The sequence below is a fragment of the Chenopodium quinoa genome, unplaced genomic scaffold (genome assembly GCF_001683475.1).
Source record: "Chenopodium quinoa cultivar QQ74 unplaced genomic scaffold, ASM168347v1, whole genome shotgun sequence".
Taxonomy (NCBI): domain Eukaryota; kingdom Viridiplantae; phylum Streptophyta; class Magnoliopsida; order Caryophyllales; family Amaranthaceae; genus Chenopodium; species Chenopodium quinoa.
The window spans coordinates 2643095-2715183 of NW_018743503.1; the positions used below are offsets into that span (position 1 = coordinate 2643095).

Sequence of the window (72089 nt, forward strand, 5' to 3'; positions counted from 1 at the left end):
GTAGATCTGGCCGTGTCATTTCAGCCAAGAAATTTGCAAAGGCTTGGCCCTTGATTTCTTTCCTGGGTTCGAATGTGATATTAAATCCTCTCAATTTTAAGGCCCATTTGAGCATTCTGCCACTGGCCTCCAATGTCGTGAACGACTTCTTCAATTGTTGGTCCGTGTAGACCACAATTGCATGAGCAAGAAAGTATGGCCTTAGTTTTTTTGATGCCATGAACAATGCCAAGCCGAAATTTTCAATGGGTGGATACCTAAGCTTGGCATTGTGCAGAACGTGGCTAATGAAATACATAGGGATCTGATGGCCGTCCCTTTCAGCAAGCAGGAGGACGCTTAAAGAATGATCTGAAATAGCCAAGTACATGTATAGCTTCTCATCTTTAAGGGGATTGACGAGCCGAGGAAGGGTATGCAAATGATTCTTCAATTGTACGAAGGTTTCCTCGGCCTCCTTTGTCCACTCGAACATAGCTTTTTTCTTGATGGTCTGGAAAAAATAGCGGCACTTGTCCCCTGATCTTGTCAAAAATCATCCGAGTGCAGCTAAATAGCTGGTTAATCTTTGAACTTCTTTTATGGTTCTGGGCGATTTCATGTATAAAATCTCCTGGATCTTTTTAGGGTTGGCATCAATACCGCGCTGATTAATTAAAAATCCGAGTAAATTGTTGGACTCAACACTAAAGACACATTTCTTTGGATTTAACATCATCTTATGCCTCCCGAGTTCGGTAAACATTTCTCAGAGGTCAATAAGATGGTCGGTCGACCTCTTTGATTTAACAATCATATCATCAATATAGGCCTCCATGTTCCGGCCGATCTGATCTCTGAAGACTGTATTCACAAGTCTCCGAAATGTGGCAGGGGCATTCTTCAGGTCGAATGCCATGACTTTGTAGGTGTATAGCCCCTGCTCGGTCACAAGTGCTGTTTTTTCTTGGTCTTCTTCCCACAAAGGGATTTGATGGAATTTGGAGTATGCGTCCATAAAGCTCATCAGGGCATGCCTGGCCGTTGAATCAACCAGGCGGTCAATTTTTGGCAAGGGAAAGCTATCCTTAGGGAATGCCTTGTTGAGGTTAGTGTAATCTATGCACATCCTTCAAGTTCCATTCGGCTTCTTGACCAGAACTACATTGGCTAGCTACCTAGTCAGGGTAATAACACTTCCGAATGAAACCGGCGTTCAGCAGGTTTTTTACTTCAGCTGTGGCCTCCTGATTCCTTTCTTCACCATGATTCCTCTTCTTCTGACAAACGGGCTTTACAGCCGGATTCATGGCCAACTTATGAACTACTAAGTCAGGGCTAATACCTTGCATCTTATGAACTTCAAATGTAAACACATGTCTAAACTCTCTTAACAGATTCACCAAGCAAGCCCATGGCCATAGTGCCTACTTTGACCGTCCGATCAGGCTGGTCTGGGTCAAACACTATGTTCGTATGATCGCCGGCCAGCTGTGGCCTCAATTCTTTTGGCCGGCCAACGGTCATTAATTGCTACACTTGCTCTTTCTTAATTGACTTGCATTTTTTGCCGACCTAGTATGCTTGAAGTGACCCTTCTTCAGAATTTCGCTCGGACACTTTTCCCTGTCCGTGTGTTGTTGGCTTCACGGCAAGCTGATTACATTCCTTTGCCTTTTTTTGGTTTCCCTGAATGGAACCTATTTTCCTATCTGACCGCTTAAACTTCATAAGCATCAAGTGAGGGACGATTACAGCCTTTGTTAATGTCAAAGTTGGGCGGCCAGTGATAACATTGTAGCCGGTGAACTCCTTAACAAATAGGAAGCGAACGACCATGTCCCTTCCTTCTCCCTTCTGCTCGAATCAGACGAGCAAGTCTATCTGTCCGACCTAGTTTTGTTTAGTCAAGTCCCAACTAACCTTCAGGATTAAGGCTGTTCGGGTCGGGTTGAGGGTGCGAGCCGTTGGGGGCCGTCGCACTTGCGAGGCCCGAGCTTTGAAGTAAGAGCTCGTGAATCGAGCGAAACATACGTCAAGGGTAAGAATGTCTTTTCTCTTTCTCTCTCTTATGTTGTTAATTATATGATTGCATGTTTAGTTGCTTTAATTAGTGAGCAGGTCTTTGGCGGGTTTCTCTTCCGCGTAGCGTAAGCTCGTTTAATTAGTTTTAATCTCGCATTTTATTAATTTTGGCCTACGAACCCAGATTTCGACTCAAAAATAGTGATTTTTGGGTGGAATCGATGTTCTAAATTGTTTTTGACTCTATTTGAGGGCTCTCCAGAAGTCAAAATCCACCCAGAAACATGTTTCTCGAGGGGTTTTTTCGTTTTTGACGAAAAATTTTAAATCTTTAAACCTTGATTAATTATGGCATGTTAAAGGTAGATTAAATGTATGGTTGCATCACTAATCTACTACAATTATAAACCTTATTGAGCATGTTTATGAAGTCATAATTGGTGATTAATTTGTTGAGTTCATTTTTCACATAAACCTGAAATTTTCACATTTTTGCAAATAAATTGCTTCAAGTGTAAATGGTTATGGTGAACTTGTAATTTTGAGGTCCCTAATATGTTAAAGATCCAATCTTTAATTGTTTATTTGGTCAGAACTTTGATTGCTAAATTCCATGTTGAACTAATTTTTGGATTTAATTATTTTTGAGTTGATTAAAGTCCTAAAAGTTCAAAACTTGTTATTGAAATTTAATTAATCTTCACATTGGAAGATGTAATAATTTTTCAATTATACACAAGTTAGTGTTGGAAATTTTTTCATTGGATGAAAGGATTTAATTTTCCAAACCCTTTAATTTTGTCAAATCTCATTATTAATTTACATTTGGTTAAATTAATTATGAGTGTACCCCTTCAATTTTGTAGCATCAAGATATACCTAAATTAATTTAAAGAATGGTTCTTGAATAATTTAGGCTTGTGCACTATTAAAATTGAATTTAATTAAGTTGGACTTGTTTTGTTTTCATTTTGCTCTAAATTGGTTCTAAAATAAATTTAGAATTAATTTTTATCACAAATAAATCGGGAATTAAAATCCCGAGGCAAGTGCACGTAAATCGAGGCAAGATCACCCTAGCCACGCCCTTAGGCTAGCCGGGCTGCTTAAGCAGCCCACATGTGGCTGCCAAGATGCGTGATGGGCTGCCTTACCTCGTAGATGCGCAAGTGTGTGCAAGTGTGGTGCATGGTGCTACGAAGTATGGTGCATGGTGCTACGATGTGTGTGCAAGGCTGCGCTAGGTGCTATGGCTGTGTAAGTATGGTGCGTGTGCTATGTGAAGGTGCCCGCATGCTGCTGGGCAGCAAGGCAACGAGCCCCAGCAAGCCTAGCACACGCTGCCAGCACTAGCATGCACACAAGCATGCGTAGCTTGCAGCGGTGTGTGTGATGCAAGCAAGCATGGCGTGCTCTGCTAGGCAAGCTGGCTAGCACGCTCAGCCACGACACCTAGGGGCTGCAAGGCAGCCATGGTGAGCAGCCCAACACCCTAGGCAAGCAGCCACGACCTTAGTGCCTAGCAAACCTATCCTCGTGGCTTTGATGCTAGGCACTTGGGGCATGTTGTGGGCTATTGTTTTGCGTAATTGGGACCATTTTAATTATTTTATTTAATTATTTTAACGAGGCTAGGCCTCGGTTCTTCCGGATCTTGCTAGAATATTTTTGACAAAATTTGGGTTAACCGACTTAATTAATTGGATCAATTAAATTGGATGCGGAATTTAATGGGAGATTCGTTCATTGATTGAACTAATTGCGTCTTAATCACATTAAATGTTTAACAACTTTGACTAGTTTTATTTAGGCGCGTTAATTGGATTAACCACCTAAGTTAGTTACTAGTTTGCGCGTGTTATGCATTGTTACTTGTTTATCGTTGTAAAATGCATGGGCCATTCATAAATAGTGAATGGATGAATGGAATGTATATTGCTTCATCACAGGTTTTGTGAAAGTGGCAACTAGTGGGGCCCGACTAGGATAGTAAGTACGGACTGTGATCGGTTATGTATTTTTGTAAATCTAAATATGGTCTGTATACCGTTGTGTATTTTTGTACCTTAATATTTAGATTATTCCTAGTCGTAGTAGCTAGTAGATGCATAGTTGGCGGAGATGTCTCGACGACGGCGTTTCTAAGAAGACAAGCCAAGTAGTTGCATCGGAGACCCTTGAAGATTTGAAGACTCAAGGGGTCATGCTAGTTGCCAAATGCATCTTATACTTATGATTTATATATATTGTGTTTATATATGATTGAATTGTATGATAGATGCATGTTTAGGATTTCAAATGTTGCGATGATTAATTAAGTTCACTTAAATCAGCCAACATAGAAACCCTAGGTCCCTATAATATTGAGCCAAAATTTGTTATTCCAAGAACGACACTTACCGAACTAATGCGTGTGGTGATTAGTTAAGCCAAAGCGAGGCATCACCGCTTCCTTAGGAACGTAAGGTATACTAGGTATACAAGTCGTCTTGGTTAAGCTCAACGATATCAGTAAGGAGTCCTTAGATGTCATGTCAATGGAGATAAAATGTCAAGGAAGCATTAGATGCGACATTTTATCGAACCAAGAATAGCTTGGAGCTATTAGCAATTGGATTGCTTACCCTAAAAATATTAAGTGTTAAGACAAGCCAAAGAATGCTTAATCACTTTTTGATTTTTGGGATCTTGGAATCATTTTATTCTCGCCTAAAAGGGACTAATGTTAATGCGTGGATAAAATGCTCAATAAGATTGAAAATTTGCATGTATGCTTTAAATTTCAAACTTATTGGTTTATGAATGGTTTTTCATTTCAAATTCTTTCAATTGTAGAAACATGTCTGCAAATAACTCAAACAACCAGTTTTCATTACGCACAATTCTCGACAAGGAGAAGTTGAGTGGGCCAAATTTTCTTGATTGGCAAAGGAACTTGCGTATTGTTCTTATGCAAGAGCAAAAGGAATAAGTCCTTGATGAGGAAATGCCGACACTCCCAATGAGGAGGTCACTCAGGCTTGTCATGTGCATCATGCTGGTCACTATATCTCTGGACCTTCAAAAGACTTTCTTTGAAAAGGAGACGGCTTTTGAGATCATTTCTGAACTTCATAATATGTTTCAAGAGCAAGCCTAAAATGAAAGGTTCGAAAAGCACAGGAAAATCCTTGAGAGCAAGCTCAAGAAAGGAGAGCCAGTCAGCCCGCATGTTCTTAAAATGATTGGATTATTTGAGCACATGGAAAGGCTTGATGCTAGGTATTCAAACGAGATGGAAAATGACATCATTCTCTATTCGCTGCACAACGGCTATGATCAGTTCAAGATGAACTATAACACGCACAGCATGGAGAAAACTCTCACCGAGCTTCATGGTATGTTGAAGCAGGCTGAGCAAACCTTCAAGGATGAGGGGTAGCATGACATGCTCATGGTGAGAAAAGCAAGAAACTGAAGCGCTTGAAAGGAATGGTGTCCTTCCAACAAGTGTATTATTCTTATAGAGGGTTCATAATTATTACAGAGCTAATTCTTCAGTACAGTCAAGTGATCGGAATGCCTAGGTGGAGGCCGCTTCCGATCAGTAATATTAAGGCACAATTAATATTAAAGCTTAATCTTAACTGAACCCTTTGGGTCGAACCAGTAGTCGGAGTTTTACGAACACAGACGTCGGATATCGAGCCTAAGGCGTCGAGACCGAGCGTCGCAAAATCACAACAACAAGTTCGAGCGTAGCCGTAGCACCACTATGGCTAGACCATGTGGACGCTAGGTTAGCTCGAGCTAGCATGCACAATGCATGGCTAGGCGTAAGTGCTAGGCGCGCGATGTGTGCTAGACAAGGCATGGGTGCTAGGCACATCATGCGTGTTAGGCACACTCGCAATTGCTGCGTGCCTGGTGCTATCGCAAGGCCTAGCCTAGCTAGCACTAGCGCCCTAGCATCGCCCATCGCCCATCGCAGCCCTCCGTACAACACAGCACCATCGTAGTGCTAGGCACTGGCGTGTGTGCATGCGTGTGTGCCATCGCGCAAGCACAGCACCATCGCAGTGCTAGGCACTTACATGTGTGTGCGTGAGTGTATGCCTAGGGCTATCACACCATCGTAGCAGCCTCGCAATGCAGCACCGTGCCTTCGCATGGCAGCATAAAGCACAGCGAGTTAGCAAGCAGCGCCAGGCAGCAAGCAGCAGCAGCGAGAGGCCTCGCCCAGCACATCAGCATGCGTGGCTCGCTAGCAGCACGCATGTGCTGGCTGGGGGTTGTGCGTGCTAGCTATGCCAGCTGGTGCGTTCTGGCGCACTAGCTAGCTGCCAGCCCAGCTGCCTTGGTGATGCTGGTTTGTGTTAGGTGGGGACCAATTCTTGGAGCATGCCTTGGGGAGTAAGGCAATAGTCCCCCCTAAGGGACATGGTCCTCACTCAAACCTCTCTACCCTTTTGCCACTTGTTGCATGGTGATTGCTTTGATTAATTATTTAATTTTGAATTAAATAAATTATCACATTTACCCATTCTCCCACATTGGTGGGTGATTGAAATTCAAGGGTTCATTTCCCTATAAATACCAAGGCTTTGGCATTTGGGAAAGAACACACTTGAGTGGAACTATATAGGCATCTCCATTGTTGAGAATACCTTAAGTTCGTAAAACTCCAAAGTTTATATTTTGTTCGGGTCTCGACTAACCTTCGGGACTTAGGATGATCGGGTCGGGTTCGAGGGTACGAACCGTTGGAGGCCTTGCATTTGCGAGGTTCAAATAAGAGCTCTGTTAGCGAGCGAAGCACGTGTCTAGGGTATAATTCTTTATCCCTTCTTCTTTTAATTATGTAGTAATTACATTTGCATGCTTTAATTGCTTTAGTTAGCGGGGCGGGTCTTAGGGGGTTTATTTCCGCCGTAGTGAGGGTCACTAAAAAACCCTACAACGCTCGGGCAAGAAGAGAAGCTTTAAAGGGAAAAAGAAAAAGAATTTTCCACCTAAGTCAAGCGCTGCTAATAGCGGAAAGGACAAGAAGGTAGCCTCTTCTAAATCCGATTCTGAATGTTTCTACTACAAGAAGAAAGGACATTGGAAGCGGGATTGCCTCAAATTCAAGGAAGATACGAAAAACGACAACGTTGATTCTGTATCAGGTATTTTTTTTATAGACTTAAACTTCCCTAGCAAAACATCATGGGTATTAGATACCGGATGTGGCTCTAACCTTTGTTCCAATGATCAGGGACTAAGGATAAATAGAAGGCTAGAGAAGGGAGAGGTCGAGCTTTGGGTCAGCAATGGAGCCAGGATGTCTGCCGTATCCGTTGGAACTCTCAGTTTGTCTTTCCCTATGGGCTTGTTTTAGAACTTGACAATTGTTATCATATTCTAAGAGTTACCAAAAACATTATTTCAATTTCGGTGTTGCACGCCAAGGGATTTGAATTTCGAATTAAGAGCAATAGTTGTTCGTTTTATTTGGATAATGTTTTATATGGTATGGCATATTCAGAAAATGGTCTTTATGTGCTTTCTCTAGAAAAACAAATTTATAACCTTAATGATACCGCCAAAAGAGCTAAGACCATCGAGTCAAATCAAACCTACTTGTGGCATTGTCGTCTTGGCCACATTCACATCAAACGCATCAAGAAACTTCTTCATGAGGGTATTCTTGCCTCATTCGACTTGGAGTCGTTTAAAAATTGCGAATGATGTTTATTAGGCAAGATGATAAAGCATTCATTCTCCAAATTGAGAGAAAGGGCTAGTGACCAATGAGTTCACCTACAAGGAATGGTTGTCGATATTTCATTACCTTCACGGACGACTATAGTAAATATGGCTATGTCTACCTTATGTCGAACAAATCTTAATATTTTGAGAAATTCGAAGAGTTTCAGAGTGAAGTTGAAAATCAGCTTGGCAAGAAAATTAAAGCACTTTGATCGGATCGAGGTGGTGAGTATTTGAGCCACGAATTCGACGATCACTTGAAAGAAAATGGTATTCTTGCATAGTTGACACCTCTCAGAACTCCACAATGGAACGAAGTGTCCGAACGGAGGAATCGAACCTTGTTAGACATGGTTCGATCAATGATGGGTCTTAGTGAACTTCCTATCTTTTTCTGGGACACGCACTTCTAACCGCGACACTAACACTGAACCGTGCTCCGTCAAAAGTTGTCGAAAAGACTCCAAATGAATTATGGACGAAGAAACCTCCACGGTTGTCTTTTCTTAAGATTTGGGGTTGCGAAGCATATGTCAAGAGATTAATTTCTGATAAACTTCACCCAAAATCTGACAAGTGTTTCTTTGTGGGCTACCCAAAAGAAACCAAGGGGTATCACTTCTACAACAAATCCGAGAACAAAGTGTTTGTTGCTTGTGATGGTGTCTTTTTGGAGAAGGAACACCTTTCCAAAATGACAAGTGGGAGGAAAATCGAACTCGACGAAGTTCGAGAGGTCAAGCAACAAAGTCAACCTGACAAAACAAAGAATCAAAGTGCTTTAGAAGCAGCTAATGACATTGGTTAAAGTAAAACGGACAATGCAAATGCTTAATCTATTACCTTGCGTAGGTCGCAACAACCAAGATCTCAACCAGACAGATACCTTGGTATTGTCTTAACCGAAGATCAAGACATCCTTGTTATGGATGGAGATGAGCCAACGACTTAGAAACAAGCTATGATGAGCCCATGTCTGAAAATCCAAGATGCCATGAAATCCAAGATGGACTCCATGTCTGAAAATCAAGTCTAGGACTTGGTTGGTTTGCCCGAAGGTTACAAACCTGTTGGTTGCAAATGGATTTTCAAATCGAAAACAGAAAAAGATGGAAATGTATCTATATACAAAGCTAGACTGGTGGCAAAAGGTTACAGGCAAATTCAAGGAATCGATTATGATGAAACCTTTTTGCCAGTCGCAATGCTTAAGTCTGTCCGAATTATCCTAGCGATTGTTGCACATTACGATTATGAAATATGGAAAATGGATGTCAAAACTGCCTTCCATAATGGGATTTTGGAAGAAACTGTGTATATGACACAACTGGAAGGTTTTGTTGATCCAAGCAATGTTGGGAAGGTATGTAAGCTTAAGCTTAAGCAGGCAAGTAGAAGTTGGAATTTTCGATTCGATGATGCCATTAGTAAGCTTGGTTTTATCAAGAATCCAGATAATCTTGTGTTTACAAGAAGGTCAGTGGGAGTGACATCGCATTCCTAGTCTTATATGTTTGTTTAGGGTAAAATTACCCTGTCCATGTGGCCTAATCACGTGCTGACATGTGTCATCATCGGAGAGGTTATGAGAGAACCAACCCTCTGGTGACACGTGACTCTCTAACCTATGAAAGGAGAACTGATCTCTTCTTACTATAAATAGAGGAAAATCCTCATTTATTATATATTCATTAATACACACACAAAACCTGAGCAATATTAATTGCAAAATTCTATCGGAATCCGAGAGAAAAACCTTTAAATTCCGCACTTTTACACATCCGGACATGTTCTAAGTTGATCGTCAGAGGCGGAACTCCACCCAACCGGAGTTTCCGTGGTTTTGCAGGTACAAACGGTCGACGCGCATTCTTGGAATTGTAACGCTCCCGAGGGACTCCAAAAACCTCAAAATATTTGGCGCCGTCTCTAGGGAAAGTACTTTTGAGATGACATCAGAGTCTGTACCGCCTGTTGAACCCAAACGGCCTACGGTCGAAGCCCAGGTCCACACGGACCAAGTTAGTAGTGACGACCTTGAAGTTGACACCTATGTGGCCCCAAACGGGTCACTCAGAACAAGGCGCACCCGTTCCAAGGAGACAAGGGAACGGGGCGAAGAGAAAGCTGGTCTAAGCAACCTAACCGTCCAGCCGGCTGGGCGACCCCAAGCGGCGGAGGGTGCTGCTCCCGTTACTAGAGACGAACTCATGAAATTCATGACGAGTTTCAAAGGGGAGATAAAGTACCTGATAAACAAGTCAACTGGCGCCAACAAGGGTCAGTCGGCCAAGAAGCCTTCTCCCTCAGGGAAGAAGCACGTTAAGGATCTTGTGCCTACTCCTCATCCTAAACGAAAGGGGGCGGATGGGCCCATGATTGACCTTTCAAAGCTCTGTTTCCCTAAATTAGGGAAAAGGAAGGCCATTCGACAAGTTTAGCCGGATGGATAAAAAACGACTTACTTAGATGCCCGGATGTTAATCCAGCATAAGAGAAGTCAGCAATTGTCTGAGTCGGCCACAACGTCGACTTACCTTGACATTTTCCAAAATACTTCAATGAAGTATTCGAAAACAAACCGAGTGAGTCAGTCACGCGGCATGTCCACACGTACTGGCCCTTAGATCATCCAACCGGCTCCGTTGTAGGGTTTCGTAGTGTCCCACACTACGCGGAAAGGAAACCCCCCAAGACCCTCCCCGATAACTAAAGCAATTAAACAAGCATAAACATAATTAAGCGATAATTAAAAGAAGAGAGAGAGAAGCTATACCCTCGATGCGTGCTTCGCTCGCAAATCGAGCTCTTACTTCAAAAGCTCTAGGCTCGCAAATGCGACGGCCTCAAACGGAGTCCACCCTCGAGACCCGACCCGAACGGCCTCTACCCCGAAGGTTAGTCGGGGCTAGACCAAGAAAGACTAGAGTATTACGAACATAGAGGTTTTCTCACCTTAAGGGAGATGCCTTATTGAGTTCAACTCAAGTGTTTTTTTCCAAAACCCAAACATGGGTATTTATAGGGAAAGGAGACTTGAATCTCCCTTCTCCCATCCATTTGGGAGAATTGCATTTTCCTACTAATTTATTTTAATAAAAAATAAATTAAAAAATAATGCAATCAACAATCAACAAGTGGCACATGGAGGATGATTGGTTAGGTAAGGACCATTTCCAAGGGGGGACCATAGCCTTGCTCCTCAAGGCAATGCTCTAAGCCTTGGTCCCCACTTAGCCCCAAAACCCGGACATCCCATGTGGCTGGCTGGCAGCCTGCCATGGCTGCCAAGGCTACCTAGCTGGCAAGGTTGAGCTTGCTGGCAAGCCAGCCTACACACATACGCAGTAGCCACACCATGCATGCTGGGCGCTGGTGCCTGGTACTGCTTGCTAGGCGCTGGTGCCTAGCCTTGCTCGCTAGGCGCTGGTGCCTGGCATTGCTCGCCAGCCATACACGCACATAGCGCTAGCACACACAGTGATGTGCTGCTACGCTATCAAGCACGCACAACACGTTGCAACGGCTGATGCTGCTTGGCTAGGACGCACACATGCACAAGCACGCATAGCGTTGCTAGCGAGGGCCAACACTTGCGTACTGCAGCTGGCCTTGTGATGCTACGCTAGTGCTGCTATGTGCGAGGCGATAGCATGCCAGCACGCCTAGCGTGCCAGCGATGCTAGCCTTGCCATACCAGCTAGCTAGCGAGCACTGCTAGCATTCGATGCTAGCATGCATGCGCTGCTAGCAAGCTCGGTATGGGTGTGTGTGTGGCCTAGGCTAGCCTAGCACTCGCATGGCTAGGCCAATGCGAGGCTACGGCTTAGCACATACTTGTTTCTTGTTGATTTTTCTCATTTCGTCAAATTCTAAATTCGACTCGACTTGCGACGCTCGATCTCGACGCTCTAAGCTCGATATCTGACGTCTTGGTTAGTAATGCTCTAACGACTCATCTAATCCTTTGGATTGATTCGTCACCTCGGATCGGTTACTCGATTGGGTGTGACCCGAAGGGTTCAGTCAAGATTAAGCTATAAAATTAATTGTACATTAATATTACTGATCGGAAGCGGCCTCTACCTAGACATTCCGATCACTTGACCTTACTGAAGAATTAGCTTTCCGATAATTCTGAACCCTCTATCGGAATAATACACTTGTTGGAAGGACACCATTCCTTTCAATCTCCCACTTATCCTTCCGGACAAGTGTGTATATAGTGTATAGCCCATTTCCTATGTCGCTTAATGTCTCTTCGTGAACTATAAGGTAAGATTCATCGTCATCCTTATTACGTTCAGAAGTGTTTCTCGATCTCCGAGTTTGACTGTCAATAAGCAGATGATTTCTAAAATCTATCTGAGCACGACCATGAATTTTCACAGTCTCGCTCTTCGAGCGGCCTTGTAAACAACAAAGACATATTCCCTATTGTTAGTAGGGGGACATTCCCAGTCTTGTATTGTAAGCTTTCTTACTAAGAGGACCTAGCCGCCTGAGTGTTGCCGTTATAATCCCCAGTTACGGTAGACGTTTGACAACATCAAAACGACTAGTACTCAAACTAGAGAACTTCAACAACACTCATGGTCAAGGAAAGAGGCTCCGACAGTTATAATGAGATATGTACTTATGAAGATTTTGAATCTCTTAAAGTACTCTCATAGGTCGATCCGGTGTAGTTCCAAACTAGCACTTGTGCAAATGATTCATGACTACTATGTCCTTGCTGCACAAGAAACGGTGCTGTAAATCATACTACACACTAATCTCTGGTGGTCATTAATCGTCCATCTACTTAAATAACCTCGATTAGGGACAATTTTCGATTTAAATATTCAATGTTCACTTAACAGGTGTTTCTTTATCCAAGACATGGTCTTGATACCCTGTTTTGAATACTTTCACAAATCGAATGGAAACATTATTTGATTCTAAACCATAATCAAATAGTTTGTGGAATTTTATTAGTAAAATTTTAATTCCACCATGAAACTCTTTAATATTTCATCTTATGATAATTGGCTTTCAAATGTTTCAAAAGAGTAATACTCTTCATTGAACATTTATAGAAATCACACCCATACTTTATATGCTTGATTTCTTTTATGCAATTGCGAATGTTGTTGTTCACTTATTGCATAGGTTTAGCCACTATTACTTTGCAAATTTAGCATCTTCATTATCGAATAATAAGACAATAAGATTTTGAGATTGTTATGGATCATATGTGATTTAGGATTTATTGTCCAAGTGACGGCTCCCACTCATTTTCATGACTTGAGATCTTTCAACTTGACAACCTACAATCAACGTTCGAGAACGAACTTTCCATTGAACACTTTCTCATTATTGCCTTCCAGGAAACAATATTCTCAACGTATATTTTAGTAGACATTCTGACGTTGCTTTGCTCGGATTTTATTCGGAACGATTCACAAAGATTTGGGAGGCCCTAATCACTTGTGATTATGGAAATTTACCTTAAATTTCCGCACATTATACATGGATTTACATCCATGTCACCATTCTCAAGCCACGACACATTTTAGTTCGTGCTTATAAAAGGCTTCCTTATTAAGGATCTAATCCCTTCTAAGTATGTGCTTGTAACATCAATTTCTCAAATTACAATTGTTTCTATACGTCAAGAACTCACCCCCTTTTACTTATCAAAGTACATTGGATTTTCTTGACCATAATCTAACGATTCATCACTTAGATTTAGATTGATTGGTATTTTATACTTTTCATGCTTTAAGCATGTAAGTTTGTGGTGATTCCATATCATAGCGTACATGATGGTTTTAATTGCAGAACTATTCCCAATGTGATTCCATCCATGTAACTTTTAGCTCATCAGGTTTCACCGAGTCTTGCTAAAATGTTTTCTATGTAACATGGTTGAAAGTCTCTACCAGAGTCTTTCTTGTTTGACTTAGTACTTGCCCAGCTTATACTTAGTTCAAACACTTACTTAGCTTTATACATATGGGTCGAAAGCCTTTTCAAGTCCTTCATGTTTAACACGGTAAATTCCCTTGCTCGTTTAAACGTTTTATTAAGTCTATCCAATAGATCTTAATTCCCACTATGTACTAAGTATCGCCTTTTTGCTTGGTCCATTGTCAAAAATCCTTTCAAACCTAAGCATTTACCCGACAGAGGGCTGCTTTAAACGGTATTACCATAGACCGTGCTTCATTTTATCATTTTTCTCTTTTTGAAGCGGGCGATATCCACACGGGGGAAAGCTGAAAGAAAGTAAGTTGACTCTTGTGTAGTCTGTGCGGAGCAAGCCGGAACTGGCTTCGTCCGACTGAATGAGCTGATATGAGCCCAGCCAGGATAAACCTCCTCTTTGAGCCTAGAATTGAATGGCAGGACGCTTTGAAGCCCCTACTTTTTCATTTAATAGGATATTAGGAGAAGCCGAACCCAATTTCTTCACTTGTAGTCTAGGGCTTTGCTTGGTATTTGAAATTCATTTCACAATAGAGTTCACAAACTTCTTGTTTGGACCATACAATATTGACTCTTGCTCCCACTAAACTTCTTGTTTATAAGAATTTCTATGATTCTTCATTAGCCAAACCTTTTACTGGCTTTATGAGAATACATATTCCCATTCCTTCATGCAATGCTTCATTTAATCCCACAATGGATTTCTTGAGCTTGCTTTCAAATCTAGCATTATTTAGAATTTACAAAACCCATAAACTATTTCCATAGTCTCTTCCAAAATCCAATTTTAGGAAGGCGGTTTCGTATTTAGTCATGTTTTATATGCGCAATTTTGCTAGTACAATCACAAAAAGACTTTAGCGTACCGATTGGTGAATAGGTTTTTTATTAAAATCAACGCCGTGAATTAATTGTATCCTTTTCAACCAATCTAGCTTTGTATGCTTATGCATTTCAACATTTGTCAGTTTTCTTCTTGAAAACTTATTTGCGACTGATGGGTCTGTCACCCTTCACGCAAATGAATCAAGTTCCAAACATGGAGTCTATTTCGGATTTTATGGCTTCCAACCATTATTCGGAATTTGGATTTGTCGTAGCTAATTTACAAGACACTATTCCCTCACCATCAAATGGTGAATAATATGTTTGTAAGTCTTAGGTTTATTTCTAACTTAATAGAAATTTATAGGATTCAATCCAAGCCTTTGGTGAATTATATACCTGTACGGGGCAATGGGTTGAGCATTTACATTGTCTGTTTGATCTGACCAATCTTATCAACTACTTCTAAAGCATTTTGATTGTCAGTTTTATCAGGTTGGCACTGTTGCTCGTCCTCTTGAACTTCGTCGAGTTCGATTTTGAGCATTTGCATTGTCTGTTTGATTCTGACCAATTTTATCAACTGCTTCTAAAGCATTTTGATTGTCAGTTTTATCAGGTTGACATTGTTGCTCGTCCTTTCGAACTTCGTCGAGTTCGATTTTCCTCCCACTTGTCATTTTGGAAAGGTGTTACTTTCCAGAAAGACACCATTTAGAGCAACAAATACTATGTCCTCAATTAGGCTGTGGAGGGAATGCCCGTAGTCTCACTTGAATACTTACAAATAGACATGTATATTGTCTTTGGGTAAAAGTTCGTTGTGAAACAAAAAGTTAGCTCCTACTCGAGCTACCTTAGCCCTTATTGAGCCACTTAGCTCCCACTGAGTCAATGAACTCCCACTGAGCTAAGAGCCCTAGACATATACTTTAAAAGACGCTAGAAACTATTTCTATCCATAACTGAATATGGTGTCCTTTCTTAGCTTCAACATTTTTGTTTAGTGTAACATTTAGTCATTTGTGCAAAACTTAAGAACTTTATAGGAAGGGATGTGATCCATCATCATTCGAGTCATTTCCAAATGGCATCGAGTTATCCGTCAAGACACACTATGTTCTTTTGGAGCTCTTTATGAAATTTCAATTTCATAAGTTTGATGTGATCACAATTGGCTCAAGCAAACATCACTTGATCTAATCTAGATTTTTTGATATCTTGCCAAGTCGATTCTATACTTCACTGAACATTTGAGCAACTCGAGGTCCAGTTTGCTCACATTTGATGAATATAGCCATATTCTTGCAAATTCTTGTGAGCATTTGAAGTAATGAATTCCTTTTAGCTTTCGGAGTCAATTGTCTACGCCAAGCACAATAGCTCCTTTCTTTGTCGATTTCAACAAGTAAGACTTGCATGTCTTAGAACGATTCCGAATCGTTCAACTATCAAGAGTTTATCTAATAGGGCCTTGAATATGTTCTTGTCGATGCGACATTGCTAAAGATGTTTGGAACACAAATCATGTTCATGACTTGAACTTTTGAGTTTACATGTCAGGGAAATGTTTGTTTATAATCAAGCATTCTTGGATCATGGGTAAGACAACCATGCCATTCAAATAAAATCCCGCAACTATTGCTCTTTTATTGAATGTGAGTCTTTCCGTGTGTAAACGGATCGTCTGCTGATTATGGAACACAATAACCATTATTTGTTCTAGCCTTAGTTTTAAAAGGTCTTTTAAACAAAACAGATGACCTTACAACTGATGTAGCAGTACTTGCTTCATTCAACGCTTGTAAGTCAATAACTTAGCTTGTCTTCAACGGTTTGAGGTCACTTTCAAAGTGGAACACTCAAGTAGTATCCAATACTTGTGAAGATAACAAGTTGCTAAGTTGAACATAATAACATGAACTCAAGGGTAGAAAAGAAATCTCATTCTTTTCTTTGTTCCTTGTTTCCTATATTTCTTATAGTACATCATCTCATAAATTTAAGGATCATTTCTTTAAGTTCCTCGACTTTTATACTTTGTTAGGCATAATTAAGCATCTAACGCGCCGTGAAACAAAGTTCCATCTTTTCCTTCAATTCGTACTTGAATTGCTACATCAATGAGTCCTACTCATTTGTGTATGAAGCGAAAAGATATGTTGGTTGTCAACTATTAACAATTTTGAGTTCTTCAACTCAATATTTCATGTTTATCAAAACTACCTAGTATTTTGAAAAACCTGTCCTTTCGGACGTTAGTCATAAAATTCAATTATGAGAGGTTGTATTTTGAAATGCCTTTCCATTTTGAGAACCATTCTCAAAAGATTTCTTATAGTACATCATCTCATAACTTTAAGAATCATTTCTTTAAGTTCTTCTACTTTTATACTTTGTTAGGCATAATTAAGCATCTAATGTGCTACAAAACAAAGTTCTATCTTTTCTTTCAATTCGTGCCTGAATTACTTCATCAATGAGTCCTACTCATAAGCGTATGAAGTGAAAAGATATGTTGGTTGTCAACTATTGACAATTTTGAGTTTTTCAACTCAATATTTCATGTTTATCAAAACTACCAGTATTTTGAAAACATGACATCCAACCGTCCTTTCGGACTTTAGTCGATTATGAGAAGTTGTATCTTAGAAATGCCTTTTCTTTCTTTGAGAACCATTCTCGAAAGATTTATTTTACCAATCAATGGAAACAATATAATTTGATTACGAATTCTACAAATATAAGTGAAAAGTTTACTCATTTATCAAGATCATAATAAGTTTGAAATTCTAAGCATACATGTAAACTTTCAATCTTATTATGCGTTTTATCCACGCATTAAAAAAAATGTCCCTTATAGGCGAGAATAAAACGATTCCAAGATGCAAAAATCAGAAAGTGATTAAGCATGCTTTTGCTTGTCTTAACACTTAATATCTTAGGGTAAGCAATCCAATTGCTAATAGCTCCAAGCTACTCTTGGTTCGATAAAACGTCGCATCTAATGCTTCCGTGACATTTTATCTCCATTGCCACGACATCTAAGGACTCCTTACTAATATCGTTGAGCTTAACCAAGACAACTTGTATACCTAGTATACCTTACGTTCCTAGGGAAGTAGTGATGCCTCGCTTTGGAGTAATCCATCACGTACGCGCATTAGTTCGGTAAGTGTTGTTCTTGGAACGACAAATTTTAGCTCAATATTATTAAGGGACCTAGGGTTTCTATGTCGATTGATTTAAGTGAACTTAACTAATCACCGCAACATTTGAAATCCTAGACATGCATCTAACATTCAAATATATATATAATCACAATATATATATATATATATATATATATATATATATATATATATATATATATATATATATAAGCATAAAATAGATGCATTTGGCAACTAGCATGACCCCTTGAAATCTTCAATTTCCATGGGTCTTCATCTTGGCTCGTCTTCATCGAAACGCCGTCTTGAGACATCTTGGCCAAAATAAAATAAACTAGCTAGAACGACTAAGATTAATCTAATAGTACAAAAATACTTAACGGTTCGCAGACCGTATTTAGATTTACAAAAATACATAACGGAGCGCAGTCCGTATTTTCTATCCTAGTCGGGCCCCACTAGTTGCCATTTTCAATAACCTGTTTTGAAAACAGTCTTCCATTCACCCATTCACTATTTGTGAATGGCCCATGCATTTTACGAAATACACAATTATACACGCAAAACTAGTAACTAACTTAGGTGGTTAATCCGATTAACGCGCCTAATTAAAACTAGTCAAAGTTGTTTAATTCATTATTTCTAAAACAAATTGCTCAAACAATCAAATAAGCTCCCACTAAATTCTGCATCCATACTTAATTAATCCGATTAATTAAATCGGCAAAACCCATAATTTGTCAAAATCAAAATTTTGCAAAAGCCCGAAAAACCGAGGCCTAACCTCGTTAAATTTTGCAAAAGCCCGAAAAACCGAGGTCTAACCTCGTTAAAATAATTTTAAAACGGAAAAATTTTCGCAAAATTACATAGCCCATGCATCCAAAAACATCCCACATAAAAACTGAGGCCTAGCATCATTGCTGCGGCTGTGCTGTGCTTGGGCGCAGGCAGCCTGCCTAGCAAGGCCTTGCTGCGCTTTTCCAGCACATGCATGCATCGCAGCATGCTGCGCATGCTAGCATGTGTGCTGGCTGGCGTGGCTGGGCTTGCTTGGGGCTCCCTGCCTTGCTGCCCAGCAACCCTGCGAGCATCCCAGCAGCCACACACTACATGCCACAAGCACATCCCTTGCGCATCCATTCCCTTGCCACACTCCTGCAACGCTTCGAGGTGAGAACACCACCATGCGCACTAAAGGCAACCACATGTGGGTTGCGTGGGCAGCCCGGCTAGCCTTGGTGATGCTAGGGTGTTCTTGCCTCGATTTGCGTGCATTTTTCTCAGGATTTTAATCCCAATTTATGTGTGACATAAATTAATTCTAAATTTTATTATAGAATCAATTTGAGGAAATATGAAAATAAAATAAGTCCAAATTAATTAAATTCAATATTGATGGTGCACAAGCCTAAATTATTCAAGAACCATTCTTTGAATCAATTTTAGGTCTAACTTGATGCATTAAATCAAATGAGCTATGTCCATAATTAATTTAGCCAATTTACAAATTAATAATGGATTTGACAAATGGGAGTTGGAAAAAAAATAAATTAACCATCTAATGATAAAATCTTCCAACTTTCATACTTGTGTAAAATACCAAGATTACATCTTCCAATATGAAGATTAATCAAAATTTTATTTTACTCACAAGCATTTGAACTTCAAGGATTTTAATCAACCAAAAATGAAATAATCCAAACTTTGTTCAATATGGAATTTAGGGTTAAAGTTCTAATCAATTAAACATTTAAAGATTAGATCTTTAACATACTTGGGAACTTAAAATTACATATTCGCAACATGTATTCACACATTATTGCAATTTATTTGCAAAAATGTGAATGGACAAGTTTATGTGATTATAGAGCATATCAACTTAAGCACTAATTAAAACTCCATAATTATGCTTAAGGATAATTAAAATAGCAGTAGATTAGTGATGCAATAATGCATTTAATCTAACCTTGTAATGCTTGCATTAATCAAGGCTTAAAAAGATTTAAAATTTTCGTTTAACACGAAAAAACCCCAAAAACTTGGGTTTCTGGTTCGAATTTGGCTTCTGGACAGTCCTAAAGGGTTGAATCTATTCCAGAATGTCGATTCCACCCAAAAATCACTATTTTTGAGCCAAAATCTGGGTTCGACAGCCAAATAGATTAATTAAGAGTTTTAAAATTAATTAAAACGAGATTCTAATCTAATTAGAAAAGCAAAACCAGAAATTAAATCTTACTTTAAAACACCTTAATTAATTAATAATTGCAATAATTTAAAGGAGCGCGGCTCTGATACCGCTGTAGGGTTTTGTAGTGACCCACACTACGCGGAAAGGAAACCCCCCAAGACCCGCCCCGATAACTAAAGCAATTAAACAAGCATAAACATAATTAAGCGATAATTAAAAGAAGAGAGAGAGAAGCTATACCCTCAATGTGTGCTTCGCTCGCAAATCGAGCTCTTACTTCAAAAGCTCTAGCCTCGCAAGTGCGACGGCCTCCAACGGAGTCCACCCTCGAGACCCGACCCGAACGGCCCCTATCCCGAAGGTTAGTCGGGGCTAGACCAAGAAAGACTAAAGTACTACGAACTTAGAGGTTTTCTCACCTTAAGGGAGATGCCTCATTGATTTCATCTCAAGTGTTTTTTTCCAAAACCCAAACATGGGTATTTATAGGGAAATGAGACTTGAATCTCCCTTCTCCCATCCATGTGGGAGAATTGCATTTTCCTACTAATTTAATTTAATCAAAAACAAATTAATAAATAATGCAAACAACAATCAACAAGTGGCACATGGACGATGATTGGTTAGGTAAGGACCATTTCCAAGGGGGGACTATAGCCTTGCTCTTCAAGGCAATGCTCCAAGCCTTGGTCCCCACTTAGCCCAAAAACCGGACATCCCATGTGGCTGGCTGGCAGCCTGCCTTGGCTGCCAAGGTTGCCCAGCTGGCTCCTAACACCAAGGCTGGGCTTGCTGGCCAGCCAGCCTACGCACACACGCAGCAGCCACACCATGCATGCTGGGCGCTGGTGCCTGGTACTGCTTGCTAAGCGCTGGTGCCTGGCCTTGCTCGCTAGGAGCTAGTGCCTGGCCTTGCTTTCTAGGCGCTGGTGCCTGGCATTGCTCGCCAGCCATACACGCACATAGCGCTTGCACACACAGTGACGTGATGCTACGCTAGCAAGCACGCACAGCACGTTGCAACGGCTGATGCTGCTTGGCTAGCACACACACATGCACAAGCACGCATAGCGTTGCTAGCGAGGGCAAACACTTGCGTGCTGCAGCTGGCCTTGCTATGCTACGCTAGTGCTGCTATGTGCGAGGCTTGCTATGCTACGCTAGTGCTAGCCTTGCCATACCAGCTAGCTAGCCAGCGCTGCTAGCATTCGATGCTAGCATGCATGCGCTGCTAGCATGCTCGATATGGGTGTGTGTGTGGCCTAGGCTAGCCTAGCACTCGCATGGCTTGGCCAATGCGAGGCTACGGCTTAGCACATACTTGTTGCTTGTTGATTTTTCTCGTCTCGTCAAATTCTAAATTCGACTCGACTTGCGACGCTCGATCTCGACGCTCTAAGCTCGATATCCGACGTCTTTGTTCGTAATACTCTAACGACTTATCTAATCCTTCGGATTGATTCGTCACCTTGGATCGGTTACTCGATTGGGTGTGACCCGAAGGGTTCAGTCAAGATTAAGCTGTAATATTAATTGTACATTTATATTATTGATCAGAAGCGGCCTCCACCTAGACATTCTAATCACTTAACCTTACTGAAGAATTAGCTTTCCGATAATTCCGAACCCTCTATTGGAATAATACACTTGTTGGAAGGACACCATTCCTTTCATCCGTATGTGCCCCAACAGCCATACATGCCGTATGGATCACCATACATGCAGCTGGCACTCTTTGGGGGTCAGGCGGCACAAAATGTCCAGCCCATGGACTGGCAGCTCCGGATGCTAAACCTTGGGGAACAGCCGTCGGCGTTCTCCAGGGAGATAACCGAGGCGGCTTAGCCGGCTTAGGTTAAGAACGTGTTGGTTGGTACCTATGATGGTACCACCAACCCGGAAGACCACCTAATGGCCTATACCATCCTCATGTACTTAAAGGGGTTGGATGACGCCGCCTGGTGTTGATGCTTCCCGGCGACATTGAAGGGTATAGCCCAACGATGGTTTGGCAATCTTCCAGCTGGTTGCATCAATAACTTTAAGACGCTTGCATACTTGTTCGCATCTAACTTCTCTATGAACATCCCAGCAAAAAGGACAAGTCTTGACTTTGAAGCTATTGGGCAGGGAGATAGAGAAGGGCTAAGGTCCTATGTCAGGCGGTTCAATTTGATGAGAATTCAGATTCAAGGGCTGTCTGACGAAGTTGCCTACATTGACTTCTTCAAGGGTCTGAAATACGGGTCGAATTTCAAATTCGACTTAGTCAGAAAGAGGGTGGCTACCCTCCAAGAAGCTCTGATGGAAGCCGAACCCTATATACAGGCGACAGAGCTTTGTGCCATCAAGCAGTCATCGGACCTTAAAAGGTCCGATAAAAAAGAGAGTCGGTTAGCTCAGCCGACAAAAAAAGAAGAGAGCAAGAAAAGAAAAGAAGTCTGGGTGGCGGATCATTCTGGTCAGCAGTCCTAGAAGAAAAAGAAAGGGTTGAAGTCGTACGTCCCCAAGTACGAATTCAACAAGGACTGTTCGTCAATCCTCAAGAAGATTAAAGACCGGTTGACCATTGAGAAATCGGCTGCAATGAAAAGTCCCATCAAATGCCGGGACAAGAACAAGTACTGTCATTTCCATGAGGATATAGGCCATGACACCAATGGCTGCTATAGCCTCAGGCGGTTACTGGACCGTCTAGTTGGTGAGGGGGCATTGAAGTCCTATATTCAGAAGTCCAAGGGTAACCCCAGAATAAACAGTGGTCAGCCGCCTAAGAAGCTTTACAACCTTGCTATAAGCTCTTACACTGATGTAGAGCAAATCTTTACTATAGCAGGCGGTTTCGCGGGAGGGGGTCCTACCATCCGGGGCACCAAGGACAACATTAGAAAGCTGGAGGTCAACTCAGTGGATGAGGGCCATGCGTCGAAAGACACCTTCCCTGAGATCATCATCTCTGAGAAGGACCGGGGCAAGGTTAGGCGGCCTCATGATGACCCCATAGTCATCGAGTACAAGGTTGCTAACCAACGAGTGGGCCAAATCCTCATTGATACCGGGAGCTTGTCTGACCTTATCAACTATCAGTGCTTGGCGAAGCTCAAATACAAGCCTAGCAGCATGCACAAAGTCTCTCACCCCTTAGTTGGTTTTGGGGTAGGGGTAGTGCATCTGTTAGGGAGGATTGACCTACCCATCCGGGTAGGAGAAATGGGGGAGGAACGTCACATGGTCGTCAAGTTCTTGGTGGTCGAGGAATTGATCGCCTATAAGCTGATTTTGGGCTGTCCAACCCTCAACGAGTCCAAGGCAGTCATCATCCCATCCCTCATGCTGGTCAAATTTGAGAGGGATGATGGGTCAGTGGGTTCCCTGAATGGGGATTGGAAGACGACAAGAGAGTGCTACCTCTCAAACGCCAAGCCTACTGTGGCCGCAGCCAGCCAAGGTGAAGAACATATTGACCTTGATGACTTCAAGGAAGTCGCGCCTGCTCCCAAAGCAGTCAGCAAAAAGAGAAAGGCGGACCACTTGGTGGCCGTAAAAAGAGAGAAGTAATAGCAATCACTGATCGGGGAAAGGTCAGATGATCTCCGTCCCCATCCAGCTGGTGAGAATATTGACATTGTTCTAGATGACAGTCGTCCGGAACAAACCGTAAAAGTGGGGACGGTTGCTTTTACCATGTTAGGCGTAGATTTGCACCAACTGTTGAAAGAATTCAAAGACATTTTTTTTCTTTAAAGTGGAAGATATGCCAGGCGTTAGGCTAAAGAAGCCCGGATCTTTCTGTCCACAAACTCGCCGTGGATCCGAAAAAGAAGCCGTTTAGGCTAAAGAAAAGAAATCACAGCGAGAAAAGATTTCAGGCGGCAGCCGCCGAGGTCAAGAAGCTGATGGATGCCGGGTTCATTCGGCAATGCTACTACCCGGATTGGGTAGCAAACGTTGTCCTTGTTAAAAAGGCGAATGGTACTTAGCGGATGTGTGTTGATTACACAGATCTGAACAAGGCATGTCCAAAGGATAGCTATCCACTTCCAAAGATCGACAGTCTGGTCAACTCTACAGCCGGTCATGCCTTGATAAGCTTTATGGACGCCTATTCAGGCTTCCATCAGATACCCTTGTGGAAAAAAGATCAAGAGAAGACGACATTCGTCACTGATCAAGGGTTATTCTATTATACGGTGATGCCGTTTGGGCTGAAGAATGCGCCTGCTACCTTCCAACGAATGATTAATACAGTATTCATTAATCAAATTGGGAGGAATGTGGAGGCGTATATTGATGACATGATAGTCAAATCTAAGCTACAGACGGATCACCTTGCTGACCTTCGAGAAAAATTCACCACCCTCAGGCGGCACAAGGTCATGCTTAATCCCAAGAAGTGTGTCTTTGGTGTTGTTCCTCGGATTTTTGATTGATCAAAGGGGGATAGAGGCCAACCTGAAAAAGGCACAAGCGGTAATTGACATGAAGTCACCCCGCACTGTCAAGGAAGTTCAAAAACTTACCGGTTGTCTGGCGGCATTGGGGAGATTCCTCAGCCGGTCAGGTCACAAGTACCTCTACTTCTTCCAGGCAATAAAAAAGAAGACTAGGTTTGAATGGGGGGAAAATGCTGACGCGGCATTCCAGAAATTGAAAGAGCACCTTTACTCATTGCCACGGCTGGTCAGCCCTCTAGTAGAAGAGGTTCTTTATATGTATTTGGTCGTCTCATAACACGCCCTCAGTGCCGTTCTCCTAGCTGAGAGAGACGACATTCAACTCCCGGTCTATTTCATTAGCCATGTTCTTCGGAATGTTGAGCTACGGTATCCCTTGGTTGAAAATTTTGGCCTTGCCCTTTTCATGGCAATCAAGAAGTTAAAACCTTACTTCTTGGCACATCCGGTGGTTGTCTAGACAGACCAATGACAACCTTGGAGTCATCTAGTAAATGGCTCAAATAGGCTATTAAAATGCAAAGTCTTGAAATAACTTTCGAGCCTAAAAAGGCAGTGAAGGGTTAGGCGTTCGCCGACTTCATTGTAGAAATGACAAGGCTGGTTCAGCCGGACAATGTTGATCAGGTCTGGAAGGTATATGTTGACGGGAGCTCTACTATGAACGGTTATGGTGCAAGCGTAATTTGCAAGTCTCCAAAAGGGGACAAATATGAATACGCACTATGGTTCAAGTTTCAAGCCTCGAATAATGAGGCGGAGTATGAGGCCCTGTTAGCCGGTACCCGCATGTGTAAGGCGGTAGGGGCAAGGAAAGTTGATGCTTGCTATGATTCTCAATTGATCGTTAGCCAATACCATGGTGACTGCAGGAGTTTAAAGACGAGGCCGGGACACTTGACAAATTTCATCTAAGTAAGGTGCCTAGGTCAGAAAATAATCAGGCAGATACACTATCTAAGTTGGCATCATCTACCTCTTGTGATACGCCTAGGACAATCTTTTAGGAAGTCATGGAAAAAAGTAGCATTGAACATGACCCCATTGGAGTTCTTGACCGAAGCTCAACTTGGATGGATGCCATCCGGGCTTATCTGGCAGACGACACTCTGCCGAATACATCTTCAGAAGCGGCTGCACTGAAGAAGTGAGCCGCAAGTTTTGAGATCCATAATGGAGAACTCTTCAAGAAGAGTTACCTCCAGCCGCTGCTGAAATGTGTTACCCCAGAAAGGGGGAAAGAAGTTTTGAAGGATCTGCACTCGGGCTTTTGTGCATCACATATAGGCGGCAGAACTCTAGCAAAAAGGGAAAGGCGACAGGGCTACTTTTGGCCCACTCTTGAGGCAAATGCCATGGAAATGGTGAAGAAGTGTGATAAGTGTCAAAGATTTGGCAAGCTCATACACCGTTCGGCCACTGAATTGACGGCTATCTACAGCCTGGTTCCATTTGCAAAATGGGGCATGGACATCCTGGGTCCATATACTCCTGCTACAGGCGGACGGAGGTATATCTTGGTTGTTGTAGATTACTTCACCAAATGGGTTGAGGCAAAGGCGGTCAAGGGCATTAAGATAAAGGATGTAATCTCCTTCATCTGGAGAAACATCATCACCCGGTTTGGGGTACCTATGTCTATGGTCTTTGGTAATGGCCCTAAGTTTAAAACGCCTACCTTCAAGTGCTGGTTAGGAGATCAAGGGATCTCACATTGTTTTGCATCAGTCGGCCATCCCTAAGCAAACGACCAAGTTAAAGCCTTCAACAAGCTCATCTCGGACGACATTAAAAAGAAAATTGAAAGAGCTTGAGGTCTATGGGCAGATGAGTTTCCTCATGTCCTATGGGCCATCAGAACAACTGAAAAATGGGCAACCGATGAAACCTCGTTTTTCATGACATACGGCACTAAAGTCGTCCTGCCTATTGAATATTACGAGCCAACACTTCGAATCATGCTCTATGATGAAGAAGCTAATTGGGAGGCCATGCGGTTAGCATAGATTCACTTCCGGAACGCAGGGGCAATGTCGCCTTGCGTCATTAGATATACCGTCTAAGAATGAAAAGAGCCTACAACAGAAGAATGCACAAACGACCCTTAAAGGTGGGGGACTTTATTTTATGAAAAATGGAGGCAACCGGTAGGGCCAATGAACAAGGAAAGTTAACCCCTAATTGGGAAGGCCCCTACCGGATTTTTGAAGAAGTTAGAGGCGGCATGTACCGCCTGGAAACTCCAGACGGCAGGCAGCTAGCCAGAACTTGGAATGTAGATAACTTGAAAAAGTACTAATTCTAAAGACTTGTAAATCTTTGTAAATAGAGTATATTAATGAAAGAATGCTTTTATTTTCATTGTTTCTTGTACGAAGGCCTTCCTGTGCAATGCAAAACCGGGCAAACGTCTGCTCTAAACTGAGTAGATATAAGTTAAATATCAAACTTAGCAGCTATTTATCAGGACAATGGCCGGATAGTTTTCAAACCTCCTGCTTCAATATGAACAGGCAACCGGCGACGCCCATTTAGGTGAATTCGTCGAAGAGAGCATCTCCCATATTGGTGGTACATTGTTCTATAAATCATAACTCAAGCGGCTTTAACCGACTGTCTAGGTTAAAGATAACTCACGGCCGTTTGAATAATCAATTGAAACCTAGATACAACCGGTCGTTGCTTCAAAGCAACACAAAACTGATATCTTGGTAAAATATAACCGTTCTTTGCCCAAAGGCACTACAGCCGGTTACAAACCCAAAATAAGGTCAAACCTTGGCAGTTAACTCATAACCTGGTTATGATGCATACGCCCGGCCAATGGCCGCTTGCATCCTAACCAACGGCGATGGCAGGTTACCCAAAGGGTAACTCGCGGCTGGATTAACGAATAATCTAGGTTGCCTCTAGCCGGCACCGTCTGCTAATCCAACTTGGAATAATTTTTCTTTAAACATGGTCAATGACCGCTTGTCTATCCGTTCGGATGCTTGTTTAGACGACTGCCTGCTTAGGTTTGAGCAATATTACGAAAACAACCGTCTAGGGGCAGGTAAAGCCAATGCATCTGACATTCCGCATGTGTTGAGTCAAATTGCAAAAAGAAAAAGAAAAGATTTGTACGAGCATACTAGAAAAATTGCAAAAATTGAAGCAAATTATGTCAAAGGAAAAACTGACTCAGTCGACAAATTATATTAATCAAATCATTGTCAGCCAGAACAACGTCCGAGGAAAAGAAGTACATGAAATACTCGGCTCGAAGGGTGGAGATAGAAAATCAAGTCACTGTTGCTGGTGAGGATAAGACGTCTGGCCCTGGCCGGATGGAGGAGCGTCTTGAGTTTGCTGGGGTTGAGCTTCATCAGCCTCACCCGGCGCTCCCATCGTACTTTTGCCCGCTCCTCTTCTTCCTCAACAATGCCAGCCCATTCCTCGAAGGGAGTCGGCTTCTTAAGCCCAAGGGTTTGAGCGTCGTACACCTTTGTGGCGTACTTGTACCTCAGGTCGAAAAACTCCATTCAGTGTTCGGGTGGATGAGGGTCTAGGCCATTTTCATGCGGGCCTCGCAGTCCCGCTCGTTCTTAGCAACCAGCCGGTCCTGCTCGGCTCTCGGCTTCCAACTTGGCTTTGTGATTAGCCTGCGTCTGGGCCAGCTCATTCTTCAGACGGGAGACGTCTGCCCTCAGTTGGGTTTTCTCCTTGTTGGCATCCCCCAGCGCTTTGACGTCCGCCTGGAGGTTTTAACTTGTAGCACAAACTCAGCTGCCTTCTTATTGGCCGTCTCAGCAGCATCCATGAGCTCCTTTGTTTTTTCCTCCTGTTTCATCTTCGGGCTTTTAGTTTGTATTTCATACATTAAAGTGTTGTATTGAGTAACGGCAATAAGGTCAGCCGCCAGCCTATTGGCGTCTCTTACCTCCTCTTGCTTCTTCCTCAAGGGAACCTTGAGGCAGTCTACTCTTAACATCACCTACATCAACAAATTTATTTGTTAAGTATTGAGCATAGGCGGCACCTACATTCTGCCGGCTGCCTAAAGAATCCCGTGATTGGGTAGCTTGGGACTTGACTCGCATAAGCCCAAACGGTTAGGGGGGATCAAAGGTAAGAGTCATACCTTCATTTTCAGGCTGAGGAGTCGTCCCACCCCCAGCCGCATTGGAACCGGTAGCTACAGCAAGCAGCCGGCTCGAGGAAGTTTCAGGCTCCCTCGTCTCAACCTCACCCGTCTTGTTGTTAGGCCCAGGTCCTTCAGGCTCTTGCCTGCTGATGTGGGCCTGTCAGGCACAGGCGGCCTTCCAGAATAGGGAGCGGTAGCCGGAACCCTTCTGGATTTGGAAGCAGGCTGGGAGGGCTCCATGCCCGGTCTCTTTATCATCTTCGTTGAAGAGCGAGGAACGTTCTTGCTCCCCGTCTGAAAAAGAAAATAAAACAGCCGGTTAATAGCTGAGTTGACATTAAACAATACAAACGGTAAAAGAGCTCAGCCGGCACTTACCCTATCATCCTTGGCCGCCAGCTAGGCCCTCTTCTTCTCCAACTGATTTTTTCGGATCTGAGCAGCCGATTTAGCGGGTGTCTTCTCTAGAGGCACCATCTCTAATCCTTTCTCTGCAAAGAAGAAAACCAAAACGTCAAATTCCATTCAAGAATGATACAAGCGACATAAAGTGCTAGTTATCAGTCAACATACGTCTGCTAAACATTGTGCTAAGGCCACAGGCGGAAATGAACGCCTCGTCCTTTAGCCAGTCCGGATAAGCTGGAGGGACACAGTTCTTGGGGACAATGACTTTAGTCCCATCATCCCAAGGCAGGGAAGCCTTCTTAAAAAGCCCCGTCTCCATTATTTCCGCCCAAGCCTCTTCCGGTACTCTACGAAGGGCGCATTTCTTTCCAAGGAGAGCTGTTGTAGTAACGAAGCCAGTGGTTTAGACGCAACGATGGGGAAGAAACCAAGTAAAACTTGCTCTTCTAGCTGCTCCATTTTGACGGCTTGTCAAGCGTCATCATGTATTCTGAATGCGTGGTCAATGTATACCACGCACTCCAGCCGCCTGGAGCACGGCTGAGGTAATGCATATGTACAAACGCCTCCCAACTAGGCGTTATGTTCTTCATCTCGTTGGCGGCAATGTATCCTTATATATTCACCTAAGAATTGGGTGATAATTGCCTAACGCCAAGGTCGTAGCCTCTTAGAATGGCTTTTATTGTATTACAGAGGGGGAACCGGAGGCCGACTTATGCCGCCTCATAACAGCTAAAATAGTCGTCGGCATGATCAAGGTCATCATCCCAGACGACAGTTGCCTCTACAGGCGGCACCATAAATTCCTATCCTTGCGCCTGGTGGTCATGTGCGCCTCTGTTGGATTATTGATGAAGGGCCATTTGTACGGTACCTTGAAGATGCTTTGAGTATGGAGAAAGTAAGCTATCCGGATCAGCAGCCGGAAATCTCTATGTTGCTTGATAGATATGAAAGGAATGGTGTCCTTCCAACAAGTGTATTCTTCCGATAGAGGGTTTAGAATTATTACATAGTTAATTCTTCAGTAAGATCAAGTGATCGGAATGCCTAAGTGGAGGCCACTTCCGATCAGTAATATCGAGGTACAATTGATATTACAGCTTAATCTTAACTGAACCCTTCGGGTCGAACCCAATCGAATCACCGATCCGAGACGACGAATTAATCCGAAAGGATTTAATGAGTCGACAGAGTTTTACGAATACAGACGTCGGAAATCGAGCCTAGGGCGTCGAGACCGAGCGTCGCAAAATCACAAAGCGACAAGTATAAAAATAGCCCTAGCACCACACTGGCCTAGCCATGTGGATGCTAGGCTAGTTCAAGCTAGCATGCACCTAGCATGTCTAGGCGCAAGCCTAAGCACACTAGGTGTGCTACGCGCACCATCGCAGCCTAGGCGCACCGTCGCAGCCTAGGCGCGCCATCGTTGGCCTATCGCAAGCAACATGCGCACCAGGAACACCAGGCAGCCTATCGCAAGCAATAGGCGCACCAGGAGCACCTGGCAGCCTATCGCAAGCAACATGCACACCAAGGCACCAGGCAGCCCTTCGTAGCATGCGTGGTGGTTTGCTTGCTAGCCTTCGCATGGTAGCACCAAGCAGCACACCATGCGTGTGCGAGGGCCTGGGCGCCAGCACATTACTAGGCCACGCACAACAGCCCAGCATTGCTATGCACCAAGGCTGCTAGGGGATGTGTGTGTGTGCGTGTGGTGCGAGGCTAATGCGCATGATGCGAGGCAAAGGGGCCAGCATGCGTGGCTCGCTAGCAGCACACATGCTGGCCATGCTAGCAATGGTGCGAGAGATGCAGCGAGAGATGCGAGGCACAGCACCAGCGACAACACGCATCAGCGCATGGCACTAGCACGCACTAGGGCCAGCACATAGCACCAGCACAGCCCAGCTCCAGCACGCACTGGCTGGCTGGGGTGCTGGGCAGCCAGGCAGTGCTAGCAGGAAACCCTAGCAGGCATGCTAGCTAGAAACCCTAGCTGGCATGCTAGCTGGCAGCCAGCAAGCCATCCTTGACTCAGTTTTGTGCATGGATGTGGGGACCAAATCAAGGCCTTGGGGAGCTAGGCAAATGGTCCCCCCCCCCTCCTAGCCTTGGCCATCACTCAAGCATGTGATTGTGCCACTTGTCGCAATGTGATTAAGTTGATTATTTATTTAATTTAGAATTAAATAAATTGTTGATTTTACCAACTCTCCCACATTGATGGGAGATTGCAAATCAAGGGTGCATTTCCCTATAAATAGCAAAGGCATGGTATTGGGAAACGCACAACCTTGAGTGGAATTAAAAAGGGAACTCTTATAATTAGTGTAAACCTTTGATTCGTAAAACTCATAGTTTTGTTTTGTCCGGGTCTTGACTTACCTTCAAGACTTAGGACGCTCGGGTCGAGTCGAGGGTACGATCCGTCAGAGATCTCGTAGTTTCGGGATTTTGAAGTAAGAGCTATTCGGGAGTGAAGCACGCAACAAAGGTATAATTCTTGTTCTTTATGTTGTTTAATTAAGTTTATTATTATGCTTGTTAATTGCTTTAATTAAGGGGCGGGTCTTGGGGGTTTCCTTCCGCGTAGTGTCAGGTCACTACGAAACCCTGCAGCGGTATCGGAGCCATGCTCCTTTTAATTTTTGCAATTAATTTTTAATTAAGGTGTTTTAAAGAATTTATTTTTTCTGGTTCATGCTCTTCAAATTAGATTAGATGCTCGTTTTAATTATTTTTAAAACTCGATTTTATTCTCGATTTGGCTGTCGAACCCAGATTTTGGCTCAAAAATAGTGATTTTTGGGTGGAATTGACATTCTGGAACAGATTCAACTCTCTTCGAGGGCTGTTCAGAAGCCAAATTCGAACCAGAAACCCATTTTTTCTGGGGTTTTTCGTTTTCCAACGAAAATTTAATTCTTTTTAAGCCTTGATTAATGCAAGCATTACAAGGTTAGATTAAATGCACATTTGCATCATTAATCTACTAGTTTTAAAATATCCTTAAGCATAATAATGGAGTTTTTATTAGTGCTTAAGTTGATATACCATTTTTCACATAAACTTGTTTTTCACAAATTTTGCAAATAAATTGCAATAAAATGTCAATGCTTGTTGTGATCTTGTAATTTTAAGTTCCTATAATGTTAAAGTTCTAATCTTTAAAGGTTTAAATGATTGGAACCCTAACCCTAAATTCCATGTTGAACAAAGTTTGGATTTTTCATGTTTGATTGATTAAAATCCTTCAAGTTTAATTACTTGTGAGTAAAATTTGAGTAATCTTCATATTGGAAGATGGTTAATTTATTTTTCCAACTCCCATTTGTCAAACCCATTATTAATTTGCATATTGGCAAGATTAATTATGGACATAGCTCATTTTGTTTTAAGCATAAAGTAAGACCTAATTTTGTTCAAAATAAAATTTTTGGATAATTTAGGCTTGTGCACCAATAAAATTAATATTATTTAAGTTGGACTTATTTTTCCTCAAATTGATTCTACAATGTAATTTAGAATTAATTATTGTCACACACAAATCGGAATTAAATTCCGAGAATTGGCATGCAAATCAAGGCAAGAACACCCAAGCGCCACCAAGGCTAGCCACGTTGCCTAGCAGCCCACATGTGGCTGCCTATGGTGCGCACAGGGGTGTGCCATGATGATGCGTGTGGCTGTGTGGCAGGGAGCTTGCTGGGCGCAGCATTGCGTGGGGCAATGGCTGCCTATGCATGCTGGCTAGCATCAGTAGGCGCCAGCCCAGCACGCAAGTTGCTCGCAAGCACCAGCATGCTAGCAAGCATGCGCAGCATGCTAGCAGGAAGCTGGGCTAGTAGTGATGCTTGCTGGGCATAGCAGGCCTCGCCCACGCGCCATGGCGCCATGCCATGGGCTGCCTAGCAGCCATGGTGCGCACCCTCAAAGGGTTATGTTGGGGCATTTTGCTTAAAATTTGGGCTATGATTTTTGAATTATCCCATCTTTAAAATATTTTACGTAATTATTTTAACGAGGGTAAAAAACCTCGATTTTCGGTTTTGCAAAATTTTGACAAATTATGGGTTATGCCGACTTAATTAATCGGATTAATTAAGTATGGATGCGCAATTTAGTGGGAGCTTAATTAATTGCGTAACCATTTTGCTTTTAGAAAAATGGATTAAACAACTTTGACTAGTTTTAATTAGGCGTGTTAATCGGATTAACCACCTAAGTTAGTTACTAGTTTTGTGTGTTTAATTATGTATTTCGTAAAATTGCATGGGCCATTCACAAATAGTGAATGGGTGAATGTAAGATTGTTATTCAAAACAGGTCTTTGAATATGGCAACTAGTGGGGCCCGACTAGGAAAGAAAATACGGACTGCGTTCCGTTATGTATTTTTGTAAATCTAAATACGGTCTGCGAACTGTTAAATATTTTTGTACTATTTGATTAATCTTAGTCGTTCTAGCTAGCTTTATTTATTTTTGGCCAAGATGTCTCAAGACGGCGTTTCAATGAAGACGAGCGAAAATGAAGACCCATGGAAATTGAAGATTTCAAGGGGTAATGGTAGTTGCCAAATGCATCTATTTCTATGCCTTATATATAATTTTGTTATTTATATATGATTTCTAGATGCGTGTCTAGGATTTCTATATGTTGCGACGGTTAGTTAAGTTCACTTAAATCAACCAACATAGAAACCCTAGGTCCCTTAATAATATTGAGCTAAAATTTGTCGTTCCAAGAACAACACTTACCGAACTAATGCGCGTACGTGATGGACTACACCAAAGCGAGACATCACTACTTCCCTAGGAACGTAAGGTATACTAGGTATACAAGTTGTCTTGGTTAAGCTCAACGATATCAGTAAGGAGTCCTTAGATGTCGTGGCAAAAGAGATAAAATGTCAAGGATGCATTAGATGCGACATTTTATCAAACCGAGAGTAGCTTGGAGCTATTAGCAATTGGATTGCTTACCTTAAGATATTTAATGATTAAGACAAGCCAAAGCATGCTTAACAATTTCTTGATCTTTGGGATCTCGAAATCATTTTATTCTCGCCTAAAAGGAACAATTTTATAAATGCGTGGATAAAATGCTCAATAAGATTGAATATGCATGAACGTTTTAAATTTCAACTTATTGATTTATGAATGGTTTTCTTTTCAAATTCTTTCAATTGTAGAACCATGTCTGCAAGTAACTCAAACAACAACCAATTCTCTTTGCGCTCAATTCTCGATAAGGAGAAGTTGAGCGGGCAAAACTTTCTTGATTGGCAAAGAAATCTCCGCATTGTACTAATGCAGGAGCAAAAGGAATACGTCCTTGATGAAGAAATGCCCGACGCTCCCAATGAGGAGGTCACTCAGGCTGCCCTTAACCGATGGCAAAGTGCCAATCGGGATGTCAAATGCATCATGTTGGCCACCATGTCTTCGGGCCTTCAAAAGACTTTCTTTGAAAAGGAGATGGCTTTTGAGATCATTTCTGAGCTTCAGAATATGTTTCAAGAGCAGGCCCGAACTGAAAGGTTCAAAACCCACAGGCAGATACTTGAGAGCAAGCTCAAAAAAGGAGAGTCAGTCAGCCCGCATGTCCTCAAAATGATTGGATTATTTGAGAACATGGAAAGGCTTGATGCTGGGTATTCAACCGAAATGGCAATTGACATCATTCTCCACTCGCTTCACAAAGGCTGTGATCAGTTCTAAATGAACTATAATATGCATAGTATGGAGAAAATCCTCACCGAGCTTCATGGTATGTTGAAGCAAGCCGAGCAAACCCTCAAGGATGACGGCAAGCATGACATGCTCATGGTGAGGAAGGGCAAGCCATTCAAACGTCCGGGAAAAAAGAAGAGCTTTAAAGGGAAAAAGAAGAAGTTCCCGCCTAAGCAAAAATCTGCCAAGGACAGCAAGGACAAAAAGGCAGCCTCTTCTAAATCTGATCCCGAATGTTTCTACTGCAAGAAGAATGGACGTAGGAAACGGGACTGCCTCAAATTCAAGGAAGATAAGAAGAATGGCAACATTGCTTCTTCATCGGGTATTTTCGTTATAGACTTAATCTTCGCTAGCAAAACATCGTGGGTATTAGATACCGGATGTGGCTCACACCTTTGTTCCAATGCTCAGGGGCTAAGGATAAATAGGAGGCTAGAGAAGGGAGAGGTCGAGCTTCGGGTCGGCAATGGAGCAAGGATGTCTGCCGTCTCCGATGGAACTCTCAGTTTGTCTTTGCCCTCAGGGCTTATTCTAGAACTTGAAAGCTGCCATCATGCTCCAAGAGTGACCAAAAACATTATTTCAATATCGGCGTTGGATGCCAAAGGATTCGAATTTCGAATCAACAACAATAGTTGTTTTATTTACTTTGATAATGTTTTATATGGTAAGGCACATTCAGAAAATGGTCTTTATGTGCTTTCACTAGACAAACAGGTTTATAACATCAATAATACTTCCAAAAGGGCTAAAACCATCGAGTCGAATCAAACCTACTTGTGGCATTGTCGTCTTGGTCATATTAACATCAAGCGCATCAAGAAACTTCTTCAAGAAGGTGTTCTTGACTCATTCGACTTAGAGTCGTTTGAAAATTGCGAAGGATTCTTATTAGGCAAGATGATAAAACAACCATTCTCCAAGTTGGGAGAAAGGGCAAGTGACTTATTAGGTCTAATATACACGGATGTATGTGGACCAATGAGTACACCCGCAAGACAAGGTTACCGATATTTCATCACTTTCACTGACGATTTTAGTAGATATGGCTATATCTACTTAATGTCGAATAAATCTGAATCCTTTGAGAAATTCAAAGAATTTCAAAAAGAAGTTGAAAATCAACTTGGCAAGAAAATTACAGCACTTCGATCGGATCGAGGTGGCGAATATTTGAGCCATGAATTCGACGATCACTTGAAAGAAAATGGCATTCTTTCAGAGTTGACACCTCCCGAAACTCCTCAATGGAACGGAGTGTCCGAACGGAGGAATCGAACCTTGTTAGACATGTTTCGATCAATGATGGGTCTTAGTGAACTCCCTATCTCTTTTAGGGGACATGCGCTACAAACTGCAGCACTAACACTAAATAGAGCTCCGTCAAAAGCTGTTGAAAAGACTACATATGAATTATGGACTAAGAAACCTCCTACGTTGTCTTTTCTCAAGATTTAAGGATGCGAAGCATATGTCAAGCGATTAATATCGGAGAAACTTCACCCCAAATCGGATAAGTGTTTCTTTGTGGGATACCCAAAAGAAACCAAAGGGTATTACTTCTACAATAAATCCGAGAACAAAGTCTTTGTTGCTCGTGATGGTGTCTTGTTGGAGAAGGATCACCTTTCCAAAATGACAAGTGGGAGAAAAATCGAACTTGACGAAATTCGAGAGGACGAGCAACAATGTCAACCTGACAAAACTGACAATCTAGATGCTTTGGAAGCATCTAAGAAGATTGGTCAGAATCAAACTGACAATGAAAATGCTCAACCGATTACCCTTCGTAGGTCGCAACGGCAAAGATCTCAACTAGACAGACACCTCGGTATCGTCTTAACCGACGATCAGGACATCCTAGTCATGGATGGTGATGAGCTGGCGACATACAAGCAAGCTATGACGAGCCCCGACTCTGGAAAAAGGCAAGAGGCCATGAGATCCAAGATGGACTCCATGTTTGAAAATCAAGTCTGGGACTTGGTTAATTTGCCCGAGGGTTATACACCCATTGGTTGCAAATGGATCTTCAAAGTGAAGACAGACAATGATGGAAATGTATCGATATACAAAGCTAGACTGGTGGCAAAAAGCTATAGACAAATCCACGGGATTGACTATGATGAAAATTTTTCACCAGTTGCAATGCTAAAATCCGTCCGGATCATCCTAGCGATTGCTGCATATTACGATTATGAAATATGGCAAATGGATGTCAAAACCGCCTTCCTTAATGGAATTTTGGAAAAAACTGTGTATATGACACAGCCAGAAGGTTTTGTCGATCCAGGCAACGCTGGAAAGGTTTGCAAGCTGAAGAAGTCCATTTATGGACTAAAGTAAGCCAGCAGAAGTTGGAATCTGCGATTTGATGAAGCCATTAGCAAGTTTGGTTTTATTAAGAATCCAGATGAATCTTGTGTATGCAAGAAGGTCAGTGGGAGTGATATTGCATTCCTAGTCCTGTATGTCGATGACATGCTTCTCACTGGAAACAGCACAAAATTACTGGAGTCCGTAAAGGGCTGGTTGGGAAAGTGTTTTTCAATGAAGGACTTAGGAGAGGCACAGTACATATTGGGCATCAAGATCTATAGAGACAGATCTAAAAGGATGATTGGATTAAGCCAGAGTACTTACATTGATAAGGTACTGGCTCGATTCAACATGGAGAATGCCAAAAGAGGGCATTTACCCATGTCCCATGGCATAACTCTCAGCAAGAAACAGTGTCCACAGACACCTGTTGATCGAGAAAGAATGAATCAAATCCCATATGCTTCGCTGATCGGATCGATCATGTATGCCATGATATGTACAAGGCCAGATGTATCGTATGCCCTGAGTGCAACGAGCCGATACCAATCGAACCCAGGAGAGGCGCATTGGACTGCGGCCAAGAATATCCTAAAGTACCTGAAAAGGAACAAGGATAAATTCCTGGTGTATGGAGGCCATTAAGAACTGGTTGTTGAAGGTTACACCGACGCTACCTTCCAGACTGACAGAGACGACTCGAAGTCACAGTCAGGATACATATTCTGTCTGAATGGAGGAGCGTTTAGCTGGAAGAGTGCCAAGCAGAGCACCACTGCAGACTCTACAACTGAAGCCGAGTACTTGGCCGCTTTAGAAGCTGCCAAGGAAGCTGTTTGGATTCGCAAGTTCATCAGCGAACTTGGTGTTGTACACTCAATCAAGGGGTCGATAGACCTCTATTGTGATAACAATGGAGCTATCGCTCAGGCAAGGGAGCCGAGAGAACACCAGAAGGTCAAACACGTGCAAAGGCAATTTCACATGATAAGGGAATGGAAATCCGAAGGTGAAATCAGAATTTGTAAGATTGGCACAAATGATAATGTGGCCGATCCTTTTACTAAACCGCTGCCTCAGGTGAAACACAACAAGAACATTGAGGCGATGGGAATCAAGAATGTTGGAGACTGGCTTTGAAAATTCCTTGTACATGTGTTTTAATTAAACTGATAGTTTTAATGTAAAACACTTTATTGAAACCATTCATTAATGGAGTAATTAATTTTTGTGCAAAATTATCATTCACTCCATTACTATTTAATTGTGGTTTAGAATTAAATAATGAGTCCATTCGATTTACGGAAATATTCAAAACAGGGTATCAAGACCATGTCTTGGATAAAGAAACACCTGTTAAGTGAACATTGAATATTCAAATCGAAAATTGTCCCTAATAGAGGTCATCTAACAAATGGACGATTGATGACCGCCATGGATTAGTGTGTAGTATGATTTACAGCACCGTTTCTTGTGCTACGAGGACGTGACAGTCATAAATCATTTGCACAGGTACAATTTGGAACCGTACTGGATAAGACCTATATGAGTACATTAAGAAATTTCAAATAGTCATAAGTACATTTCTCATTTTGACTATCGGAACCTGTTTCCTCCGACCATGAGTATTGTGAAGCTTTCTTATTTAAATACTAGACTCTTTGATGTTTCCAAACGTCTGCCGTAACTGGGGATCATAACGGGAACACTCGGGAGACTAAGTCCTCTTAGTAAGATGAACTTACAATGCAAGACTGGGATTGTCTCCTATTAACAATAGGGAAAATGTTTTGTTGTTTACAAGGCCGCTCGAAGAGCGAGACTGTGAAAATGCATGGTCGTGCTCAGATGGATTTTAGAAATCATCTACTTATTGACAGTTGAACTCGGTGATCGAGAAACACTTACGAACGTAATAAGGATGACAATGAATCTTACCTTATAGTTCACGAAGAAACATTAAGAGACATAGGAAATGGGATATACACTGTATGCACACTTGTCCGGAAGGACAAGTGGGAGATTGAAAGGAATGGTGTCGTTCCAACAAGTGTATTATTCCGATAGAGGGTTCAGAATTATTACAGAGATAATTCTTCAGTAAGATCAAGTGATCGGAATGCCTAGGTGGAGGCCACTTCCGATCAGTAATATCGAGGTACAATTGATATTACAACTTAATCTTAACTGAACCCTTCGGGTCGAACCCAATCGAATCACCGATCCGAGACGACGAATTAATCCGAAAGGATTTAATGAGTCGACAGAGTTTTACGAATACAGACGTCGGAAATCGAGCCTAGGGCGTCGAGACCGAGCGTCGCAAAATCACAAAGTGACAAGTATAAAAATAGCCCTAGCACCACACTGGCCTAGCCATGTGGATGCTAGGCTAGTTCAAGCTAGCATGCACCTAGCATGGCTAGGCGCAAGCATAAGCACACTAGGTGTGCTAGGCGCACCATCGCAGCCTAGGCGCGCCACCACTGGCCTATCGCAAGCAACAGGCGCACCAGGAGCACCTGGCAGCCTATCGCAAGCAACAGGCGCACCAGGAGCACCTGGTAGCCTATCGCAAGCAACAAGCGCAGCAAAGCACCAGGAAGCCCTTCGCAGCATGCGTGCAGGCTTGCGTGCTAGCCTTTGCATGGCAGCACCAAGCAGCGCACCATGCGTGTGCGAGGGCCTAGGCGCCAGCACGTTGCTAGGCCACGCACAGCAGCCCAGCATTGCTACGTACCAAGGCTGCTAGGGGATGCGTGTGGTGCTAGGCTAATGCGCATGATGCGAGGCAAGGGGGCCAGCATGCGTGGCTCGCTAGCAGCACGCATGCTGGCCATGCTAGCAATGGTGCAAGAGATGCAGCGAGAGATGCGAGGCACAGCACCAGCGCCAGCACGCACCAGCGCATGGCACTAGCACGCACCAGCGCCAGCACACAGCACCAGCACAGCCTAGCTCCAGCACGCACTGGCTAGCTGAGGTGCTAAGCAGTAAGGCAGTGCTAGCTGGCAGCCCTAGCTGGCACGCTAGCTGGCAGCTAGCTAGCCTTCCTTGACCCGGTTTTGTGCATGGATGTGGGGACCAAATCAAGGCCTTGGGGAGCAAGGCAAATGGTCCCCCCCCCCCCTTCTAGCCTTGGCCATCACTCAAGCATGTGATTGTGCCACTTGTCACAATGTGATTAAGTTGATTATTTATTTAATTTAGAATTAAATAAATTGTTGATTTTACCAACTCTCCCACATTGATGGGAGATTGCAAATCAAGGGTGCATTTCCCTATGAATACCAAAGGCATGGTATTGGGAAATGCACAACCTTGAGTGGAATTAGAGTAAACCTTTGATTCGTAAAACTCATAGTTTTGTTTTGTCCGGGTCTTGACTAACCTTCAAGACTTAGGACGCTCGCGTCGGGTCGAGGGTACGATTCGTAGGAGATCTCGTAGTTTCGGAATTTTGAAGTAAGAGCTCTTTGAGAGCGAAGCACGCAACAAAGGTATAATTATTGTTCTTAGTCTTGTTTGATTAAGTTTATTATTATGCTTGTTAATTGCTTTAATTAAGGGGCGGGTCTTGGGGGGTTTCCTTCCGCGGGTCACTACGAAACCCTACAAGATACCCAGACGGTTGCCCAGATGTACCCTCTTCACGAGTAATTGAAAATTGTTAAACAACCCAACCGTTCCTCTGAAGTGTTGCTTGATGATACCCTAGACGGTTGACCAGTTGTGGGTGAATTGAAAGCAAAGGGAACCAGTCTAAAGACCCCCAGACGGTTGACCAGCTGTGGGTGTATTAAAAGCCAGGGGGATGACAAAAGACCCTCAGGCGGTTTTAATATGTTTTGAATGAAGAGCTCTCAGACGGTGACCGGTTGAGTGAGGAAAAGGAAGACGGTTGTGCAAGAACTAGCAGCCGGTATTAGAGCTTTCTTTCTCAAAAAAAATTCTCAAAAAAAAATTTCAAAGTTTGAAAATGAGGAGTGGGTCTCTACTTATAGAGGAAACTCATAAGGCGAACCGTCACCTACCAAATTCAAATTCAAATTCGAATTCAAAAAAAAAAAAGAGAGAGAGAGAAGAAGGCGAAACGTCACCTTCTCAGAGCATGACACCTATCAAAGGTGCCACGTGGCAAGCCACGTCACACCTGTGAGGGGCAAATGTTTAGGGTAAAAATACCTTGTCCACGTGGCCTAATCACGTGCTGGCACGTGTTATCATCAGAGAGGTTCTTAAAGAACCAACCCTCTTGTGACACATGGTTCTCTAACCTATGAAAGGAGAACTGATCTCTTCTCACTATAAATATAGGAAAATCCTCATTTATTATATATTCATAAATACACACACAAAACCCGAGCAATATTAATTGCAGAATTCTCTCGGGATCTGAGAGAAAAACCTTTACATTCCGCACTTTTATTCATCCGAACACGTTCTAACTTGATCGTCGGAGGCGGAACTCCACCCAACCGGAGTTTCCGTGGTTTTGCAGGTACAGACGGTCGACGCGCATTCTTGGAATTGTAACTCTCCTGAGGGACTCCAAAAACCCCGAAACAATGTCGATGACGTATTACTCATTGGAAACAGCACTAAACTGTTAGAGTCCGTAAAGGGCTTGCTTGGTAAGTGATTTTCAATGAAGGACTTGGGAGAGGCACAATACATATTGCGCATCTAGATCTATAGGGATAGTGATGAGTGGCATTTATGCCACCATTTCACCCTCTCTCATTAGAGAATTCCCCCGATTTACCACTTGTTTATGCCTCTTATTAGCACTTTTTATTCTATTTTAGTTACTTTAGCTACCTCTGGTGTTTTCCCTTCACTTTTATCTTTTCTGCCGCTTTTTACCATTTATTTGTGTGTTTTGATAGCTCCTAGCACTCGTGGGCGAATTATGGATTGCTAGATGGAGTGGAGATGCTAAGGAAGCTTGCCAAAGAAGTGGAGATGCCAAAAGGGAGAGGGCGCGCTGATATGCAAGGCCGCGGGCGCGGACAGGGATGTCCTGAGCAAGGACGAGTTTCTGGAGATGGCGAGCCGCGGGCGCGACGAAGAGGCCCGCGGGCGCGGCGTTATTCTTTGCGGGCACGGCAGAGAAGACCCGCGGGCGCGGCTATCTGGGTTTGGCGAACTTATTACCCAGCTTGGAGAGGGCGCGACAGCCTGTTTGCAGAGCCCTCTCTCTTTCCCATTTTCCTCATTATAGTAGAAGACTATAAATAGTCTTTAGCTTGAGATTTTCATATTTTTCAATATTTCATTAGCATCAAAAACATTTGTAGAGAGAGAAAATCCATGTCTTTTACAGATAGAAAACATTAGTCTTCAACGTTCAATCTTTGTAATCAAATATTCAAGCTTTCCTCTAGATTATTGCAACAACTTTGATGATTGGGTAATCCTTTAACTTTCATAATAGTAATCTTTTCACTTATTTCCCTAATACTTAGTTTTATTGTTTTTACTCATGTTTTCCTCATAAATATTCATTCTTTATTAGTTTCCTTGATTTCTCTTTGACTTAGAATCATGCTAGGTTGCATTAAGATTGAATACTTGTTTAGCTTGGTTGTTATGGGTATTTTCCTTTCTCTAGCTTAGATTTTTAGCTAGGGAAAGGGGTGAAAATCATGTTTATTTGAGTTCCTATTGATTTTTGATTGAAATCTACCTTGAGTTGATGATTTGTGCTTAATATGCTTGGAGTTATTGTGTGCACCTATAACCCCAATGTTTTAGTCCTAGATTAGATGCATGAGAATGATCTAGTTTAGGGTTGATTGATTTCATCAACTTGCTTTGAGTAGTTGCATAAGAATGAATTGCTTTGAGTAGAGTTTGAACTCCTTGGTTTTGAGGATTATGAGCTCACCGTTGGGATATTGCTACCCGTCACGGAGACCAACTTTACCATCCATCCACAATACACAAGAATGGTCCAAGCGGAGCAATTTTCGGGTTCCCCGAGTGAAGATCCTATTGAGCATCTTGATAGGTTCCTCGAGCTTTGTGCCATGATACAAACCAATCAAGTTTCCCAAGAATACATCCAAATGCATCTATTCCGACAATCTCTTGCGGGAAGAGCAAAGAAGTGGCTCAAGCAAGTCAAGCCTAATTCTCTCACAACATGGAAGGAGATCGTCCAAGCATTCTTGAAAAGGTTCATTTCCGAAGAGAAGACCGCCGAGATGAGGAGGAAGATTGCATCATTTGAACAAGGGGTGGATGAAAGCCTTAGTGAAGCTTGGGAAAGGTTTAAAGAGTTGGTGCAAGCATGTCCCCATCATGAAAACAATCAAAGCTTGCTCATGAGGTTCTTCTATGATGGTTTGGAACCTATGTCTAGAGCTAACTTGGATGCGGGGGCGGGTGGACAATTGATCAAAATACCTCAAAACCAAGTTGAAGCAACAATCGATGAGGTAGTGAAGAACTACTGTTGGGGCGGTAGAAGGAGGAATCCACCGAAGAAGGGTGGAAAGTATGAGTTGGAAAAGGTCGATCAATTGCAACATCAAATTGAGCTTTTAACAAAAGGGCTTGCAAAGTTAAACACCAATGTCAATAGTGGTGCAAACTCATCCCAAGTCAACTCTTTCTCTTGTCAAAATTGTGGTGGACCAACAACGATACATCTTATTGTGGAGGTTTGAGCCCGGAGCATGTAGCGGCTTATAACACAAGGCAAGACGGATATAGGGGAGGTGGCGGTGGAGTAGCTTGGAGACAACCACCACCCGGATTTGCAACCCAACCTCAACAATGGAATCAACAAGCTCAACAACCATACAACTCCAACCCCCAATATCAAAACCCTCCTGCATACCAAAACCAATACAAAAACCAAAACCCAAGGGGAAACTACCCAAGGAACCACCAACAAAATAATCAACACCAATACCAAAATCAAAATCAAGCGACTCAAAGGAGTCAAGAGCAAGCATCGCAACCCGATTCTACTCAAACCAAAAATTCTTCAACAACTTCAAGCCATGAATCAACAAATGCAAGAGGTCAAGGCTCATAACAATATGGTTGATTCACAACTAGCTCAATTGGCCGAGAGAGTTCCTTTCAACTCATCTTCTACTCTACCCAGGCAATCTCAAACCAACCCTTCTAATATTGTGAAACCCGACTCTTGCAAGGCAATCACATTGAGATCGGGCACATCCTATGAGGGTCCCAAGGAGGGGGATGGCAAGGAAAAGAAGGAAGGAGAAGAGAGTGTGAGTGAAGATAAAGAAGTTGAAGAAGAGAAGATTGATGAGAAAGAGAGAAGTATGGAGAAAAAGAAGTCTAAGGATGTGGTGACATCCTCAACTTCTAGTGAGGCTAGAAATCTTGATGGACCAGTTCTTTTTCCAGTCGACTTGCGGAGAGAAAATTGAATGACAAATTTGTAAAGTTTCTAAGTGTGATGAAGAACTTGCACATAAGCCTCCCTTTCATCAAAGCTGTCACACAAATGCCTTCATACTACAAGTTCTTGAAAGACATTCTCACCAACAAGAGAAAGCTCAATGATGAGCATATCACTCTCCCCTATCAAGTGAGTGCACTTGTTCAACATAAGATGCCCAAGAAGCAAAAGGATCCGGGAAGTTTTACCTTGCCGGTTAAGATTGGGAACATGGAAGCTAGGGGTGCCTTAGTCGATCTTGGAGCATGTGTTAGTTTGATCCCTCTATCCATTGCTCAAAAGCTTAATATTGAGATGATCCCCAAAAGGAAAACCATTCAATTAGCCGACCGTTCGGTAAAGCTACCTTGCGGTGAGCTTGAAGATTTCCCTATTCAAGTTGGGCATATCTATGTGCCTTGTGATTTTGTAGTGATGGATATGGAGGAAGATGTGGATACTGCCTTGATTTTGGGCCGTGAAGCTCTTAAGACCTTGGGGGCGGTAACATGTGAGGTAGTTGATGAGAAAATTGTTTTTGAATTCTCTAAGTTACTCAAGACCCCCATGGTTGAGAAGTGCTATAGGGTTGATGTTGTGAATGAAGAATTGGATCGGTTGGGAAGGGTTGTGATGAGTCCTTAAGATCCAATGGTTAAAGCTATTATATGCGAAGAAGAGTACCACTCTCAAGAAGCAAAAGAGTTCGCCATGGCCATTGATGAAGCCAAAAAGGAGGAAGAGGATGATCCTAGGGATGATGAGCTCGAACTAGTGGAGGAAAAATTGGAGGAGAGTTTCAAGCCTCCTCCCAAGGTAGGACTCAAACCCCTTCCTCCTTCACTGAAATATGCTTATCTTGGAAATGAAGGGGAATACCCTATTATTGTCAATGCTACCCTTGATGGGCTTGATTTGGAAAAATTGCTTGTTGTTTTGAGAAAATATAAAAACGTGATAGGGTATACCATTGATAATATCAAGGGTATTAGCCCTTCCTTGTTCATGCATCGTATTCACCTTGAGGATGATCAATCCACCTCAATTGAGCCTCAAAGGAGGTTGAACCCCAGCTTCCAAGAGGTTGTCAAAAAAGAAATTTTGAAATTACGTGAAGCGGGTATAATCTATGCTATCCTTGATAGCAAGTGGATTAGCCCGGTTCACGTGGTTCCAAAGAAAGGTAGAATGACCATTGTCAAAGGAGAAGGAGGAGAGGAAATCTCCACCCGGACGGTGACCGAGTGGAGGATGTGCATTGATTATAGGAAGTTGAACAAAAACACTAGGAAAGATCATTTTCCTCTCCCCTTCATGGACCAAATGTTGGAGAGACTCTCCCATCATGCTTTATTTTGCTTCTTGGATGGATATTCCGGCTTTTGTCCAAATTCCTATCCATCCAAGCGATCAAGAGAAAACTACTTTTACATGTCCATATGGGATATTTGCATACTGAAGAATGCCATTCGGGTTATGCAATGCTCCCTCGACTTTCCATCGATGCATGACTTCCATTTTTCTGAAATTCTTGAGAATGAGATTGAAGTTTTTATGAATGATTTTAGTGTTGGTGGCTCGTCTTTTGACACATGTCTTTTTAACCTTGAAAAAGTTTTGAAAAGGTGATAAGAGACGAGTTTGGTGTTAAATTGGGAGAAATGCCATTTTATGGTCGAGGATGGTATTGTCCTAGGCCATAAAGTATCAAAAAAGGGCATTAAAGTTGACTCGGCTAAGGTTTCGGTGATTGCTAAGTTGCCCCTTCTTACCTCCGTTACGGGAGTGAGATTCTTTTTAGGGCATTCCAGTTTTTACCGGAGGTTTATCAAAAAAATTTCTCAATCGCCAAGCACTTAACCGAGTTACTCAAAAAGGATGTTGTGTTCAATTTTGTTGAGTCTTGCCTTGAGGCATTCCAAAAACTCAAGGAAGCTCTCATCTCCTCTCCTTTTGTGCAAGCTCCGAATTGGAGCTTGCCTTTTGAGCTAATGTGTGATGCAAGTGATTTTGCAGTAGGTGCGGTACTTGGGCAAAAGAAGGAAGGAAGATCTCATATCATCTACTATGCAAGTAGAACGCTTGATGAGGCTCAAAAGAATTACACTACAACCGAGAAGGAAATGCTAGCAGTCGTGTTTGCCATGGACAAATTTAGGTCCAATCTCATATGCTCCAAGGTGATTGTGTACACAGACCACATAGCAGTCCGCTACCTCATGACCAAAAAGGAAGCAAAACCGCGTCTCATCCATTGGGTTCTTGCGCTCCAAGATTTCGACATGGAAATGAGGGATAAAAAGGGAGCGGAAAATTATTTCGCGGATCATTTGTCTAGGCTTCCTTTTGAGAATAGGGAAGATGTCTCAATCAATGAGGAGGTGGGATTTAAATCCCTCATGACCATGGCTTCAACACCTAGCCCTTGGTACGCGGACATAGCTAATTATCTAGCTTGTGGAGTTGTTCCTCCGGAGTTCTCCTCTCAACAAAAGAAGAGGTTTTTCAGGGAAGTGAGGAGATATTTTTGGAATGACCCGTACTTGTTCAAGTAATGTGGAGATGTCCTTTTCCGGAAATGTGTCCCGGACCATGAGATCGAAGGACTTCTTGTGCATTGCCACTCATTGCCGTGTGGAGGGCATGGAGGTGTAGAAAAGACCATGGAAAAGATCTCTCAATCTCTTCTTTGGTGGCCAACAATGCACAAAGATGCTCACAAGTTCGTTTCAAGGTGTGACAAATGCCAAAGGAGTGGTGGCATAACAAAAAGGGATGAGATGCCTCAACAAAACATTTTGGAAGTGGAGCCATTCGATGTTTGGGGTGTTGACTTCATGGGTCCTTTTGTTTCTTCTTGTGGGAATCAATATATCTTGGTGGCGGTGGATTATGTAACTAAATGGATGGAAGCTATACCCTCCCCCACTAATGACTACAAGGTGGTGATCAAGCTTCTCAAGAAGGTCATATTTCCACGGTTTGGGGTGCCTAGAGTTCTCATTATGCCAATAAGCAATTCGAAGCTCTCCTCAAGAGATATGGGGCTCATCACAAGATTGGTCTACCTTACCACCCACAAACTCAAGGACAAGTGGTGGTGTCAAATAGAGAAATCAAAAACCTTCTTCAGATGATGGTGAACAAATCTAGAAAAGATTGGTCTCTCAAGCTCGATGACACGCTTTGGGCCTTAAGGACGGCATACAAGACTGCCATTGGTACAACCCCCTACCGGTTGGTTTATGGGAAGGCTTGTCACTTGTTGGTTGAGTTGGAATACAAGGCTTGGTGGGCGATCAAGGAGCTTAACATGAATATGGCCTTGGCGGGTGAGAAGAGGTTGCTTAATCTTAATGAACTTGAGGAGCTCCGATATGATGCTTACGAGAACTTGAGGCTCTACAAGGAGAAGACTAAGAGATGGCACGACCGACATATAAGGAACAAGAGCTTTAAGGTTGGAGACAAGGTGTTGTTGTTTAACTCTAGGCTTCGGTTGTTTCCCGAAAAACTAAAATCCAAGTGGTCAGGGCCTTTCACAATTTCAAAGACTACTCCTTACAGGTCTTTTGAGTTGGAGGCGGAAGTGAACAAGTTCATGGTTAACGGCCACCGTTTAAAGCTCTACCATTACAATGACCAAGTTGGCATAATTGAGTGCGTGAGGCTCGATCCATCTGATCCTAAGCCACCTTCTTGATGATGATGTGTTATGGTCAACCTAATAACCTTATAAAGAAGCGCTTCTCGGGCAACCCGAGTTCTTAACTCTTTTGGTTTTGTGTTTCTTGTGTTTGATTAATTTTGGATGATTTTCCTTTAGTTCCTTATTGTATGTGTTTTGCTCCTCTAATAGGTACTTGGATCTTTGGAATTTGGTCTACAAAGTTGGGTGTGGAGAAGTTAAGGAAAAAAAAAAGAAATGAAAGTGGAGATGCCCTAGAGAAGCCATAGAGAGGGCGCTCCATCGAGGCCCGCGGGCGCGGACAAGGCTTCTTCAGATTTTCAAGGTGAAGTGGAGATGCCCAGGAGATGCCTGGGAGAGGGCGCGGGCTGTCAAGCCGTGGGCGCGGCCAGGTGTTGATCAAAACTTGCAGCAAACTGGAGATGCCAAGGAGCGGGCGCGGCCCAAAGACCCGCGGACGCGGGCAAGAAGACCTGCGGGCGCGGGCAGGAAGACCCACGGGCGCAGACTTTACCCCCGCGAGCGCGGCAGTCGGGGTCTGCGGTTTTTATGAGTTTTTCTCAGCAAAAAAAACCGAAACCAAAACCACCAAATTTTCAGAATTTCAGCCCTTCTCTCTCTAAACTTCACTCCACTCCAAACCCTAACTCATAATACATCAATCCCTCTTCCTAAATCATCATATTTCAACAAATTCCCTCACTTTTCTTCAATTTTTCTCACCAAAATTCTGAAATTTCATCCTTTAAAACCCCCAATTTTGATACTCCTCTTTGCTTGGGATTTTCTTTCACCATTGGAGGGTTCTCAAAGGTGGGCTTGATTTCTTCTTCAAAGGGCTAGTAGGAGTAATTGCTGGTGCTCATTTTGGTATACATTTCTTCCTTACTCTAATTTACCTTTGAATTTAAAGCATGACTTTGTTTGAGAAATTTTATGCTTGTGAATTTTCATGTGGGAATTTTTAATTGTTGCATGCCTCTATTGTGTTCGTTTATCATCTTAAGCATAATTAATTGTTGAGTTGTTGTTTTTGTTAGTTGTTTCTTGCCATAGATTGCTTGGTTGTGGTTGTTCTTGGTGATTGTTGGAAGTGAAATTGGAAATTTGTTCTGGCTTGATTGTTAGGGTGAATTGCTATGGTGAATTGTTGAGGCAGTTGATTGCATAATGCTATTGGTGAAAAAAAATTTCGGGTTAAAGAAAAGAAAAAGTGGGAAAGAAACTCAAGGTTCAACATCCTCAAATCCCCAACAAAGTGAACAAACCGCTCCACCACCTTTACCACCCCTCAAATTCTACAATAAAAACCACAGGCCCATCTACGACAACCTTCATAACTGAAAATTGAGACCAACCAAGCACTACCACCAACCCACCACCACAAAACTCGACATTGATGACGATTGTTGGTTCTTATTCAACAATCTCCGGTAAGGCTCGTTTGTAACAAGTGCCTACCGGACGTTCAAGGAGCCCACTCTTGAGTTCCTTGCCTCTTTCGAGTGTCATGCCGCAGGGGATAAGGACCTCACCATCTCCTTCCAACTCTTTAACAAAAAAGAAACCCTCACCCTCCGCCAGTTTAACCAATTATTGGACCTAAACCTGGATGCTGATATGTTCTTCCCCGAGCATGAGGGACTCCATGCCTATGAGCCCCTTCATTGCTGGAAGGTCATCTCGAGGATGGACGCTTTCAACTCCAAGTATTCCTTGGCCAGCCAAATCATGCACCCAGCTATCAGACTTTTGCATCGAATTCTCGGGTACATGGTCTTTAATAAGCAAGACTTGGGGAAGATTACAACCGAGGAAATTCGGATATTATGGCTAGCTACGCAGCCGGAGATTGGGCATAGAATGAACTTCGTGTTTCTATTTACTAAGTGCATTGAAGGTGTTCTCTCGGGTACAAAGAAGGGGGAGATCCATTTTGGCGGGATGATCACTCGGATAGCCAAGAAGTTGGGTCATATGGATAAATTGGAGTCCTACACCCCTGTGGGGAAGAGTGATGGGAGCGACATTTGGCTCGACCTTGATCAGTTGAAGACCATGAAATTCATCGCAGATACTGAGGACCGAGGAAGGACTTGGAGCCTGCTTGTCTCTCATGAGCACAATTGCTTCCTCCCCAAGCCGGAGTTCACTTCCTTCACGAGGGAGGGGGTAAATTACCCTTGGTGGGTAAAGAAGGACTCGGGTATCCTCTCTAGTGAAAGGATGGAGATGGGTGAAGGGTCCGGTGAAGGTTTTGAGCATGAAGAAGATGAGAGCGTGATGAGGGCCACCCCTCTAAGTCAGCAACAGCAACAACAACAGTCCCTATAGCAAGGAAGAAGGCAACAACAACAACAACATCAACCCGACTACCAACAGCAAATGGAGGCAATGAGAGCCCAAATGGAAAGCATGCAACTTGGCATGCAAGGTATGTTTGCTTCCCATCAACACCTTTCTTTCCAAACTAACGCCCTGTATGATGCTAGTGTACGTAGAGGGGATGACACTCCCTTGGTTAACTACCCTTATGTGCCGGCCCAACAAGGGCCCGTGCCATCTTGGTGGGGGGGGGTGACAACCATCCTACGTACCCCTATTGGCAGGGGTCCTCGGACCCCAATGTGCCTAGGCGTGAGTTCCCCGATGAGTCCGGTCAATATGACTACCGGGTATCGGGTGGGAGTGATTATAGGGGTGACCCTAACTACCCCTACGTTGATCCCTCTCACCCCTCACCTCTAATCCAACCCGAGCCTTTTGACCAGTTATCCGCATCCCGAATCAACCTTTTCAAGGGTCATTATGGGTGGCCTCCCGGCTACACCGGAGGGTGGGACCCATATGGCCCCCCTCGGGTTTCTCCTACGACAGTTGGAGTGCGAATGACGGCAGTGCCAGCCCTAGTGGTAACTAATTTCCCCCTTGGTCTTTTTGTTCCCTCTCTTTGTTCTCCCTCCCCTTTTATTCCATGTACCTGTGAAGCATCAAGGACGATGCTTTACTCTAGTGTAGGGGGGTGTTTGAGTCAAAAGAGAGTGTTAGGGAAAGCTTTAGGTAAGTTTGGGGGAAAGGAACCTAGGACTAAAGGGACTATTTAGGGGTTTTGGGTGTAAGTGTTGTTGGTAGCGTTGTTGCTGTTGTTTGGTGTCTTTGTTGTTCATTTCTATGATGATGATACGATGACAATGATTTGATGATGATGATTTCATGATGATGGTATGTTTGGGTAGTAGGTCGTACCCAAAGAATTGAGTTCATGGATTTTTCTCTCTCTAGTACTAACAAGTTTTTCTCTTTGTAGTGCTTGCCTTGTTTTTCTTTTCTTTTCTCTCTCTTGTAGCTTGGAAGAAATTGGAAGCGACATGTGGAGACACGGTAAATTGCATGGTTGCTCTACTCTTTTTTCAAGAGACATGGGTGAGATGTTTCCTTTATTTTTCTTCCTTCTTGTGTTGTATTTAGTTTAGGATTTCGCTTAGGAAGGAGTTGAATGGTTTGAGGATGTTTGCATGCGGTTCCAAGGAACCTGGGATTGTTGGTTTTGTTACCGAACGATCACTTGTTTGTTGATTGGGATTTATTTAGATCTTTATGCCTCATATGAGAACCTTCTTGAATTCTACCTTCTTTTGTTTCATTTTCTTTCGTGTGACAAACATGACCATGGCATGATGATATAGTTATTTTTCCTTTGGAATTTGCATGGCACATATGGACTCTATTTCCGTGATGATGCGCCCTAGAATGCTTGTTTTTTTTCATAATTTCGTGATGAGATGCACATTTTGAGATTGCTTTTGGTTGAACTAGACGAGCCTTAGCTAAGGTAGCAAGGGTAGAACTTGTGAGGGCGTTTGAACCCCTAGTTCATGGGATGTGGTAAGATAGAGTTGCTCCCTGTAGTGGATTTTAAGCCCTGTAGTTGGTATTTGCTTGCCTTTCTCGTCCCTTGTGAGGTTCGCTTTGTTCAAGCCTTCATCAATTTGTTGAGCGGCGTTTTAGGATCCTCGACTATGCATGTTTGAATCCTTGTGTTTATTACTAGCTCATGAGATCGTGACCTAGGACTCCTAGGGGAGGAAAAGGGCACCATTTCTCATTTTTGTTTATATTCTCTTTTGTTTAGTTACAAATTTGATTTTCCTTTTTGCATCAACCTTATTGACAACCAATTTAATTTGAGCCTAATGTTTCCCATTCTTGTCTCAACCCCATTACAAGCCTAATGACCTATGTTTACCAACCCTTTTAGTTAGTGAAGCATTTGGCTTGTGAGGCTAGTGTGAAGAGCGTCATGAATATGAGCATGAATCATTTATGGAATTGGTTTGGAAGCAAAGACTTGAAAAGTAAGCCTAAATATGGGCATGCAAGAAAAATTTGAGAAGAGTGATGCAAAATGATTGAAAAAAAAAATGGAAAAAATGGAATGAGAAAATTATGTATTTTGTATATACTTGAATAAGGTTGGTAATGCGATGAAATAGAAATGTTGGTTGACCATTTCAGTTGTGGTTGTTTCTTGAGTTTTGTCCATGAGAATTGGCCACTCTCTTCCTTCACTTAGGACTTACCACCACTATTTCAAATGTTCTACCTACCTATAGCTGGAGCCGAGTCATTACAACCCTAGTGAAGACCCTTAGACTTTAGGGGTGCGTGGTCAATAACCGGTGGAGGGAGATGGTTTTCAACCCTATGGAGAGAGCATGCTTAGTTGAGATGTCAGGATGATCTTTTACCTCCTCAAAATGAATCTTTTTCCGGTTCCTTCGTGGAATCATGAGGAGCCATCTAGGGGGACGATTTGAAACTAGTAGGGAGAACGCGGACCGTTTTAGAGGGGACTAGGGCGGAGAATGACTCACTAGTTCTCTATTCTTAGCTTAGGCTTGCCTCTTGTAACCATTAGCATCTTGAAGCGTGCATGCATCATGTAATTGAGAAGGACTAGTATTCTTTGACGTTTGTTCATCGTGGTTGAGTCCGAATGATGCATTTGTTCAGCTTGAAATTTGATAATGCTTTTCTAAGCCTTGCCATGTTGTGTTTGTTTTTGTAGTGTTTTTTTTGTCTTTCTTCTATTAGTTTTGCTTGAGGACAAGCAAAAGGCAAGTGTGGGGGATTTTGATGAGTGGCATTTATGCCACCGTTTCACCCTCTTTCATTAGAGAATTCCCCCGATTTACCACTTGTTTATGCCTCTTCTTAGCACTTTTTATTCTATTTTAGTTACTTTAACTCCCTCTCGTGTTTTCCCTTCACTTTTATCTTTTCTCCGCTTTTTACCTTTTATTTGTGTGTTTTGATAGCTCCTAGCACTCGTGGGCTAATAATGGATTGCTTGATGGAGTGGAGATGCGAAGGAAGCTTGACAAAGAAGTGGAGATGCCAAAAGGGAGAGGGCGCGCTGATATGCAAGGCCATGGGCGCGGGCTTTTTAGCCGCGGGCGCGGACAGGGATGTCCTGAGCAAGCACGAGTTTCTAGAGATGGCGAGCCGCGGGCGCGGTAGAGAAGACCCGCGGGCGCGGCTATCTGGGTTTGGAAAACTTATTACCCAGCTTGGAGAGGGTGCGGCAGCATGTTTGGAGAGCCCTCTCCCTTGCCCATTTTCCTCATTATAGTAGAAGACTATAAATAGTCTTTAGCTTGAGGTTTTCATTTTTTTCAATATTTCACTGGCATCAAAAACATTTGTAGAGAGAGAAAATCCATGTCTTTTAGAGAGAGAAAACATTAGTCTTCAACATTCAATCTTTGTAATCAAATATTCAAGCTTTCCTCTAGATTATTGCAAAAAATTTGATGATTGGATAATCCCTTAACTTTCATAATAGTAATCTTTTCTCTTATATTATTTCCCTAATACTTAGTTTTATTGTTTTTAATCATGTTTTCCTCATAAATATTCATTCTTTATTAGTTTCCTTGATTTCTCTTTGACTTAGAATCATGCTAGGTTGCATTAGGATTGAATACTTGTTTAGCTTGGTTGTTATGGGTATTTTCCTTTCTCTAGCTTAGATTTTAGCTAGGGAAGGGGGTGAAAATCATGTTTATTTGAGTTCCTATTGATTTTTGATCGGAATCTGCCTTGAGTTGATGATTTGTGCTTAATATGCTTGGAGTTATTGTGTGCACCTATAACCCCAATGTTTTAGTCCTAGATTAGATGCATGAGAATGATCTAGTTTAGGGTTGATTGATTTCATCAACTTTCTTTGAGAAGTTGCATGAGAATGAATTGCTTTGAGTAGAGTTTGAACTTCTTGGTGCATTTCCTTATTGATTTTCATTAGTATCTTGTTGGTCAGGATTGGAACCCCCTCTCCCTAGTGCTTTTTGCCATTGATATTGCTATAATCTTGTCCTTTGTTTTCATTTAGAGTTCCTAGTTCTATCCCTTTTTCTTTAGTTTAACTTGGTCTCGTTTTTGGTAATTAGATTGATCTTAGAAATCTTCAACATCAACCCATAATACCCCTTTTTCTTGTCACTAGCAACTTGTCCTAGATATCTTATTGATTGTGCTCAACCCCTGTTTCCTTGGGAATCAACCCTAGCTTGCCACTATCTTGAGTAAAGTTGATGGAGTTAAGTTAGGAAATAGAAATTGTAAATTTTATCTAGGATAGTAGACCAACGACCTATTGTCAACCGATCAGATAGATCTAAAAGGATGATTGGATTGAGCAAAAGTACTTATATTGATAAGGTACTAGCATGATTTAACATGGAAGGGGCCAAGAGAGGGCACCTACCCATGTCACATGGCATAACTCTCAGCAAGAAGCAGTGTCCACAGACGCCAGATGAGCGAGAGAGGATGAGTCTGATTCCATATGCTTCGCTTATTGGATCCATCATGTATGCCATGATATGTACTAGGCCGGATGTATCGTATGCCTTGAGTGCTACGAGCCAATACCAATCAGACATAGGAGAGGCGCATTGGACTGCGGCCAAGAATATCCTAAAGTACCTAAAAAGGATTAAGGATAAGTTTCTGGTCTATGGTGGCTGTAATGATTTGTTTGTTGAAGGTTACACTATCACAAGTTTCCAAACTGACAAAGACGACTGCAAGTGTTTTGTTGGAGGAGTGCTAAATGGAGGAGTGTTTTGTTGGAAGAGTGCTAAGCAAAGCACCACTGCATATTCGACAATTGAAGCCGAATACTTGGCAGCTTCGAAAGCAGCTAAGGAGGCAGTTTGAATTTGTAAGTTCATTAGTGAACTTGATGTTGTACCTTCCATGAAGGGTCCGATAGACCTTTATTGTGATAACAATGGAGCTATTGCTCAGGCCAGGGTACCAAGGGAACACCAGAAGGTCAAACATGTCAAGCGGCGATTCCTCATGATAAGGGAATGGAAGTCTGAGGGTGAAATCAGAATTTGTAAGACTCAAACGGACGACAATGTAGCCGATCCATTGACTAAACCTATGCCTCAAGTGAAGCACAACAAGCACGTTTAGGCAATGACAATCAAGCATGTAGGAGATTGGCTTTGATTTCCCAGCATATGTGTTTTAATTAAACTTGATGTCTTAATGTAAAACACTATGTTGAACCATTCGATTTTGGAGCAATTAAATTTTCTACAAATTTATTATTACTCCATTTCTATTTAATTGTGGTTTAGAATTAAATAATGAGTCCATTCGATTATTGAGAATATTCAAAACACGGTATCAAGGCCATGTCTTGGATAAAGAACATCTGTTAAGTGAACATTGAATATTTTAATAAAAAATTATCCCTAATCAAGGTCATTTAAACGATGGACGATTAATGACCACTTGATATTAGTGTGTAGTATGATTTATAGCACCGTTTCTTGTGCTACGAGGACATGATTGTCATAAATCATTTACACAGGTACTAGTTTGGAACTGTACCGGATCGACCTATGAGAGTAATTTAAGGGATTTAAAAAACCATCATAAGTACATTTCTCATTATATCTATCGGAACCTTTTCCCTCGCCCATGAATATTGCAAGTTCTCTTGTTTGAGTACTAGTCGTTTTGATATTGTCAAACGTCTGCCGTAAATGGGGATTATAACGACAACACTCAGGCGACTAGGTCTTCTTAGTAAGGGAAGCTTACAGTACATGATTGGGAATGTTCCCCTATTAACAATAGGGAATATGTCTTTGTTGTTTACAAGGCCTCTCGAAGAGAGAGACTGTGAAAATGAATGGCCGTGCTCAAATGAATTTTAGAAATCATCTGCTTATTGACAGTCAAACTCGAGAATCGAGAAACACTTCAAGACATAATAAGGATGACGAAGAATCTTACCTTATAGTTCATGAAGAGACATTAAGCAACATAGGAAAAGGACAAGTGGGAGATTGAAAGGAATGGTGTCCTTCCAACAAGTGTATTATTCCGATAGAGGGTTCGTAATTATTTGAAAGCTAATTCTTCAGTGAGGTCAAGTGATCGGAATGCCTAGATGGAGGCCGCTTCCGATCAGTAATATTAATGTATAATTAATATAACAACTTAATCTTAATTGAACCCTTCGGGTCACACCCAATCGAGTAACCAAACCGAAACGACGAATTAATCCGAAGGATTAAATTAGTCACTAAAGTATTACAAACAAAGACGTCAGATATCAAGCTTTGAGCGTCGAAACTGAACGTTGTAAGCAAACAACAAATTAAAGCTAAGTCGTGGCTTCGCATTGGCCTAGCCATGCGATTGCTAGGCTAGGCGAAGTCACCATCCCATGCGTGCCTAGCATCGCCTAACACACGCACATCGCATGGTACTAGCATCGCAAGATGCGTGCTATGCGTGCATATGCTGTGGTTGTGCATGCATGGCTGGGCGTGCTTGCTAGCATAGCAGCACCAACCATCGCATTATGCTGGGCATGTCTAAGCACACCCCACAAGCATCGCAAGGCCAGCAGCACGCAAGTGCTTGCTAGACCTCGCTACCGCAAGCAAGCAGCACATAGCACACGCACCGCAGCACACTATACGTGCTTGTGCTATGGGCTATGCGTGCTAAGCAGCGGCATGCACTAAGCACCCCTAGGCCTCGCCTATCGCACAACATCATGCACTAAGCAGCAGCGTGCTAGAAATGCTTGGTTGTGCGTGTGTGCTAGCGAGAAGCACCAAGCACCACGCCACTCGCACAGCAGCACGCACCAGGCAGCAGCGCATGCGTGTGCTGGTTGGCTATGTGTGCTGGCTGGCTGCGCATGTGCGTGGGCAGGCTGGCCAGCAGCCCAGCCTTAGTGCTAGGCGCCAGCTGGCAGCCTTGGCAGCCAAGGCAGGCTGGCAACCAGCCAAGTGGCTTGGTGATGCCGGTTTTGTGTGGGGACCAAATGTTGGTGCTTGGCTTGGGGAGCAAGGTAATTTGGTCCCCCCTTTGGTGGTCCTCACCTACTCTCTCCATCCATGTGACACTTGGAGCTTGTTGATTGCCTTGCATTTTTATTTTGTTTTTTATTAAAATAAAATAGAGGAAAATGCAAATCTCTCACATTGATGGGAGAAGGGAGATCAAGTCTCCATTCCCTATAAATACCCAAGTTTTGGGTTTGGGAAAAAACACTTGAGTTGAACTCAAAAAGGCATCTCCTTGAAAAGTGAGAAAACCTTTAAGTTCGTAATACTCTAGTTTTGTTTGTTCAAATCCTGACTAAGCTTTGGGATTAAGACCGTTCGGGTCGGGTCGAGGGTGCGAACTGTTGGAGGCCGTCGCACTTGCGAGGCTCGGGATTTGAAGTAAGAGCTCATGAATCGAGCGAAGCATGCTTCAAGGGTAAGAATGTTTTTTCTCTTTCTCTCTCTTATGTTGTTAATTAGGTGATTGCATGTTTAGTTGCTTTAATTAGTGAGCGGGTCTTGGGCGGGTTTCTCTTCCGCATAGCGTTGGACGCTACGAAACCCAACAGTATCTAGCAACCTCTTCAAGTTGTTGAAATCGTTTGTGTCATGCCCCACATCCTTGTGGTAATGACTGTACTCGTACTCGTACTCAAACTTATCTTTGATTTCCATCAAAATTGAATAACATCTTTGTTGTACTCGTAATACGACTCGTACGTCTTGGCTTTCTTTGACTTGGTCTGTTGGCAGTCGGTCACCCAGACCTCTTTTCTTTTGTTGTTTTCTTTCTTCTTTTTGCCGGCCGAGTCTTGCTGAGAAGATGGTTTCTTCTCGACGGCCTTGGCCGGCTCTTCTGACTTTGTCAGCGAACAGAAATCAGCTGCCTCAATATATGATTCGGCCTCCTGCAGAACACCTGCGTATGTCAGAATCTTTTTCCTGATTAAATCAAACTTGAAGCCATTGTGCCTTAAACCTCGAAGGAACTCTAAGTAGGCCGTTTCATCCGACAAATTCTTGATTTGAGCTTTCTCTAAATTGAACCTCTGGACATACGAGCGGAACTCCTCTTTCTTTCCTTGGATGATGGTCACCAAATTAAGACTAGTCTACCGGGGTGAAATATTGTAGGAGAAGTTTCCAACAAACAATAAGCTGAGAGTTGTGAAGCAATTGATGCATCCAGCCGGCAAACAATTGAACCAGTCTTGTGCCACACCCTTGAGAGTAGCCGAGAAACATTTACACCAGGTGGCATCATCCACACTTTGCAAGTACATCAAATTTATGTACGAGGTAACATGCTCTTCCGGGTTGCTCGTGCCATCATAGGAATCAACAAGTACACTCTTCACTTTAGCTGGATGAGGAGAGTTGAGAATTTCTTGAGAAAACAGAGGCAGATTTTCACCAAGATTCAACAAGCGCATTTGTCAATCAATAGAATAAGGTTGTGTGGTCGGTCCGCCCAGGTATGCGGCCTGGTTATATGGCGGGCCATAATGCCGATATAGCCCATACACTAGGGGAATAGGCAGCAAAACTGCACCATAATCATGGGGCATCTAGAACTGAAGTGGTTGAGTTAAAGGAACTGGAGTTGGAGTACGGTGAGCTTGACTCCTGCTGGTATGCTTGGAGAGGATGTGGTTGGAGAAATCATCCGGCATGGTGGGAGTTGAGGTAGTGTCCGAGTAGGGTTGTGCCCGCTCTTGCCGCTTATGCCGAAGATAGTCTCTAGCATCCTTCTAGTGCTGGGACAACTCATTTGGTTGTATCTAAGGCTGCTTGGTCTACGTCCCAAGCGACTGTGTCTTCTCAAGTAGCTTGGACAAATTCATCCGGGGCACCCTTGGTGACCTCTTATGTCTTCTAAACGGGGTATTCCCGGCGTCCTCAGTGTTGGCCGTCTTACCTTAGGGTTTCTTTTGGACACCCTCTCCTTCTCTTTTGGACGGTTGTTTAGAAGAAGAGGGTATCTTACCCTCAAGCTCCTTTTGGAGCTTTTCCAAGGCGACCTTCAAGGACGCATCTGTGACAGGGGGATCCTCCACCTCATGAAATGATGCAGTCTGAGGATCGCTAGTGTTGATTGTTGCAATAAGATTCTCTACATGTCCGCCCTAACTAAGACTTGGTGTTTGTCCATCTTTAGCCATTTCAGACGTGTATCCCCAGAGACAACACAAAATGTTTTGGGGGTTTTTTGGAATCCCTCAGGATACAAGTCTTGAATATAGCCGGACAGTCTTGGACACCAAAAAAATAACAAATTTTCCGTTTGACGGAATATTCGCCTCCGACGATCAAGTTAGTGACCGAAAAACGAAGTAATGTAAAGAGAGAAAGTAGAGAGAATTTGGAGCAATTTAATACTCTTGAATGATATGTCTTAATCCACCCCTCCCATTATAAATGATTGGGGTATTTATAGGGGTGGGAATGTGTGCCACTTTAGGGTTACTACCCTAAAAAGTGGGCTCTGATTGGCGGCGCAATCAGGAGAGGACAAGTGTCCTTTGGGGTGCACGTCCCATAAAACTAAATTTTCGTAAAAATCAGTGAAGAGACCAAAGGAAACAAATCCAAAAAGAAGTTGAGCTATCATGAGAAGTTGCTCCTAATGTAAGGAGGCCTTTCTCTGATTTAGGTGCTCTTAGGGTTGCCACGTGTCATCTTCCTATAGAGACACGTGTCGCCCTTTTATTGGGCCACGTGTGTTGCGTTTCGAAGTGTTCGACACTACATGGAATTAAACCCTCCCAAAATCAGCACACAAATTAAAGTAACAAAACATGCATATTAATCAATTAACAATCATATAATTAATTAACAAGCAGAGAGAAAGAAGAAAAGACGATCTTACCCTTGATGCGTGCTTCGCTCTCTCTAAGAGCTCGTACTTGAAAGCAAAAACTCCGCAAATGCGCAAGCCTCCGACGGCTTTCACCCTCGAGACCCGACCCGAACGGCCCCTACCCCAAAGTTTAGTTGGGGCTAGACCAAAAGAACTTAGAGTATTAGAACTAAGGTATTCTCTTCTTGGAGATCCCTTAAAGTTCACAGCTCAAGTGTCCCTTCCCAATGCCAATTGATTGGTATTTATAGGGAAGGGAGCTCTTGAATTCCAATCTCCCATCAATGTAGGAGAGTTGGTAAAATGCATTTTATTCAATTTATATTTAATTCAAAAATCAAATTGAAATGCAAGTGAATCAACAAACGACAAGTGTCAAGTGGTGAGCAAGAGGTTAGGTGAGGACCACAAGGGGAGGACCACCCTCCCCTTGATCCCCAAGCAAACCCACACACACATGCCTTCACACGCACAACCAACCACAAGCAAGAGTTGCCACATGCGAGCTGCTATGGATGGCTTGGGTGCTAGGCCTGGCTGGCTTCCAGCCTTGCTGTATGGCACAGCCAGCACACGCACAGGCCAACTTGCATGCTGGGCCTCGTGCTTTGCGGCATTGCTACTCGCATGGCCTAGCATGATAGCTAGGCCCTCGCTGCCCATAAGGGAGCTGCTGCCACACCCCTACTAGCCTAGCCATGTGTGCTGGTGCTAACTTGCGTGTGCCTAGACGCACCAGCCCCACAAGCATGCTCGGCTAGCAAGCCTAGCACGCACATGCATGCTTGGCTTGCGGCACACCCATGCGATGCGGTTGATGCCCTATGCTAGTCTAGCCTTCACATGGCTAGACCAATGCGAAGCTACGGCTTAGCTTAAATTTTTCGTTTGCTTGATTTCTCGTCTCGTCGATTCTAAATTCGACTCGATTTACGACGCTCAGTTTCGTCGTTTCGGTTCGGTTACTCGATTAGGTGTGACCCGAAGGGTTCAGTTAAGATTAAGGTGTAATATTAATTATACATTAATATTACTGATCGAAAGCGGCCTCCATCTAGGCATTCCGATCACTTGACCTCACTGAATGATTAGCTTTCTAATAATTTTGGACCATCTATCAGAATAATACACTTGTTTGAAGGACACCATTCCTCCCACTTGTCATTTAAGAAAGGGGCTCCTTCTCCAAAAAGACACCATCAAGAGCAACAAACACTTTGTTCTTGGACTTGTTGTAGACGTAATACCCGTTAGTTTCATTTGGGTATCCCACAGAGAAACACTTGTCTGATTTTGGGTGAAGTTTTTCAGAAATTAATTTCTTGACATATGCTTCAAAACCCCAAATCTTAAGAAAAGACAACTGTGGAGGTTTCTTCATCCATAATTCATATGGAGTCTTTTCGACAGCTTTTGACGGAGCTCGGTTCAGAGTTAGTGACGCGGTTAGAAGCGCGTGTCCCCAGAAAGTGATAGGAAGATCGCTAAGGCCCATAATTGATCGAACTATGTCTAACAAGGTTCGATTCCTCCTCTCGAGCACTCCGTTCCATTGTGGAGTTCTGGGACGTTTCAACTCTGAGAATACCTTGTTTTTTCAGATGATCGTCGAATTCATGGCTTTAATACTCGCCACCTCGATCCGATCGAAGTGCTTTGATTTTCTTGCTAAGCTGATTTTCCACTTCACTCTGAAACTCTTTGAATTTCTCAAAAGATTCAGATTTGTGCGACATAAGGTAGACATATCCATATCTAATATAGTCGTCCGTGAAAGTGATAAAATAGCGATCACCATTCCTTTCGGGTGTACTCATTCGTCCACATACATCCGGGTGTATAAGACCCAATAAGTAACTAGCCTTTACTCCCAACTTGGAGAATGGTTACTTTGTCATCTTGCCTAATAAACATCCTTCGCAATTTTCAAACGACTCTAGGTCGAATGAGTCAAGAATACCTTCATGAAGAAGTTTCTTGATGCGTTTCATGTTAATGTGGCCAAGACGACAATGCCACAAGTAGGTTTGATTCGACTCAATGGTCTTAGCTCTTTTGGTGGTATCATTAACATTATAAACTTGTTTGTCTAGAGAAAGCACAAAAAGACCATTTTATGAATGTGCTATACTATATAAAACATTATCAAAATAAAATGAACAACTATTGTCTTTTATTCAAAATTCAAATCCCTTAACGTCTAACGCCGAAATTAAAATAATGTTTTTGGTAACTCTTGGAACATGATAACAATTTTCAAGTTCTAGAACAATCCCAAACGTCAAAGACAAACTGAGAGTTCCAACAGATACGACTGACATCTTGGCTCCATTGCCCACCCGGAGTTCGACCTCTCCCTTCTCTAGCCTTCTATTTATCCTTAGTCCATGAGCATTGGAACAAAGGTGTGAGCCACATCCGCTATCTAATACCCATGATGTTTTGCTAGAGAAGTTAAAGTCAATAACAAAAATACCTGATACAGAAGCAACGGTGCCATTCTTCTTATCTTCCTTAAATTTAAGGCAATCCTGTTTCCAATGTCCTTTCTTCTTGCAATAGAAACATTCGGAATTGGATTTAGAAGAGGCTACCTTCTTCACCTTGTTTCCCTTGGTAGCGTTTGACTTAGTCGGAAAAGTCTTCTTACTCTTCCCCTTAAAGCCTCTCTTCTTGCCCGAGCGCTTGAATGGCTTGCCCTTTTTTATCATAAGCATGTCATGCTTCCCCTCTTCCTTGAGTGTTTTCTTGGCTTGCTTCAACATCCCATGAAGCTCAATGAGGGTTTTCCATGTTGTGCATATTATAGTTCCTCTTGAACTGATCATAGCCTTTGTGCAGCGAATGGAGAATAATGTCAATTGTAATCTCGATCGAATACCCAACGTCAAGATTTTCCATGTTCTCAAATAATCCAATCATTTTAAGTACATGTGGGCTGACTGGCTCTCTCTCAAGGATCTGCCAGTGGGTTTCGAACCTCTCAGTTCGGGCCTGCTCTTGGAACATGTTTTGAAGTTCAGAAATGATCTCAAAAGTCGTCCCCTTTTCAAAGAAAGTCTTTTGGAGGTCCGGAGACATCGTGGCCAACATAATGCACTTGACATCCCGATTGACAATTTGCCATCGGTTTAGGGCAACCTGAGTGACCTCCTCATTGGGAGCGTTAGACATTTCCTCATCAAGGACGCATTCCTTTTTCTCTTGCATGAGAACTATACGCAAGTTCCTTTTCCATTCTAGAAAATTTAGCCCACTCAATTTCTCCTTGCCGAGAATTGAGCGCAACGAAAATTGGTTGTTTGAGTTATTTGCAGACATGTTTCTACAATTGAAAGAATTTGAAATGAAAAACCATTCATAAAACTAATAAGTTTGAAAAAGCATACATGAAAATTTTCAATTTTATTAAGCGTTTTATCCCCGCATTAAAATTTGTCCCTTTTAGGCGAGAATAAAACGATTCCAAGATCCCAAAAATCAAAAAGTGACTAAGCATGCTTTGGCTTGTCTTAACACATAATATTTTAAGGTAAGCAATCCAATTGCTAATAGCTCTAAGCTACTCTTGGTTCGATAAAACATCGCATCTAATGCTTTCTTGACATTTTATCTCCATTGTCACAACATCTAAGGACTCCTTACGGATATCATTGAGATTAACCAAAATCAACTTGAATATCTAGCATACCTTACGTTCCTAGGGAGATAGTGATGCCTTTCTTTGGCATAGCCCATCACTATTCACATTAGTTCGATAAGTGTTATCTTGGAATGGAAAATTTTGCTCAATTTTATACGGACCTAGGAATTTTATGTTGGTTGATTTAAGTGAACTTCATTAATCATCGCAACATTCGAAATCCTAAACATGAATCTAACATATCATATATATATGTAAACATAATTATATATAGAAAAAATAAGTAAAAGATGTATTTGGCAACTAGCATGACCCATTGAGTCTTCAAGTCTTCAAGGGTCTTCGTTGCATCCTCTTGGCTTGTCTTCTTAAAAATGTCATCTTCGAGACATCTCCACCAATTATGCAACTACTAGTAATTATGACTAGGACTACTCTAAATATTAAGGTACAAAAATACGCAACGGTACGCATACCGTATTTAGAATTACAAAAATACATAACGGATTACAGTCCGTATTTACTATCCTAATCGGGCCCTACTAGTTGCCATTTTCACAAAACCTGTGATAGAATATTCATTCCATTCATTCATTCACTATATGTGAATGGCCCATGCATTTTACAACGTAAAACAAGTAACAATGCATAACACGCTCAAACTAGTAATTAACTTAGGTGGTTAATCCAATTAACGCGCTTAATTAAAACTAGTCAAAGTTGTTAATTGATTATGTGATTAAAACGAAATAAAATTAGCTTAAGTAATTAATGAAGCTCCCACTAAATTCTGCATCCAACTTAATTAAAATTAATCCAATTAATTTAATTAAGCTGGTTTACCCAAATTTTGCCAAATTATTTTACAAGTGCCGGCAAAACCAAGGCCTAGCCTCGTTAAAATAATTAAACAAAATAATTGAAACAACAAAAATCACAAAATCGTATAGCCCCTCAACCCCCGAGTGCCTAGCACCAAGCAACGAAGCTTAGTTTGCTAGGCTCCGAGCCACGGCTGCCTTGCGTGGGTGCTGCCCCGCACAGCTACTGCTGCGCCAAGCAGCCTATTTGTGGCTGACAGCATCACACCATGTGCGGTATGCTGGCCACAGCAGCCAGTGTAGGACTCAAAGGCCGTTGCTGCTGTGCGGGCTAACGTTGCCTAGCAGCCGCAACAAACCTCGCACAAGCACCTCCCCGCACCATGTGCACCAAGATCTACATACACACGCACCACGAGTCGCACATCGATACACCAGCAACCCCACACACCTCGGCATCCATATGGGGGCTGCACAAGCAGCCCAACTGAACGAGGGAGTGCTCGAGGTTTGTGTGCCTCGATTTACGTGCTCGTGCCCTCGGAATTTTGTCCCGATTTTTATGTGATATTATAATTAATTCTAAATTAGTTTTAGAACCAATATTGAGCAAAAATGAAAATAAAATAAGTCCAACTTAAATAAATTCAGTTTTTAGTGCACAAACCAAAATTAATTCAAGAACCATTCTTTAAATTATTTTTGGCTCAACTTGGTGCTACAAAAATTGAGGGCTATTCTCACAATTCATTTAACCAAACATAAATTAATAATGAGATTTGACAAAATAAATGGAGTTGGAAAAATAACCACAATCATCCAATGAAAAAATTTCCAACACTAACTTGTGTAAACTTGAAAAATTACATCTTCCAATATGAAGATTAATTAAATTTCAATCACATGTTTTGAACTTTTAAGACTTTGATCAACTCAAAATGATTAAATCCAAAAATTAGTTCAACATGGAGTTTAGAAAGCAAAGTTTCAACCAAATAAACAATTAAAGATTGGATCTTTAACATTTTTTGGGACTTCAAAATTAAAAATTCACCATAAACATTCACACTTGAAGCAATTAATTTGCAAAAATGTGAAATTGCAAATTTATGTGAAAAATGAACTCACCAAATTATGCACCATATATGACTTCATAAACATGCTTAATAAGGGTTATTATTGCACTAGATTAATGATGTAACCATACACATAATATAACATTAACATGCCATAATTAATCAAGGTTTAAAGATTTAAAAATTTTCGTCAAAAACAAAAAACCCTTTGAAAACATGTTTTTGGGTGGATTTTGGCTTTTGGACAGTTCTCAAAGAAGGCCAAAACTGATTTTGAACATCAATTCCACCCAAAATTCACTACTTTTGGGTCGAAATCTGGGTTCTTTAGCCAAAATTAGTATAAATACGAGATTAAAACTAACTAAAACGAGCTTCTAATCTAATTAGAAAGCAAAACCAGAAATTTAAATCCATTTAAATCACCTTAATTAATTATTAGTTACAATAATTAAATGAGCGCGGCTACGATATCGTTGTTGCTGTCCGACACTATGCGGAATGAAACCCACTCAAAACCGCACACAAATTAAAGTAACTAATGCATATTAATTAATTAACAATCACATAATTAATTAACAAGGAGAGAGAAAGAAGAAAAGACGATCTTACCCTTGATGCGTGCTTCGCTCTTTCTAAGAGCTCGCACTTGAAAGCGTAAAGCTCCCAAATACGCAAGCCTCCAACGGCTCTTACCCTCGAGACCCGACCGGAACAGCCCCTACCCCGAAGCTTAGTCGGGGCTAGACCAAAAGAACTTAGAGTATTAGAACTAAGGTAATCTCTTCTTGGAGATCCCTTAAAGTTCACAACTCAAGTGTCTCTTCCCAATGCCAAATGATGGGTATATATAGGGAAGGGAGCTCTTGAATTCCAATCTCCCATCAATGTGGGAGAGTTGGTAAAATGCATTTTATTCAATTTATTTTAATTCAAAAATCAAATTTAAATGCAAGTGAGTCAACAAACGACAAGTGTCAAGTGGCGAGCAAGAAGTTAGGTGAGGACCATAAGGGGGGGACCACCCTCCCCTTCCTCCCCAAGAAAACCCACACGCACATGCCTTCACACGCACAACCAACCACACGCAAGAGCTGCACATGCGGGCTGCTGTGGCTGGCATGGGCGTAAGGCCTGGATAGCTGCCAGCCTTGCAGTGTGGCACAACCAGCACACGCATAGGCCAGCTTGCGTCCTAAGCCTCGTGTTGTGCCGCATTGCTGCTCGCATGGACTAGCATGCTCGCTAGGCCCTCGCTGCCCACAATGGAGCTGCTGCCACACTCCTGCTTGCCCAGCCATGCGTGCTGGTGCTAGCTTGCATCCGCCTAGGCGCACCAGCCCCGCAAGCATGCTCGGCCAGCAAGCCTAACATGCACATGCATGCTTGGCTTGCGGCACAGCTATACGATGAGGTTGGTGCCCTATGCTAATCTAGCCTTCGAGTGGCTAGGCCAATGCGAAGCTACCTCTTAGCTTAAATTTTTCGTTTGCTTGATTTCTCGTCTCGTCGTATTCTAAATTCGACTCTACTTACGACGCTCAGTTTTGACGCTCTAAGCTCGATATTCGACGTCTTTGTTCATAATAATCTAATGACTTATTTAATCCTTCGGATTAATTCGTCGTTTCGGTTCGGTTACTCGATTGGGTGTGACCCGAAGGGTTCAGTTAAGATTAAGCTGTAATATTAATTATACATTAATATTACTGATCGGAAGCGGCCTCCAGCTAGGCATTCCGATCACTTGACCTCACTGAATAATTAGCTTTCTAATAATTCCAAACCCTCTATCGGAATAATACACTTGTTCGAAGGACACTATTCCTTTCACGTGTCACTATGAGATTGGACCCTGTGTTGGGGTAAATTTTTACCCTAAAAAAATATCTACAATAATAAAGATGTATAAAATAAGAAGTCAAGTTGATTTTAGGTTTAGTCAGTAACAAGTCGAGTTGATTTCGGGTCGGGTCTATAACAAGTCGAGTTAAATTTGGGTTGGGTCATTAACAAGTCAGGTTGATTTTGGGTCGGGTTAGTAGCAGATCGGGTTGAATTTTGGGTCGGGTGATGAGTGATATTTATGTCACTCCTAGGGTAGTCTTTTCTAGTAGTTTTAGCAGTAATTGGGTTCATTCTAGTGTGCTTTTGTTATGTTTTGCCTAATTTGAGTAGTCTACCTATGTGTTGTGTAATGTGTTTCTATATGGTTTAGGTAGTCTTTACTCCCCTTCCCCTTCGTTGCATTACGCTTTGCCTTCCTATTTTGTAATTGCAGATTATTGCCGGTGATTCGGATTGGGAAGGAACTAGAGCAAGGATTGAAGACATTGCACCAGCGTTTTGGCGAGGGAGCGCTACCCTAGGCGCGGGAGCGCGATCTTAGGCGCGGGCGCGTGTTGAGCTGGCCCAATCCCATTATACCCATATTTGGAGCGGGCACACTACTTTTAGGCGCGGCCGTACCTTTCTGCGACAATCCAAAATTGAAATTAGATTTAAACAGAAAAAAGGAGAGAGAAAGGGAGCAATTTTTATTTTAGAAATTCAGCATACTTTAGAAGAGAAAAAAAAGGCTTGTTATAGAAGTTTTTAGGGTAAAAAACTCTTAGGTCTAGTTTTTCGCCAAGGGGTATTGGAAATCCTCAATAGATCTTAGTGTAATTTTCTATTTCCCAAAAACCTTAGTTATTTTTGGGTATTTTTGAAGAAGCTTTTTTTGGAACTTGAATGTGTTTTGTCCTCCCACTTAGTATTCAATGAAGTTATTGGTATTCTTCTAATTATTCTCTTGTTTTTATGCTTAAAGTTCCTATCTTTGTTGGTTTAGTTGATAAAGTTATCATCTTTCTCATTAATTCCTTAGTTACTGTGTTGATTAGTATAATTGTAGTTAGGGCTATGGATTGTGAGTAATTCTCTTGTTGCTAGGGATTTGGTGAAGGCATGCTTTGAGTTTGATGTATGTTAGGCTAGGTTAATTTGGAATATTTGTGATTAAACCTTCCTTGTGCTCATACTTATTGGCTACTCCATGTTTATGTCCATATGCATGTTGTGGTTGAGTGACTTGAACTAAATCATGACGATAGTGTGAATTAGGAATAGTCATTAGGTGATTGATTATTGCATGACCTTAGTTTATATGCCTTATGACGATAATGTAAGTGTATGCTAGCTAGGATAGCTCTTAATCCCGATCGGTGATTAGAGAGTATTCTTTATATTGCCTTGTATGAGTTGCTTGGGTTACATGTAAACCTATTTTCCGATGCCTAACTTCGTTGAATTAATAGCATGTTTGATCCTTCCCCCTAGTGCTTGTTTTAGTTGTTATTCTATCCCCTTCTGTCATTACTTTACCCACCATACTTCTTGATTGAACTAGATTAACATTAATAGATAAATAGCGGTGCTTAATCATTTCCCTGTGTTCGACCCTTGACTTGCCTCTATACGTGTTTAGTTGCATGTTTAGGACTATAAATATCATTGATAGAGGTATCTTAGTAACGACCTAAAATACCACCTGTCAAATTGGCGTCGTTGTTGGGGAGACGGTTTCCATTTTGTGTTTATTTTCTTGTTGAGACTAGTTCTTTTCCGTTCTTTTGTTTTTCCGTATCTTGTCAGTGCTCACTTTCTGCTTAGCTTTGTATATGTACAAGAGGCTTAATTGCTCTAAGCCTTTGGTGTCCATAGACCTCGAGCTATAGCGTACTCTGGCCCAATTGAGGAGACAAGCAAGGGAGAGAGGTGAAGACCCACTTTAAGAGGAAGTGAGAAGTTCCCCTACGCCATCTTCACCCACTTCAAGTGAGGAGGGTGAACCATCCACAGGCTTAATTCCCAGCCCATTTGCCAATAACCGTAATCAACAAAGCATGGGTGATCAAGGAAACATGGGTGATCAAAGGTCACTAAAGCAACTTGGAGCGCCCGAACCATATGCCTCTCAAAGTGGGATCTTAGCCCCCACCACTCAAGCAAACAATTTTGAGATAAAGCCTAATTTCATTTCAATGATAGAGAAGAGGCAATTTACCGGTGATAAATTCGAGAATACCCATGAGCATCTCAAAGAGTTTCTCAAGTATTGTGACGCTATCAAGATCAACGGAGTCTTCCCAAGAGTACATAAGATTGAAGATGTTCCCGTTCTCACTCATGGGAGCGGCGGAACATTGGTTGAACAAGGATGTTCCCCCCGGTTCCCTCACAACTTGGAATGAGGTAACTATGGCGTTCCTAGGAAGGTTTTACAATCACAAGAAAACTGCCGAGGCTCGCTCAAAGATTCAAAGTTTCCGCCAAAGAGGTGGAGAGTTTCTTTGTGAGGCATGGGAGAGATTCAAAGAGTTACAAAGGAAATGCCCACACCATGGGATTCCTAATTGGCAAGTTCTCCAAACATTCTGTGGAGGACTCTCCCCTCATAGCAAAACTAGCCTTGATGCCGGAGCCAGAGGCCCAATCATGAACAAAAGGGAAGATGAAGTGGAGAGTATCATAGAAGATGTTGTACGCAATTATGAGGATTGGTACGAAGGTGAGAGGGAAGCCACTTCTAGCAAAGGTACGGTGCAATCCATAGAGAAAAAAAATGCAATCACCAACCTTTCGAACCAAATGGCCAAAATGGCTAAGCAAATGGAAGAGTTTATGAAGACAAATTCTCAAAGTTCCTCCCCTTCTACCAAGAGAGGCCATGGTATGAGCCCCTCTACTTCTTCTCCTTCTAATTACAATGATATGCCCCCCGGTTGTATGTTTTGTGATATATGTGGAAACTATGATCATAATTCTCAACAATGTATGTCCATAAGTGAAGGTCCCCCTCCCTATGAAAATGATGATAATGTTGAAGATGTTAATGCCATGAATTTTGTGCCCCGTGAGGGAAATGTTGGAATGCGGCCAAATTGGAATCAAAACCATAACCGTGGTTGGAATCAAAACCAAGGTTGGAATCAAAATCAATGGAATCAAGGTGGTGGTGGTTATGATAACCAAGGCCAAGGTAGGGGAAACCCTTCCAATTACAATGGAAGAAGTTACTTAAACCAAAGGCCCAATTGGAATCAAAACCAACAACGCTATTCCAACAACCAACAACGTTGTAATTCCAATCAGGGTTCCGGAAGTGGAAAGCCTCAAAATAGACCTCCCGGTTTTGAGCAAATGAGACCGCAAGCCCAAAATTCCAACTTATCTCCTCCTCAAATGGAAGCAGCTCCGGATTCTATGATGGGCGTGCTTCAAGCATTCATCAAGAAGCAAGAGAGCTTTAACAAAAGCCAAGAGGAGGAAAAGAAGCAAATCAAGGCGCATATGAAAATGCTAGAGACCCAAATCTCTCAAATACCCCAACCTAGTTCTTCATCCTCCCCTTCTTCCTCTTCCTCTTTTCCTAGTCAAGGTGTCAACCCTAAACATATGTATGCTATCACTACTAGGAGCGGGAAAGTCCTTGAGAGTGAGTCAAATGATGAGGAGAATTCCAATGTGAGGATAGAACTAGAAGATGAGGATGAGCCACCTAAAGAGAGTGAGATCCTAGAAAAAGAAAATGAGAGGGGTGAGAAGCAAAAAGAGAAGGAGCCAACAAAAGAGAGTGACAAAGATCAAACACTTTTGCCCCTAAATCGACAACCTAGGAATGAGAAATTGCCATATCCCCAAAGGTTTGCTTGGTCTAGGCTTGATGCCCAATTTGGAAAGTTCTTAGATGTAGTCAAAGGTTTGCATGTTTCGATACCTTTTGTGGATGCCATGAAGGAGATGCCCCACTACTCTAAGTTCCTAAAAGACCTATTGAATTGGAAGAGAGAAGTTGAAACCGTAAACTTGACCGCAAATTGTAGTGCCATTCTCTCTAGCAAGCTTCCAACAAAATTGCAAGATCCCGGTAGTTTTTCCATTACTTGTTCCATTAATGAGATTCACTTAGGAAAGGCATTGTGCGATCTAGGTGCTAGTTTAAGTCTTATGCCCTTCTTGGTCTACCAAAAGCTCAATGTAGGAAGTCTTTCACCTACCAACATCACCCTCCAACTAGCGGATAGGTCCACTAAATTGCCCATAGGGAAAGTTAAGGACATTCCCCTTAGAGTTGGTAAGTTCACATTTCCGGTGGACTTTTATGTTCTAGAGATGGATGATGATGAGCGGAAGAGGAAGAGGTCTCCAATGGTAAGGGAGCACCGAAGGTGGACTTGAAACCTCTACCTTCAGGCTTGAGTTATGCTTTCCTAGATG

General features: G+C 42.4%; 2 protein-coding genes across 2 annotated transcripts; both read left to right on the forward strand.

The window, feature by feature from the left end:
• Positions 1-44438: 44438 nt before the first annotated feature.
• LOC110739577 lies at positions 44439-45006 on the forward strand. Its single transcript, XM_021920033.1, has 2 exons — positions 44439-44888; positions 44980-45006. The coding sequence occupies exons 1-2, from the start codon at positions 44439-44441 to the stop codon at positions 45004-45006; spliced, it is 477 nt and encodes a 158-aa protein (XP_021775725.1).
• Positions 45007-47508: 2502 nt separating this feature from the next.
• LOC110739578 lies at positions 47509-48075 on the forward strand. The gene has a single exon (XM_021920034.1). The coding sequence runs from the start codon at positions 47509-47511 to the stop codon at positions 48073-48075; it is 567 nt and encodes a 188-aa protein (XP_021775726.1).
• The last annotated feature ends 24014 nt before the right edge of the window (positions 48076-72089 follow it).

Coding starts and splice junctions, on each gene's coding strand:
- LOC110739578 (XM_021920034.1), top strand. CDS start 47,509: ATGGTGAACAAATCTAGAAAAGATTGGTCTCTCAAGCTCGATGACACG.
- LOC110739577 (XM_021920033.1), top strand. CDS start 44,439: ATGCCTTCATACTACAAGTTCTTGAAAGACATTCTCACCAACAAGAGA. Junction 44,889..44,979: donor TGGGGGCGGTAACATGTGAG/GTAGTTGATGAG, acceptor TTGTGAATGAAG/AATTGGATCGGTTGGGAAGG.